This window comes from Abramis brama, assembly GCF_963993115.1.
Source record: "Abramis brama genome assembly, chromosome: 24".
Lineage (NCBI taxonomy): Eukaryota > Metazoa > Chordata > Actinopteri > Cypriniformes > Leuciscidae > Abramis > Abramis brama.
Genome location: NC_139986.1, coordinates 4,796,502 through 4,868,590, shown reverse-complemented (window position 1 = coordinate 4,868,590; position 72,089 = coordinate 4,796,502). Strand labels below are relative to the sequence as shown.

The 72,089-nt window shown below is 37.5% G+C and overlaps 1 protein-coding gene across 5 annotated transcripts; it reads right to left on the bottom strand.

Moving 5' to 3' along the window:
• Window positions 1–28,211: 28,211 nt before the first annotated feature.
• On the bottom strand, window positions 28,212–63,398 carry pfkpa (phosphofructokinase, platelet a). 5 transcript variants are annotated; one of them, XM_084102585.1, is made up of 23 exons: window positions 63,113–63,371; window positions 59,879–59,952; window positions 59,046–59,123; window positions 56,697–56,886; window positions 55,292–55,457; window positions 55,134–55,178; window positions 54,876–54,984; window positions 52,109–52,204; window positions 50,545–50,637; window positions 49,886–50,011; window positions 49,362–49,426; window positions 47,144–47,213; window positions 45,509–45,655; window positions 41,734–41,804; window positions 41,529–41,616; window positions 40,527–40,679; window positions 36,895–37,047; window positions 35,666–35,830; window positions 35,413–35,474; window positions 33,663–33,774; window positions 30,419–30,518; window positions 28,933–29,038; window positions 28,226–28,846 (listed from the first exon to the last, which is right to left on the bottom strand). In XM_084102585.1, exons 1-23 carry the CDS (start codon window positions 63,201–63,203, stop codon window positions 28,690–28,692), a joined length of 2,517 nt encoding a protein of 838 aa, XP_083958711.1. In that variant the 5' UTR covers window positions 63,204–63,371; the 3' UTR covers window positions 28,226–28,689. The 5 variants fall into 5 exon arrangements, with proteins under 5 accessions (XP_083958709.1, XP_083958710.1, XP_083958708.1 ...); XM_084102583.1 differs by lacking the exon at window positions 36,895–37,047 and having other exon boundaries at window positions 28,212–28,846; window positions 63,113–63,398; XM_084102584.1 differs by lacking the exons at window positions 36,895–37,047; window positions 52,109–52,204 and adding an exon at window positions 54,474–54,569 and having other exon boundaries at window positions 28,212–28,846.
• Window positions 63,399–72,089: the final 8,691 nt, after the last annotated feature.

Sequence of the window (72,089 nt, the reverse complement as noted above, 5' to 3'; positions counted from 1 at the left end):
TTTTAACGCCAAAAGAGGGTTTGTGCTGGCGCAAGCTGTTAGTAAATCTGACCCATTGACTGCCAGCTTACTAACTTGCTAACATCAAAATCCACTGCAATTGTTAGTTATGTGTATCATGTACTTCAAGTGAGCAGTGCTATTTTTGTCTCCTGTTTGCAGCTGCCTACAGTATGTACGTTTGGAAGGAAGCTACCTATAGGTTTTCGGGACAGAGCCATAGTGTCCGTCTAGACTAAAGCATGAAGTTTCAAAGGAACAAGATTATTTTACACATTCATTCAGTGTTGATAATTAAGGCTTAATGTCTTGTACCTCCTAACAAGGCCCAGCTGGAGCCCCGTGTGGTTCTGTTTAATTTGAAAGTCCGGCGGTTTGTAATGTTTAATGTGTCATTTATGCTGACCTTCAGTTAATGGTTCTGCCACGCCACTGAAAAGGTCATATCTCTATTTCCTCTTTATTGCCAAAATGAGATGCAGAGTGACCCTCATGCCCTCTCCGGTGCGACCAGCTCACAATTACAGCGGTGACTGATTAAATGACCACCTCTGCACACCGTTCATTCCAACACAACCTCATTCCTTTCAAATGATCACAGACCCTCCACGAAATCTGACCTGGTTTGTTCCACCGAGTTGAAAGAGACCACCTACACTTCCTAATGCGTACAGCGTGAGATGGAAGAGGCGGGCGTTTCGTGACTCACATGGAATTAATTAATGTTAATTAGTTTTTTGTTATATTTAAACAATGCATGTTAATCTGGCCCGGTAAATTATGAATTGTCAAGCCTGTCTTCATTTACATTATATTAATAGTCATATTAGCATTAAGTGCATAATTAAATTTGATTACGAATAATTATTCACATAAATTAGATTTAGGCTCAAATTATTGCTGGTAAAGTCTGTGAAAAGCTATTTAGCAATAAGAAAATGCATTCGGCAAATGCTTTTAGTATTCGCGTCGTCTGCACATACACAAGATCCATTCCCAAAAAATCATTACGGCCGCATTGATATTGAAATTTGCATAATTTAATGCCTTAGTCCTCCAAACTTCTCCTCCTCAGTTGTATTGAGGATTTGTCCTTCTCAGTTTACACAGTAAGCTGAGTTCTTGAATGAGTTACTCGTGATATTATATCTAAAGTTGTTTACATAAGCACAATTTATTTTTATGATGATAAACACACTGGTTGAGAACTAGTTGCTCGGTAATGTGAAGTTTTTGACAGGCTTTTTTCCCCCCGCAAAACTGACATTTTGTGTCTATTTTAAATGTTTTGCTTGGATGATGACTGGTTTTAAACTAACTGACTGACAACAGAGATGCTCGTTCTCCACAGCCCAGGGCTGCTTACAGCAAATAGTGCATATTTAAAAATGACTTTTCTGCCATAAGGAATGCAGTCTAGGATAAATGAAGAGAAATAACTGGCAACTTCACACAGGTCGCTGAAATTTTTAAAAGTCTCTAGGCCTGTTTTGGGGCAAAGCAGGTTATCACGGCAACGTTACCAATATGGCTGCATCCAAAATCGCATATTTCCCTACTATAAAGTAGGCAGAACTTAACATTAACTTTTTTGCTCACCCAGCCACTGTGGCTAGTGGTTTTCCAAAGTTACTAGCCACTCAGCATTTTCACTGGCCACAATTTTAACATCGATACCATGGGGAAAAACTGCCACATAAATATTTGTAATAGTATCTCATAATTTGGCAGGAATATTAGGCTGCTGTCACTTTAAGACCTGACAAACGGATCCGTTATACTGTTACACGTATTTTCTATTTCTCAACTGTTTACGTCATCTGTAAAAAAAAGATGGACGACGCACCTTCACTCTCTTCCATTGTAGAAAAGTAAAGGCTGATTTATACTTCTGCGTCGGACCTACTGTACGCCGGAGCCTCTACGCTGTAGGCAACGCGTTAGTTTTCAATTATACTTGTGTCGTTGTCCGCGTTGACGCGCAATTACACTTGCAGAGGGAGCATGTGAAACCCGAGGGAGGGGTCCTAGCAGACCAATCACAGCACTTGCGTCCGCGTAGAGTTGACGCGTTGTTAAATTTTTGGAGAGGTGCACGTCAGGGTACGCCGAAGGGTACGCGCGCTAAACACAGCCTACGACGTAGCTACGGCGTAAGTTCGACGCAGAAGTATAAATTGGGCTTAAAGAGTCTGTTGGTGCCTCAGTGACTACTTCGTTTTGAGAAGCTGTCAATCACAGCTGTCAATCATGACGTCACACTTCCATTTTTATAGCATCAAAAAACGTACAAAGACCAAACTTATTTCAAAAAACGAACACTTAAACTTAAATCAGCTTGGTCCAAAATGACAGAAAACATCTTTGGAAAAAATGTATTTAAAGTTTAATTTGATTGTTTAGTTTGCCTCACGTCCCATTAGACTACATGGAGAGGGCGGCGTTTATGACCTATACTGGGACCAGCCACCAATCAAGACGCTTTGGCTTCACTTTTCAGGACTTGTGCGGCACGCTTAGTTTACGTTCACTTAAAACATAGCTGACTGTGTATACGATAGTACTCACCAAGACTAGCATTTTGACATCGTTTTGTGTAAAAGAGGAGTCAAAAAGTACCCGAATGACCTACTTCTTGTGGAGAGATTCTGTAGTGTGCATACGATGGACACTTTACTATCCCATGAGGCCACGGGAGACGATTTGTGAATGAGAGTGTAGTGACGTAACTGATGCTGGTACATCACGTCCCGATTACATTCATACTACACACATTCATACTATATACAACATACTTTTTTAGCGGTTGTGAAGTATTAGCCGATTCAAAATTAGCCGATTTTGGACGCAGCCTTTGTTGCTCGATAGATGAATGGATTGATAGAAGGACAGATTAACCATTTGAAAAAATGGTTTTGTGTGAGAAGGCTGACTGTAAGATGGATCTGTCTGTAGTTTGCTCTACAGATGGTGTGTATGAGACATATAAAAGCACACGCAGAGTTGCCCAAATATGGATTAATAGATAAAGAGCATTTTATAAAAGATAAGCATTGCGTTGGAATAAACTCACGCCGTCTGACTGTTGACGACATTGATTCTGGCTATATCCGAGCTAAAGATAAGGTTCTGAGATTTACAACACCATGGTGATGCTTCAAACAATTTATGGGAAAACATACTACATTATAAGGTTATTTATTTATTTTTTTGGTCTTCTCATTTATCACTAGATTTGATTGGACCACACATGTAAATATGATGAATATAGACAGATCTTTGGCTCGACAACATATTGTCTTCCAAATGTTTTCTCAGCCTCCATGAAACCATATGGGCTCTGTAAATCAGAAATCTGCCGTTTTCTCGTTGTGTAGACTGTTTATTTTTCCGTCTAAATGCTGCTTTCACGGTTTCACAAAAGGGATTTGTCAAAAATTAAATAAATATAAGGGAAAGTATTCCCAGAACAGGGCAAATCGACAGAAACAACATAATAGACCCTCCAGAGTGTTTGTTATGTCCTCTATTACTGAACCTCAAACGACATTATAAAACAACTTTCTTCCTCTTTGTGCTTTATAGAACGTAATCATTCATAATAATGAACACACTCGAACTTAGAGTGTGTTGGGGAGATTTGACTCAGAAAGGTATAATGGTAAGAAGCCAGAGGCATAAACAGATATCAGTCTGAAAACTCAGCCGAAACAGTCACATTAGAGCTCTTATCGCTTGAGAAACTCTGTTGTATTAATTAAATCAGAGTGACTGTATTGATTGTGATATTTTTTTCCTGGCATCCCCGTATTCTAGTGTGGGTCCAGGAGCGCTGTAACCTTGCTGTTTAGTTTTTTTTTTCCCTAGCCTTCTGCAGATTTGCCCTGAGGTTGAAAGTTTACCGCTGACACACAAACACACCAGTGCGCCGCTAAAGGCCCCCGGAGATTAACTGAATGAAGGGGGAGTGGAAGTGTGTGGGGTGAACGAAAGGTTGCGTCAACCGAGGGCGACGCTCACTGCCAAGGTGTAGCCAGACAAAAAGACTAAATTTACATTTTACATTCATGTTATTGCAACAAGGCATCGTATCGCCTGCAGCGATGTTCCATTGTAGCTTTTAGCCGCTGACATATTTTGTTTATAATTTATTTTGCCCTTTTATTGTGGAAAGTGTATAATTATATGTGTCACAGGCCTGTGATTTGAGACTGGCCCAGGTGTTGATACGGATGCACATGCTGATAGTGCCAGTCGACACCCTGACAATTACAGAAGGGTGATTGCTTGATTGGCAGGGTTATTTCTGGGCAATTATTTAGATTTTATGTCAGTCAATCCTCTGTAGTTGCACGGGGAGACCTTGAATAATTTTTTTTAAGATAATTTGTCAATAGGAACAATAGGAACCAACAAACAATAGGAACACCTTTTTTTTTTTCTTTTTTTTTTAAAGTTGTGTTTCTTAAAGGCTTAGTTAACCTGAAATTCTCTCATATTTTAATCACCCTCACATCATTCCAAAAGGAGATATTTTGCAGAATGTCAAAGCTGCTCTTTTACAATGAAAGTGAATGGGAGTGATGCCATTATAGACAAAAAAGCAACAAAAATGTACAGAAAATAACCCTAACCCCAAACAATAAAGTAGTTTGTATGGCCGTATGTCTTCTGAAATAATATGATATCTTTTTGTGAGGAAAAAAATCCATTTAAATTGGTTTAAAATCGCTTAAAAGTTCTATACACTAAAATAACACACTAAATCCTAAAATAACATAATCTGAATAATGTATATTGTATGGCTTGAGGAGACTTTTAACATAGCACATGAGTCACATGGGCTACGTTTTTAGTGAGGATGGATGCATTTGAGCTCCAAAACAGTTTTGCTGTTGTCAACTAAAGCTAAATAATTTTTAACTGAAATAAAATACAAATTAGTTCAAAAATGTAAATGAGAAATGTTGCCTTAAAAGCAAACTAAATGATACAAAATTACCAAATCAAATAACAAAATTACCAAAACTTAAGCTAAAATTAAAACTGAAAAAAAAGCTAATTCAAAACATATTAAAAACTAAATATTACTAAAATAACTAATCCACAACTGACTAAAAAGAACCATAAAAATAACATTAAAGTAGTTCACATGACTAATGAAATATATATTCCAAGTCTTGTGAAGCCATCCATCTTTTAAAAAATTCTAAAAAATTAAAAATGGGAAACTATGAGAAAATTTCTTGAAAATGCCACATGCTGAAATTTTGCAAATAACGTCTTAAATCCCAGTTTGTACTTCTCACAAATCTACATCTTCAGAAGACTTTTATTTTAGCATGTACTGTTTGCAGCTTGACAGTAAGTTGAATTACAAGTTTGGAACAACATGAAGGAAAAAAAATTTGACCGTATTTTCATTTTGAGTGAATGATACTTTTAAGCTTCAATGGTCCTTGATTTATCTGTTTTTGTTAGTCATTCATGGAATCACAGCTGCAGTATCTCCTGTTATTACACTCTATAATGACACAGTTTCTCCATCTCATATTTTTGCACCTGAAGCAATCTCCACCTAGACCACCACAGCAGCCAAGACCATTATCACTAAAGCACTGTTCCTCCGGCTGCAAATGCTGTTGATAAGGAACAGAAACCTACTTTGTGCCTTTAATGAAAATGTCAGAAGACAAAAGGTCATTAGTGAATTCTGTGTGTGTGTGTGTGTGTGGCCCATTTGCACCTCGGTCTTTCTCATGGAACATTTCCCTCGGCTTTCCAAAAGCGAAGCAAAACGACCTTACTTTTCATGTTACTTCAAGGACAACGCTGCACATGCTCTTTCAGACTAAATAGAATATCCATGGCAACTAGGATGTGTTGCTGCAAGGTGCTTTGTGTGTGTATTTAGTGATAATTCATTTAATGAAAATCAATGAAGGTGTTGCACAGAACAGTGCAGGTCGCCCTAACACGGGTCGTGTTCTCAGATTAGGAGCGGCAGCCTCTAAACAAACTATTAGTTCTAATGAAATCTCATCAGTACATCAAAAGCAAAGGTTTTGCTCCACGTCGTCTCAAATGAGCTCAATTAAATCATGTTTTTTAGGTCTATTACAAACACTGTCAGCAGACGCTACCTAAATAGCTTTCGGCTGCAGGAAAGAATTACGCTCAGCATAACAGATTTTATAGAAACGCTAAGGAGACTTACCGCTGTCTACAAATTGCCAGTAATCTGTCTTTTGGAACTGTGGGAACCCTAAAATAGAGTCTAAGATCAGAGTATCGCAGCGAAAATGAATTGACGTTGACACATCAACCACAGCTATGAAGAAAGTGCATGAAAAAGCAGTTATTTAGCTCGGACGCCTGAGTAATGCGTTTCCTTCTGATGATCAACGATTTTTTCCCCCTCGGTTCTTTCTTTTAATGTCTGGGTGGTAATCGTTCCTACTTGTGAGGGGGGCATCCATGTCAGATATAGGCTTTTGCTTCTTAAAAGCTTGCAGTGCTTTAAGTGCGAGGGCCGAAACGCCTGAGTCAGCATCGGTGCAGCCAGTTCAGCGAGTGCGACGAGAGGCTGGAAAACACATCAGCACCTCCCCCTGTTCGATGAGACACGCTGTACACACACATTTCTCCCCTGAGTTCATGAATTTACATGAGGTCAGTCATCTCACTGACAATTTTCAGGGGCAGCAAGGAAATCCTGTTGTGGGGCAGAAATTTGATGCGATGTAAATTGCTCTAAACGCACGCTTGAGATTGTTACCAGAGCTGAAATTTTTCACTCTTCCGTAATGACGTTTGGCTCCGTGAGATCTACGGCGGAGGACGCTGTAAATAACATACTTAACATAATTCTATGTAGCTCTGAGGGTTTTCGGGGCGAATTCACTCGCTGTGGCGTGCGGTGGGATAATTTCATGCAAACAAGCCAAAGAAGCCACTTACATGCCTCGGCGGCAGTTCATTGGCCATCTCCAAAGCAAACCAATTAGCCAGCGACTCAGCATCTGTCAGGCTGGAAGAAAAGTCTGTAAAGGATGCCTGTGGATTGCTGGGTGGTATTGTACGAGACTTCTGTATGGACTGAAACGACGAAGGCGTATGTTTTGAAACCTTATCGCTGACATAAAGGGCTTCCAAAAGCTGCTACGCATCAAGAATCCAATGCGCTATAAGCTGCTTGAGTTTTCAAAGCCAATTCAGTGTCAAATCTTCCAAAAATAAGCTTCAAATTCACAAATGAGTTCCAGTGTGAATTTCTACTGTGCAGGGGTTCACTAGAAAGACTTGGATTGGGTGATCTGGCAACGGCAGAGATATTTGGCCTAAAAGTGTTTAGGTGTCAAACTCACGGCCCGCACCCTCCCCAGGGAGTCAACATTGTGCGGAATTACATTTGCCACACAAAAGGAATTCTTAATTGGATGCTAATTAGGGGCACGGAGCTGATAAATACCTTAGTGAGGCAGCTTTTATCCACAGATGAGAGTCAGACACCCCTCTTCCAATTCCATTAACAACCAGGCAGTTTTTGGTGGGAAACATGGCTCGGCACTGAACGCACTGGTCTCTTGAACATGGAACTGCTAATGTCAGTTGCCAAGGAGGGGGATAATGTCCTCTTCAAAGAATGCACTATGTACATAAAAATTAGCTCTCAAAACTATGAGTAAAGGCTTAAAGGCCAAATCATTCTAATTCAATGAGAATAGTGAAGTCCACACAACAACCATCAGAATTTACTTAACTTTAAAGAGTTTTTGAGCATTTAAAGGCCTGCTGAAGTGCCTTAAAACGCACAGTATTATTCAATGTGTTGATGTAACTTCCACTGAAACAGGAAGACAGGGCGGGACATATAGAACAGCTCCTCCCCTTTTTTTAAATAGCCAATAGTGTTTAGTTTATCACAGCTCGCACAGAGTCGTTAAGTTCGCAGTTTCCTCCTAAACTCTAACTGTAATCTCCTCCATATCGCTTTAAAATATAGCATTCTGTGCAGATTTCAAATGGGTCCGACATGTTTTCTGGTCTGCGCCGACTCGCGCATATGGGTCACATGGGTCAATTTTTTTAAATTGAGATTTATACATCATCTGAAAGCTGAATAACTAAGCTTTCCATTGATGAATGGTTTGTTAGGATAGGGACAATATTTGGGCAAGATACAACTATTGAAAATCTGGAATCTGAGAGTGCAAAAAAAAAAAATACATTGAGAAATTCGCCTTTAAAGTTGTCAATTTATGTTCGCGATTGTGCTGCATTCACTCACAAAAATAAATGTTTTATATATTGACGGTAGGAAATTTACAAAACATCTTCATGGAACATGATCTTTACTTAAAATCCTAATGATTTTTGGCATAAAAGAAAAATCAGTAATTTTGACCCTTACAATGTATTTTTGGCCATTGCCACAAATATACCCATGCTACTTGTGACTGGTTTTGTGATCCAGGGTCACATATGATCCGTTCTGTGCTATAATGTCTAACGTGAAACCAGACTTCATTCGCCCAAATGGAAAACATATTTACACTGTCTGAATCGTTCCCTGTCCCCTGTATAGTGCACTATGTGCCATTCACATTGTAGAAAATGGTAAATGTGTGAACAAGTGACCGACTTTAGCAGCAGCTTCAGCGTCTATTTGAGGGTGGGGCTTAAGATTATAGAGAGCATTTGATTGGACAGAAAATATCATGAGAAGCTGAAATGCAACGTGATGTCATCAAAATCATTGATCCATATTGGCGGAAGTGAGAGACTGTAAGTTTTAAAGGTTTATATCTTCTAAATGCGAATTTTGTCATTGTTTTGGAGCACACTAGCTTATAGATAACAGTAAGGCTAACATATTCATACTAAAATCCCCCCAAAAAGTTTGATTTCATGGAGACTTTAAAGTGGCAGACGTCATAACTGCACCACACTCATGATAAACAGAATGTTATCGTCTATTGGTGTGGGGGCTAATATAGTTTTTTTGTAGGAGGACAGATCATAGGAGAGGGGAATTGAACCGGGAAAAGACCTCAAGCCAGGACTTGAACTCGGGTCACCTGAAGTGCAACTGCACCCTATATCAGAGCACTTTCCCACACAGCTATGGCTCCGACTAATATTGTTAAAGTTATCTTTAAAGTTATTGTTCTTGGTGTGAACTTGACTTAAGACTAAACAGAGGCTGTGCTACGTCTAGTGGGCTTGCAGGCAGGTTATGTACATAGTCACTTATGTCGTTGTTTGACTTAAAGTCAGTAGAAACTAGTAGGTAATCAGCAGTTTGATCATATCTTAACTGCACATTTTTCACGGGACTCATAGCAAGCGCTCCTTAGTGCAATGCTGTGCCAGAGTTGGAGTTTTACTGCCACTAGTGTTCATTTCAAACTGCAATGAAATGTATGTATAGGTATGTTTTTGGAGTTTTACAAAAAGGTAGGTACAGCCATGTTTTTCCAATGAGCATGTTGTTTCCATGTTATTGGAAAACATCTAAAAAAAGTGGGATGAAGTGATTGTAATGTACCTCATCCTGCCCTGTCTTACCACAAAAAAAAAACCTGCAACTCCCTAGTACACCTCCCCCCAAAAAAACCCAGTGCGTGCATGCATCTCCGCTCCCTCATCGTCGCTTTGTTGCCATGGAAACCTGAGGATGAAAAGAGTTACTTGTAGATTAAATTAGATATTTGAAGTACAGCCACCCTTCAAAAACACATGGCAAAACAAAAAACAAAGAAAAAAAGTATAAGCTCTTTGGATAATATTCCTACTAGGCACCACAATCCTGGTCCAAATTTTATGTGGCACTCTTGACCGTAAATCCTTTCTGGATACATTTTAAGGGCATCAATCTGTATCCAATCATTTGGCCGGGTCCCGTAAATTTCCTCAGATATAAAGCTGGATAACTCCATCCAGTATGAAAAGTCTCTTCCGGCGAAGAATATATTTTGTAACGTCCTAAAACAAATGATAATGCCATGTTGGTGGATTAGCACCTGTAGGATTTCCTTTTGTTGAAAGCCCAGATAAAAGTAAAAAGCTACTATTCTGTCTAGATCCATGTCTGAGGCAGTTCGACTTCACAAGCGCATTTCTTTACACACACACACTCGCAATTTTTTTTTTTTTTTTTTTTTTACGTTGCGGTTCAGGGCTTCAATATATTCCTCAAATTCATGTAGATAGAAACATTTTCACCCAGTCAGCCTTTGATGGGCTTTAGGCGCATTGATCAAACGCTTCAATGTGTATCAATGTACTAACAAAGTCGCTGAATGCAGCATTTTTCACCTCTGTTTATGATAAAGCTTTCAGTAACATATTTATGAAACTGTGAAATAAGAACATGAAATATGATTTTCCTCAGCGACGACTCTGAGTAATGGAAGAGATCCAGTTGAGTCATCTGTCACATCTGCGTGTGCGTGTCTTCGCCAGACTACTTTGAAACATTTCTAAAGACTGCTGCATTTCCACAGGCTTCAACAGATGAGGACACGGATGATGGGATGACATCCCAAAACGGTCGAGCCGATCGCATGCTTGAAGCCGGTCAGTGTGTTCGTGAGTGTGTGTGTGTGTGTGGGTGCATGTTTGTGAGAATGTCTCCTTTACAGATGGCTGCTCTCTGAAGGAGATTAGACTGGCCAGTCTTCCCTATGACGGACACGGACAGAACATCCCAATTCCCTGAAGGAACAAGCAACTAAGATAACAGGCATCCAAACCGAGGAGGCAGCAGCAGACACATAAACTGTTTCCCAGTCTGTCTCAATCAGAGTCCACTGAGCAGCCAATATAGAGTGTAATTTATTGTGCACCTTGTCTGCTGAATGAGGCCTAATGAATCAAGGAATTAGAGTGTTTATGGGTGGCAACAATCTCTGTCCCACTGCTTCATTATAGCACACTGAATTGCATGTTGTGGTAATGGACAGGCTTGGGGAACGGCAGTGCGGGGAAAAAAATAGCCTTCTAAACTACAGGCAACTTAGAAATGTAATGCAGTTAAGCTAAAAATAAATGTTTAGTCAATCAAAAAAAGCTTTACATGAACTGTTCAATTGCTGTTAGGTGTTGAATGTTAGGTGAGTTGACAGAGTGAATATATATATATATATATACAGTGAGGAAAATAAGTATTTGAACACCCTGCTATTTTGCAAGTTCTCCCACTTAGAAATCATGGAGGGGTCTGAAATTGTCGTCGTAGGTGCATGTCCACTGTGAGAGACATAATCTAAAAAAAAAAATCCAGAAATCACAATGTATGATTTTTTACCTATTTATTTGTATGATACAGCTGCAAATAAGTATTTGAACACCTGATAAAATCAATGTTAATATTTGGTACAGTAGCCTTTGTTTGCAATTACAGAGGTCAAACGTTTCCTGTAGTTTTTCACCAGGTTTGCACACACTGCAGGAGGGATTTTGGCCCACTCCTCCACACAGATCTTCTCTAGATCAGTCAGGTTTCTGGGCTGTCGCTGAGAAACACGGGAGTTTGAGCTCCCTCCAAAGATTCTCTATTGGGTTTAGGTCTGGAGACTGGCTAGGCCACGCCAGAACCTTGATATGCTTCTTACAGAGCCACTCCTTGGTTATCCTGGCTGTGTGCTTCGGGTCATTGTCATGTTGGAAGACCCAGCCTCGACCCATCTTCAATGCTCTAACTGAGGGAAGGAGGTTGTCCCCCAAAATCTCGCAATACATGGCCCCGGTCATCCTCTCCTTAATACAGTGCAGTCGCCCTGTCCCATGTGCAGAAAAACACCCCCAAAGCATGATGCTACCACCCCCATGCTTCACAGTAGGGATGGTGTTCTTGGGATGGTACTCATCATTCTTCTTCCTCCAAACACGTTTAGTGGAATTATGACCAAAAAGTTCTATTTTGGTCTCATCTGACCACATGACTTTCTCCCATGACTCCTCTGGATCATCCAAATGGTCATTGGCAAACTTAAGACAGGCCTTGACATGTGCTGGTTTAAGCAGGGGAACCTTCCGTGCCATGCATGATTTCAAACCATGACGTCTTAGTGTATTACCAACAGTAACCTTGGAAACGGTGGTCCCAGCTCTTTTCAGGTCATTGACCAGCTCCTCCCGTGTAGTTCTGGGCTGATTTCTCACCTTTCTTAGGATCATTGAGACCCCACGAGGTGAGATCTTGCATGGAGCCCCAGTCCAAGGGAGATTGACAGTCATGTTTAGCTTCTTCCATTTTCTAATGATTGCTCCAACAGTGGACCTTTTTTCACCAAGCTGCTTGGCAATTTCCCCGTAGCCCTTTCCAGCCTTGTGGAGGTGTACAATTTTGTCTCTAGTGTCTTTGGACAGCTCTTTGGTCTTGGCCATGTTAGTAGTTGGATTCTTACTGATTGTATGGGGTGGACAGGTGTCTTTATGCAGCTAACGACCTCAAACAGGCGCATCTAATTTAGGATAATAAATGGAGTGGAGGTGGACATTTTAAAGGCAGACTAACAGGTCTTTGAGGGTCAGAATTCTAGCTGATAGACAGGTGGTCAAATACTTATTTGCAGCTGTATCATACAAATAAATAGTTCAAAAATCGTGATTTCTGGATTTTTTTTTTTAGATTATGTCTCTCACAGTGGACATGCACCTACGATGACAATTTCAGACCCCTCCATGATTTCCAAGTGGGAGAACTTGCAAAATAGCAGGGTGTTCAAATACTTATTTTCCTCACCGTATATATATATATATATATATGCTTCATCTCATGCTGATAGGGTAGACATGGGAATTGTTTGATGACAAGTTGATTGGATTGATTATTGAACGTGCTTCTCCCGAACTTTGTTTATGAAACATCATTAATTGAAACGCTACGAGTGCAATGAGACACAAAACCCAGTAAAATGTTGCTTGTAACCGGAAAAGCTACACTATTATGAAAACAGCTGCTACCAAGAAATTTCCAGTCATTATATTTCTGCAATAGTCCACTTACAGCTACTTTCAGTTATTCTCTATAGAATACTTGGAACAATCCATAACCAGAACATAAAATGTTTCCTGGTACAGCAGTAAAAACGGACTTTGATCACGTCTTGTAAAAAATGGGAATTACTACAGGATTACAATTTTTTTAATGTAAAACAAAATAAATATTGCTAGTAGTAGCTAAATTGAAAGGAGCCATTCACACAGAACACATTTTTGCACTTAAAAAAAAGCGAAACACAAGGTCTTTAAAAGTTATTTTAACATGAGCACCATGTCTAATGCCATGTCGAGATGGTGTAAAAGAATCAAGACACAAGCTCAACAGTCAAAGATATCCATCGAATGCATGTTTACATAGAAAAAACATGATCCTTCAAGGAGAATGCAATCCCATAATGCATCACGACAAGCTTGGTGAAAAATCTTACTTTCAAGTTACACTTGAAACACGTTGGCATGTTGCTAAGATAACTGTATTTTTATGCTCATGTTAGCTTAGAAACATGTTAACAAGAAACTTGCACATCACGTCTCCTGTGTGCTTATTGTGATTAAATCATTCATTGTGAAGGAACATTTTTTATTTTTTTTTTAGGTAAACCTCCCATTCTGTTATTGGATAACTCAAAGGGGGGAAAAGTGAATAAAATATTTCAAGATTTATCAGCGGATCTCCCACCGGACTAAAGATTAATCAGAGCTCCATTGTGTTGGTCTGTAAACCTATTCACCGTCCTTTCTGAAAATCCCGTGGGTGAACATACAGCCACACATGCACTGAGCGCAACACGCTTCACGGTCTCAACCCTCGTGGTGATTACACATAATTCAACAGGGCCAAACTACGGAGCTGTCGGGATGGAGGTCAACGTGTGTAAATATCTCCACACTTATTAATGTGTCAACGTTCTAATGTGGCCTCAAACAGCCCACCGGGGACCTGTGGGGAAATAAAAATGGGTGGCTGAAACAAGGTTCGCCGCGCCATTATTTTTACACGTCTTTATGACTCAATTTAGACCGTGAGGAAATAAAAGAAGCCCACGTCAAAGACAAGGGTGCAGATGATTTACCGGGCCTGGATGTGTGTGTGTGTGTGTGTGTGTGTGTGTGTGACTGCGATAGATCTCTCGGCTGGTGTCGGTGTCAGCGAGGGAAGTCTGCTAATGAATAGGGCTTATTTTGATGAGTCTCTTTAACCTTGGTTAAGAGGCCTGGATGCACAGGTTCCTCCGGGGATCAGGTACGCTGTCATGGAGCACGCGGTTGTCTGGCAGAAGCTTCTGTGTCTCACATGAGCGCAAAAAAATGCCATTTTCCCCTTCCTAATTACCCAAACAATCTCAATTAAAACTCACATTTTAAATGCAAATGAATGAGCTTTTATCAAAATAAGTCTCTCTTTTTTTTTTTCCCACTACCCAGACTCCATATTCCAGATGGATGCCATGGTTAGGAATTGATTAGTTTTTTTTTTTTTTTTATATACCTCAGAATTATTATTTATTTATTTATTTTTAATACCAAGGTGGTATAATGGTAGCTTGGCTGCCGGGTTTTTAATTGTGTTGCAGCTTTTAGAAGAGAGCCGGTGGCGTCTGTAATGACGGTGACTTGCTCGCATCGGTTTATTTTGCAGTTGTTTGGGAGCTGCTGGGGCGTACTAACACTGGAGGAGAGCGACAGTCAGTAATTAAAATTCTGTTCAGCATGACAACGCTGTTTCATGCCTCATTTTTCACACACAGGAGGAATACACAATCCACACCATGAACACAATAAGTAAATAACAGACGAACACTTACTGTCATAAGAGACATGCAAATGAGCAGAAGGCAATGAAATCACAACGTGCCATGTTTACGGTTTACATAAACGTACAGTTTTACATATGTAACTGTGCAGTTTACACATGTATGCAGTTTGGTGTACCTGACATAACAAGCTGACATGGTGATATATGGAATATTCATGATAAGTTTGTGATGATTTGCTGGTGATAAAAAAAAAAATATAAACATTGTCATTATCGTAATGACTTTAATGCAATTTTTACTCAATCATTAAGATTCCTGAAGAGTCTGTCATTAGATTAGTTTAATTGTCCTTCCTTGCAAATTGTGATTTTGAGAGTTAAAGTTAATATTATATGCAACACTGTTGATTTCCATAATCTGAGGTTTTTCTAATTGAACATTATATTTTGACAAACTTATTTTTCTTTGGAATAATGTGCATCGATGAATCATGTGTCACGGTTATGGACTATTATTTAGATATTCTGTTTAGCTTCCTTTAGTTCCTGTTTCCCTGCTTTGTTTAGTTTTGGTTTCCTGGGTTACTGATTATTTCCTTGTTTGTTTCTATGGTTACTAAGGATTTACACCTGTCTTTCATTATGTTTGCTTCGTATTTAGGGGCTGTTTACACGACACAGTTTTCAACTAAAAACGTAAAACTTTCTAAGCGTTTTGGCCGTTCATTTACACGACAACAGCGTTTTGTTGGCCTGAAAACACAAACTTTTGAACACGGTCTCTGTGTAAACTGCAAAATCGTGAATCTCTGAAGACAATGACGTCATGGACATGCGTATTACGTGTTTAGTCTATAGCGTTTCATCACCATCTAATGGCCTGGCAGCAGAATACAAAATTTTTAGTCATTTTTGCAAATCCGTGTGAATTGGGATCGTTTTGACAATGTTGTCGTCTGTACGTAGAAAACTCAAAGGAAAAACTTCTCAGTTTTAAGCATATTGTTGTCATGTAAACGTACTCTAATACTCCCTGTTGTTTTCAGTCCCTTGTCGGTTCTCATTTATTATTTACATAGTTAGCGTTTCTCCTATGTTGTTCCTGTAATCCCCTGAGTATTTTGCATCATTAATAAAGACTGTCTATTTGTATCTTTGTGCGTGCTGACTGCCGACCACGCTTTACATCATGCACAATCAGACCAGAACCATGTGTTAATAAAGAAAACAGAAAATAAGGGGTTCATTTTGATTTCATGATTCATATTTGTCTTCACTTGAAAATTTTCATGAAAATCCCAGTCATATTTTTTTTTACATATTACACGTTTATGTTAAAATATGTAGCCATATATTTGTTATATTTAAATAAAAAATAAATATTTCTCCTTGTGTTCATTTAATTAAAACTAGACTGTAACTATTTAATTTAATTTTATATAAATAAATAAATATTGAGATTAAAATTATACTGAATATCGTAGAAAGGCTTAAACATATTTTTGCTAGATCACCTAGCACAGTGGTGTATTTCTACAAACTCAAATTTACCCCTAATCTGATGATCTTTTCTAGGTGTGATTTGTAATAATGGACACATGTGGGCATTTATCACAACACACGACTGTGAATACAGTGACTAGTTAGTAAGACTGAAGGCAGGCTTGTGTGGGTCTCCAGGGATGGTGTCCATGGGGCTCGTCCATTATTGTCAGTCAGTTATCAGTGTTTCTCCCGGTATGTGAAGGTCTCAGTGGAGTAGGAGCCCACAGTCTCCTCAGCATTTAACCTGGGCCTCCACACTCTCGGCTCTTTCATCAAAAGCATCCTGCCTATTTTGTTTCCCAGCACCGCTGAGAGTTATTGCTCGTGACTACTGCAGTTCTCTCTTTTCTCTTGCTCTTGCTCTCTCTCTCTCTCTCGCTCTCTCTCTCTCTCTCTCTCTCTCTCTCTCTCTCTTAACTTGCTGGGATTGTATTACCCTGTGATATTCTAGCACTCTCTATTAAATATGCATGAACCCTAGAGATGAAATTAATTTTGGGAATGCTCACTTCTGAATGTTCAAATATGCCTTCATCTGCTTTTGTATCAAACCTTGAATGTGTAATTTCATTTAGGATGGAGGCGGTAGATTAAAGCAGCACCATTTTGGCCAATGATCAATGCAACGCTGAAAAAAGAAACTCACCCAAAAAATATTGATATCTGGTGGTAATTTGGATGAAAACTGGGATTCAGTTTAAAGTCCTTAAGATATTTCAGTAAAGACATGTCTGGAATGATTAAAAGTAAATGTTCACCAATTTTTTTTTAATTATGTTAACATTTAATCACCCTCATGCCATTCCAAAACGAATTTAAATCTGCATACATTCAAATGTTGGCACATTAAGATTCAATTGCTCTGTCTTGTGACCAACATGGTGTGATCTGTCCAGTATTATTTTAGTACCATTAAGATACTGTTATCTTTTTCATTTTATTTTAGTTATAGTAATTTAGTTGTGTGTTTTTAAAAATGTTATAAGTTTTTTATATGACTATATTTTTATTAATTTTTATTTGTAAATTCCAAGAGCTTAGGCTTCTGACTTGTTGCCCCGCTGCCCTATCTGGCAATGACTTCTCAGGCAGCGTTTTTTGCCAAGTAAGACATGTTCCTGGATCAACATATTTTGTTGATCCTGGAATAACATTCCTGTCCCAAAATTTTGTCCTTACCCTATCCCTACCCCTAAACATAACCCTACCCATAACTTTTCCCTAAAATCAGAGAGAAATGATAGGTGAATAACACTGATGTTGAAGCACCTCAGCCTGGTTCCAAGCCTAAACTTGACAAACTGTAAACTTGTCCCTCAAATCTGATTGGTTGATTGGAAAGTTGTTCCAGGATCAACAAAGATGTTGATCCAGGAACATGTGGTACTTGGTGAAATCACGTTCACCGCTTACCCACAAAGATACTTCACGAAACGACTTCTGAGGCAGCATAACGGTTTATGATACATCTATGCTGCCTTCAAAAATCAGTTAGATGAAGGGTCTCGGGAGACCGGAAGTGAAGCTAAACTTTGGATTTGCACGTGCCTTCCTACCTTGAAATGCATCCTCTGAAGGCAGCATTTTTAAGCTTTTGGACGCAACAAACATTTCAAATGGGATGAATACGAGCACAGTGTTTTAGGCCAAACGGAGGGGAAAACTGAAAAAAACTCCCATCAGTTCGCCTTTTGCTGACAAATAAATGGGAATGTCTCAGTCCGGGTAACATGGAGAAAGAGTAAACATTGTTTATTTAAATACTAACGACATTGTGGGTTATTGTGCGACAATACAAAGCGGGTTGAAAATCAGCGAAGATGCACTTTCAACTAAAAATGAAATATATATATATTATTATATAAAATATTATATATATATATATATATATATATATATACATACATACCACAATAGTATTAATTGAATTAGCTTTATATATATATATATATATATACTGTATATATATATATATATATATATATATATTATTTTTAGTTGAAAGTGCGTCTTCACTGATATATATATAGCTAATTCAATAAATACTATTATGGTATATAAATAATACTTAAATAACACTGCCATATTTGAAAGAATTTGAAAGTAAAATATGAGCAGATTTTTTGCATCAACAAAAATTTCCATCTTTTCCACACACAAAACGAGTGTATGTCTTCAGAAAACTGGGATATAAGGTTCATATGATACTTCAGCACTTTTGTATTTTTAGAGCTCTTATTGCCACAATCATGGCTTTTCACTTCCACTGTATGGAAAAGAGCAGCTTGAACATTCGTCAAAATATCTCCTATTGTGTTCCACGGAGAAAAAGTCATACAGGCTCGGAAAAAAACATGAGGGTGAGTCAGTGATGACAGAACTTTAAATTCTGGGCAAACTAAGCCTTAGATCATCCCCACAATCGGACATAACCCTGTCATTGTTGCCGTAGGCTCTAGCTGTGAAGCTTCCCGTAAGTCCCACACTCACTAGAGTTGAGTTCCAGCATAAAAGCAAAGTGTGTGATTGGTTCCACACAGACATTCACTCTAACTACATCTGCATAATTACATTCTGCAGCAGGGAAGTCTCTCTGGAGCCATATTGTTTGGAGACCAGTCAAATCCCCTCTCAGACAGATAACCCAAAGGCTAACCACAGCTGATTCCAGAAAGGCGTTTTTTACTCTTTCCCCCTCAGAGTAATAATTGGAAATCCAGTTTATCATTTTTTTTATCGATGGCGAGAGTGTGAGCCTAACTGGTACCTTGATTGGGGTGCGTCAGTAACAGTTGGGGTTAGATGTGGCGGGTCTCTAGTAGGCGACCCCTCGGTTCTTATCAAGTAAAGTGGTTAGTGATTAGCGTTAATGGGGATTGGTAATGGCCTTTGGCTGTTACATGGACGGTCATGCTTCAAGTCAGGGTGCACTGTGGGAGTTGTTTGTTGTTGCGAATGTGCACGCATAATTGCTTTTCTCAAGGGCACATAAGCCATGCGTCGCTCTCCTACATTGTGTGTGCGCAGAGAACGTCATAAATCCATTCACAGTGTTTCGCAGCCAAGTTTTTCAAGTAATGCTTTAATGTCTTGCACTCGCATGCACCTGGGTGGCACAAACAAGACAGGTTAAACTGCATTGGTGCATGCGCGTTCTTTTCACCCGCTACACTGAATGCCAGGCGTTCCTGTTGAGCTTCGCCCATGCATGCTAATGCATGCTTAATATTATTCTTATGAACTGCCAGTGACTTCACATGTTAGCCAGCACTCTGTCAAATTAATGTCAATTCCATTAATGGCGCTGTCCATTTTCTCGCCCTCTCCCTTTCACCGGTGTGGTCGCAGTGTGCCACCGAAACTCTGCAGAGATGGAAGACAGAGAGGAGAGAATTAACGTCCAGTGTCATTTATCAAGAACGGGACCCAAAAGAGCAGATGAAACTCTGCCGATGAAAATATGTCCTGAGAAATGTCACTGAGATATTAGGTTTAATATATCAAATCATGAGTCTTCCCAACAGTGCTGAGCCAACACCAGTTCGCCGCCTCATGCTGTGCGTAAACACCGTGGCGTACGATCGGCTTTATAATCTACGGGGAACGGTCAGCATGCGGGAAACGGCGAAGCAGCAAAAGGTGTCGTGATTGATGTCTGGTTTCGCGAGCTATCATTTGTCCTACAATCAAATTTGAGAATCTAAGCAAACCATCAGTTCGCTATCTGCCACATGAGGGATGAGCTCTTTCCTAACTCTGCATCTCCGTGGTCGTGATCGATGTTTCGTTTGAGAAAAGCAATGTGGCGAACAGCAGCTGTGATTGTTCAGAAGACAACGCTAGTTTTGATGAATGCTGCCCACCTGCATTCTGCGCTAACTCGCAGTTCTTGCTGAATTTGAAAGCAAAACTGATAAACAATGTGTGAGAGAGTTATAGCCACCACTTACCCAACTGGACACAAGAGATCAACGTTTGTCTGGTTTGCTCCGTCCAGTTAATCCTTACTGGTAGATTTTTAGTTTTAATAAAAATCAACCTTTGAAAGTGCCTGTAATTAAAGACATATCTATAAAGGATAAGGGCCTGGAGTTAATGTCCCGTGATTTATGACTGTTAAAGGATTAGTTCACTTTCAAAAACATTTTTGCTGATAATTTACTCACCCTGATGTCATCCAAGATATCCATGTCTTTCTTTCTTCAGTCGAAAAGAAATTAAGGTTTTTGAGGAAAACATTCCAGGATTTTTCTTCATATAATGGACTTCAATGGCAACCAACGGTCTGAAGGCTCAAATGTCCGTCTCAATGCAGCTTCACACGATCCCATTCGAGAAATAAGGGTCTTATATAGCGAAACGATCATCATTTTCAAAAAAAAAAAAATATATATATATACTTTTTAACCACAAATGCTCGTCATGTACCATCTCTGAGATGTGCAACGCATTGCACATTGCACTTTAAGTGTCCTGTTTGGAGTTTAAAAATAATTAAAAGTTATTATTGAAAATAATCATAGTTCACCCAAAAATGAAATTTCTGTCATCATTTACTCACCCTAAAGTTGTTCCAAACCTGTATAAACCTGAACACAAAAGAAGATATTTTGAAGAATAAGAGTAACCAAACAGTTGATGGACGCCATTGACTTCCATAGTATTTTTTCTTCCTCCATACAATGGAAGTCAATGGCGTCCATCAACTGTTTGGTTACTCTTATTCTTCAAAATATCTTCTTTTGTGTTCAGCAGATGGTTCATACAGGTTTGGTACAACTTGAGGGTGAGTAAATGATGACAGAATTTAAATTTTCGGGTAAACTATCTCTTTAAGATTTTATATTTGTTGCCTTTTAAAGAAATTTTGCTACTATCTAATCCTACTTACTCTTGCTTAATGAAATAGCAAAATATTTAAAACCTGAGCTCCTGGCTCGCCTGGGCCAGCAGAAAAAAAGAAAAAGAAAAAAACTTTTACATTTGATCCCAGTTGATGAATATGAAAAGCATTGTTCCTTTTCTTCTCTGTTTAAGCAAGGGAAAGCAGATCAGTAATAAGGCTCTTGATACCATCTCCAATAACACACGAGAAAGCAGTGAAGCGCACAGCCCTTAATCAATGAAACATCCAGCGTCAGATACTGTACAGTACAGTACAGCAGAAATTTGTTCAATCTGCCTGCAAAAAAAGCTTCAAAAACTCCCACATTCATCATTCACGTTTTATCGAGCTGCAAAAGCTGGAACATTACACCAGTTTATTTCTTCAAGGATTTATTCATTCATAAATATTCATCCTCCACATATGTCACACACACACATGATTTATCTGAAAGAGAAATATTGCTTTTCTAATATTACACACCGAGATTTATTGTCTCTCATTACCATTGTTATCGCAGTAGCTTTCAAGTAATCTATTTTTACCACTATGGGCGTTCACTATTTACTGCACAGGAATATCATTCGGGATCATACATCTTTCTCCAGAAATCCATATAAGTGTGGAATCAAAGGCAGAAATCTGCAGCACAAAGCATTCTGGGACCCCACATCGACTGAATTAAGCGTCTCTGTAATGGAAATGGTCTATTTTCCAGGGCATTAGAATGATCCAGGCCTGAGTTTAATTGGAGCGCTGTGTTTAAGAGGAGTGATGTATGAAATGAAGTTAAAGTCAGGCAACTCCACACTTCTGAGCTTGATACGGACCCTGAAACAGGCCGAGGCTTAATCAGTCAGATGAGATCAGATTCTGATTTAAGACGGAAGGAAATAACAAGGGAGAAATGAAATGGTAATTACTATTGATTACCTATGTGCGTATGACCCCACAGGCCTGGCTTTGCATACTTAAATCAACTTAAATAATTGGATTTGCTAATTTTTGTACGTGTAAGCGAGTGTATGGCTAGGACTATGAAATGCGTCCATGCTCACTAAAAAAAAAAAAACCTTAAGACGCTTGTGATGAATTATCTAACCTTTAGTTTGTGTTTTGAACGTGCACTAGATTTATTGGCGAAGTTTGGTACTTCGGTCATTGCATTGCACTTGATCTTAGCAAACAGTATTATGATTCTGAGTTGGGAATCATTTATTATGTGATCTGTCTCTACAAATAAATCCTGCACACATGTCATGAGTGCACATGCTCCATGATGAAGATCAGGATCAGAAGCAGTTGTGGTGTGTGTGTGTGTGTGTGTGTCTGACAGAAGCATGAGTGACCATGCTGCAGAACACGTGCTCACGGCTCAGTTAGTGTGATGATGCACTGCTGCCCCCTGTCGGATGGACAGAGAATCGCATCACTATAGCATAGCAAACGCTAATTTTATAAGACAGTTTTATAGTTTTTATAGACGTTTACGTCTCGCATAATCTGAATTTTGTATGTAAATTGTTTTGTTTCTAAATGTTCTGATTCATGTGATGCAGTCAGTAATTTAACTATATAAAAGACACTGGCCCAAATTCAAATGTCTTTTTTATTTCACAATGGATTTGAGAACAGAATGGAGGACTCATTAATAAACATACTGTAAACATTTCTAAGAGTACATGTTACAACAGCATTTAGAATATATCAGTAAAAATAAAGTGTATATTAGAAGTTGCCACAGTCATCTGGGAACAGATAGTGTCGAGGATTCAACAATAAATAGTACTATTGCCATGATTGATAAAATAAATAATTCCAGCAGGCTGTATTTGCCGGTAATTGTTCAGATCATCCCAATATAAAATAGTCTTGATAATTATTGACGTATAATGTCTCCATTTACAATATAACTTAACTGCATCACCATGCACACATTAAACATTACAGATATTTATAGATGAATGAATCCTATTTTCATCTAACAAGCTTACTGACCCGTCCTTTAAGACCAATGTCCTCTAAGACCAATGTCTTTTAAGACCAGTGTATGGCCTTTAGTATTAGTCTACATGTTTTCAGACTTGAATCATTTGGATTGAATCAACATTTTAGCTAAAATTGAGTTTCTCTTCACCTTTTGTCCACAAGTAAGTTTGACGACACTTTTAAGTTGCTGAATGTGGATTGGTTTGAATGGTTACTTCTAACAATGATTGTTTATGGAGGCAATATTTAAAAAGGCGAGCTCTGGCACAACACAGGTACGTTTGGTGTCCAAAGTCTAAAGTTTTTTTTAAATGGTTATATTTTTAATTAATTTAATAATTTGTTAATCATCGTCATGGATCACAAGATGTTACAGGCCATAACAATATAATATTGTTTTGTAAAAAGTGTCTTATATAGCTGAAAATCATGATTTCTTGTTGTCCGAATTAGTCAGTGTATTTTTTCCATCATGTATCGTGTAATCAGAATATATATTGTTTTGATAATATTTCATTTATTTGATTTATAAAAGCCCCTAATAGTCATTTTGCTAATTCTACATTCAATTATTTAAAAATGTTTATCTTACAAAAATGTGTGTCCATAAATCTTGCTTCAATTCTGTTACCGTATCATTCTGTGCCTTTAAATTGGTGGACTTATCTCCAGGGGGCCAATGTTTCGGAAAACACTGAAGCTTCCCCGGGCGCCGCCATTGATTAGCAGACCATCACCTGCTGTTAGCACTCCATTGACTCCCATTCATTTTGGCGTCACTTTGACAGTGAATAACTTTACATCTGAGGCGTTTAAAGACTCCATTTGTCCATTATTTATTTCTAAAGAAACAAGAAAATGTATAAAAGGCTCCATTACCTTGTATCTTACGTTATGGCCCCTTTTAGAAGCAGTTTTTGTAAAAATAGGCTAACGATTGCGTCATAACCACGCGACTCTCTGTCGCACAGTAGAGAGATTACCGTATGGACAGGAGGAGAAGCTCGCGGGCAATCGGGGGGACGTGGAGGCAAAATGACAAAATAATTAATCAGAATACTTAGCAAAAGTTTCTCCTGCTCATGGACACCTCCTACAGTACTCACTGTCTCTGCAAGTTTCGGAAGGGAATGATTCAGATTTCTCTCGGCACAGCTACTAGAAGACAGACGGGTTGCTCATCTTCGTCGTCAAGCTCAGTTTGAGTCTGCGCAGTCGCTCAGCCATCAGGAAGAAGAGCTTCTAATTGACTTCACTTTTCTCCGTTGAATCCAATGGGGTCGCTGTGTCCATTTCTTTTACTGTCTATGATTATCTCCCGCAACTATGTAAGATACAGGAAATGATGTCACTTTCCCTCACTGATAAGATCTGAACCACTGAGGCATGTGTGCTCTCTCAGAGAAAATATTTTAATCTAAAATTAAAACTTGTTAATAAATTGTAAATCTAAATTGTTAACTGTTTTCAAAAGGAATCACACAGTGAGTTGTTTTTTTAATCATGACTTCATTAGTGCCATGTGCTTTCGTCGTTTTAATCCAAACATGCCAAATGTGAACACACCCAATTTTGATTCGCCATGTTTGGTAAGAATAGAGGAAACATTTTTGTCTTTCTTTTTTTGCTTTCAGCCAGTGAGAAATTCCTTTTTCTATTAAACGTACAGTATGGAATTTTTCGCCACTAGGGGTCGCTATCTCTTTACAATAACAAAGGCATAGTTTGATGACGCAACATTTGCTAAGAATTATGGATCTTGTCATCAACGTCAAGCCGACCGATCTAATAATGTTTATGGATGACTGAATACATCGATGCTTTTATCATGACTGTGATATGAAGCAGTTCGGGATTGCTAAGAGACAGCTATCAGCTCCACACGCGACGCGAGTCCCGCAGATATAAAAGGAATATGGACATTTCATTCTACCGAACTACACGCAGAATTACAACTCACAGGTCAGTTTATTAGACAAATTAAACTTGTGAGGTGACGCAGCGCTGTTTCACTTGGTCTAACATTACACTATCACACTAAACTGCATTTGAATGTGTTGAAATGTATGTGTTAGTCTGTCTGTATGAGACTAGCAGTAAGCTAGATCAACATTAGAATAACATACAGATCATATTCTAACATTTTATCATTGTTGAACTATATAACATTGATTAGTTTTATGTAAATGTGCTCACCTGTTTAATAAAGTACATGTAGGAGCGGTCGAAGTCTCGGACGTGGAGCTCTCGTTTATATACTGTCTATGGGAGCTCTCGGCATCTCGAAAACACCGCGCTGATATTGACTCTCGTTTTAGTTCTCCTTTTTTATCCAAAGTCTGCTTGCCATGGTCCATAATGTTTGAACGAAACAACAACAGCGTGCAGATAGACATTGCGAACTACACAATTGTCTGCATCTGTCGCTTTGGTTACTATCAGACGGCTCTGGTTCATAACTCTGGTTGCCATGGCAGCACGAGCGGAAACCAGGGATAACGCGGATATGACGCCATTGACGGCGACAAAACGGAAATAAAGAAACCGGACGTGTCTTCGAATTAAATTACACATTTCTCCTGGTTTGAAAGTTGTTGGAAACAGTCGGGATAATGTAAGTACACAACTAAAAAAAATATATAACATAGATATAGTGATTTTTGCTATTTTTAAAGCAAAAAAGTTACATATTGTGCCTTTAAGAGGCGATATTTGCCCCTTAATTTAGATTTACTAAGGCAATTATTACTATTATAAGAAAGAAAACAATCTATCCTAATTAAATGTATGCATCCTATTTTATGAAAAAGAAAAAAAAAAATCTTAAATTGAATAAATAGTCTTAATTTCAGTCAAAATAATAAGACAGAGCAGAAAGCTTTATTCTATTTTATAGATTTACTGAAGAAATTGAAATGCTGTTACTAATGAAATGAACTCAGTCAACAGAAGCACAGACGCTCAATCTGAAGTGGCATTTTGATGTTTTCACACACAATGTTTAATGCAGCTGAGAGGTGACATGAATGTATTAACACTGCATATATAATTGCATAAATAATATAATGAGATTAGAAAAACACGGATTCATTTAGTAATGAGACGCCAGTCTGTGTTGCTCAGAGACACTAAGGTTCTGCTGTGGTTTTGTTTGGAACTATTTTCATTGATGAAATACAGCAAAAACAGACAATATTTGATCTAATGTAAATCGCTTAATATTAGCTTTTCGTTATTGTGGAAAACGCCCTCAGAGCTCGTGTGTAAGCCGATGCGCACCATTTGGGCCCAACATGATTCCACTGTGAGAAAAAGTGGAATTGGTAACATAATTATTAAGGGCTTAGCAAGAGACATTGACGACTTGGCTTTTTACGACACTTTCTCATGCTGTGGGGAAGTTCTGTTGAGCAGAATGGTCTGTGACATTAATGGAGAAGCTAAAGGCTATGGTTTGGTCCATTATTCCACACTCAAGGCTGCTGAGTTGGCAATTAAGAAGCTATAGGAAGCCATTAGAGGAACGAGTAAAGAAATACTACAGACTTTATGTGTAAAACCTGCCATGCTTGTGCAGTGAAGAGCTGTGTTGGGATGTGTCTCCAGCACAAATGTTGAAGAACAGACTCGTAGGGTTGTCTCGTATTCCTCGTTTGATGATGCCATTATAGCTATATCAGTAATGATAGGCTATATTGTCGGAAACTGGCCATTGAAGGTCACTTTCTTTCAGAGTGTGTAGAAAAAAGGAAAGAGCCCCGGTGAGAGCAGCCTCGACATTTTAATGTTAAGTCAATTTTGCTCCAAGCCCCTGTGAATTTTCTGTCAGCATCGCACCACTGTACAGAAATATTGCCATTTTCAAATGCCATGGTGGTGGTGATGGGAGAAACAAAGCTTTTCAAAACTTTGAATCAATTAAATCAATTGCGTCGCAAAATGATCCGCTGTTTCGAAGCACTTGAACCGCCACATGCTGGTCAAAACGGTTCAAAACTCAGAACTTAAAACCCAAACAGGCATAAAACACCTTTAACAAACCAAGTGCAAATGTTATATTGAATGTGTTATCAATGTGCAATTAACAAATCATCTTAAAGCATTAAATATCAAAGTGTCTGTATAATGTGTTACTTTATTAAATTGGTTAATCAGGCTAATAAGAGACTAACAACTCTTACTTTTTATTTGACAAATATGTCATTATAATGTTAACAAATGTATAAACCTGAGCCGTGATCAAGTAAAAACCATTATAGACGCTGGTTCACGGGTTCTCAGAGATCATCGCCCCCTAGTGGAGAACCACTGACATTTTGAAATGTTTTGAATCAGTTATGACGTAAGGAATCCTCGTTTACTGAAATCCCATGACTTTGACAGTTTGATATGCAAGTTTTGCAATGTTTGAAACCCCCCATTACTATATCATGGTGTTTTTATACCACAATATTAGAGCTGCACAATTCTGGTTAAATTGAGAATTACGATTTTCTAGTTTGAAACAGAGATCATGATTCTCCCACGAAAAATAAAACAAAATAAATACATTTACTAGAGGTAAAAGATGTTATTTGCTGCAGTTTATCTGAAATGTTTAATTAATCTTAATATATATATATATACACATATATATATATATATATATATATATATATATATATATATATATTTTAATGAATGAATGAATGATTCAATGACTCACTCATAAATACTTGTTTCATTACGGGATGAATCAACGTTTTTGAACAAATCTCTTGAACGAATGATTCAATGTCAAATACATTTTTTTAACAGTCACTTGTCGCCCCTCTGGTGGCATAACGATGTAATTGATGCAATTGTTATTTAAAGCATAGACAGGCGAATCGTTGTCATTTAGCAATGAGATCGAGTGGGTGTTTGAATCGAGATCGCAATATTGTAACAATGAATCGTGCACAGTATTCATTACATGGCACTCAATGGCACATGACGCATGTGTGTATGTCAAGTGTGTTTATGTGTAAAATCAAACAGCAGACATTGATTTTCACACATTGTGATTGTGGTCTTTATTGGTCAGGCAAATGTTAACACTTGATGATGTAATACATTCAAACATCAAACGGTGCTCTAGCAATGTGGCCTTCACCGCATACAGCGCCTGACACCGGGAAGTGGGATTTTTCCTTCTTTCTGGGAACTTCAGAGAGAGAAATGTGCTTTGAAGCGTAACACTATTGCAGACATGGCGGGGTGACAGCGAGGCCGTCGCTCGAAGCACAGCGACAGGAGTGAGAGGGAATAAAACAGTCAAACCAAACTGCACAGCGTCTTACACTCTCCTACGATTAACAGTGATTTCTGTAAAATAACAAAGAGTGACATTTTTCCAACACAGCGATGACACACACAAAAAAAGAAAGCGGGCCGGAGAACAAAAGTGTCGACGACAGCGCTCGCAGGACAGACGGGCCCGTCTAAAGCGTGACCTTTGAACGCCGCCGTGATTTGGATGAGTTTAAATGGCAGCCGAGACCTCTGACTCTCTGGGTCGGTTCAGGGCCACGTGTTCCAGCTGGCCCGAGTCTGACACGTCGTAGCTGGTCTTGTACTTGGCTAGGATCTTCATGAGTGGACGTAACTTCAGCCACCACTGTTCCTTAGGGATTCTGTGACTGAACACACAGAACAGAAGGTCAGATCTTATTCATTTTGAAACATAAATTAGCTGGTTTATGGAAGAACTGTGGTGTGAACATACACAAAGTCAGTCTCATCTTTCAGCTGAACCACAGGCTGGAAAACCATAGCGCGACGCCGCATGCCCAGCAAACAGGCCGAGTCCTCTGTGTTAGCAAACACTCTCCCTATGGAACACACACAGGTTTAACACGCGCTTACAACATCACTGTCTCGTCATTAGGCTGTGAAGCATTTCTGCAGGAAGTGTTAACTCGTTCCCTGCCAAATCCGTGTTTTCACTGTTATACGGTAGGGGGCGCTATTACACGCCTTCTGAAATAGTACAGAATCTTCAGATTTTCTAAATATTCTGGGGGCCACGAAAGTTTTGTTTAAATTATCAAAAATGTCTTAAAAATGTTAAAACGCTGACTGGCAACTAAAAAAAAAATTAAAAATACAAAAATGCTGGCAGGGAAAGAGTTAAAAAGATTCTGATATGGTGTGTCAGTTTGCATATGACAATAACTGCATTTTATCAATAAATACAAATGCATGCATGATTTATATTCAAACATTCACAATAACTTGGCCTGGTCTATTTGCAATAAATCAAAATAAAATAAAATAAATCTATAAATGGAAATATATTACAAATCCACAAAAATAAAAAAAACGTATACACTTATGGAAGCTTGTTTCTGCCACGGAATAAAAAATAAAAAAGGTAATTGTGAGTTTTTATCTCAGAATTCTGACTTTTTTTTCTCACATTTCTGACTTTTTTTCTTGCAAATGCAAGTTTATATTTCACAATTCTGACATTTTCTCAGAATTGTGAAATATAAACTCGTAATTGCGAGAGAGAAAAGTCAATTCTGTCACATATTTGACTTTCTTGCAATTGCGAGTTTATATGTAAAAATTCTGGGGGGGAAAAAACGTTAGAATTGTGAGATATTAACTTGCAGTTAAAATCTGAAATGTGAGATAAAATGTCCGATTTTTTTTTCTTCTCAAATTCAAATTTGAATTGTGAAATAAAAAGTCGCAATTATCTTTTTATTTTGTGTATTCCGTGGCGGAAACAAGCTTCCATATAGACTTGAATATAACTTTAGAGTTAATATTTCACAATTACACTAAAGCTTCACCACGATAATGCACTAATACCCTGAAGGACAGTCTTTCACTGAGGTCACCAAATCAGACTGAACAAAATTCAAATGTTTACCTTCATCTTTATTCATCCACAGGCACAGCAAAAGAAGTAAACACACACACACAAACACACAAACACACACACACATAACTAGCTGAAAAAATGCAGCGACTCTACAGTATCATTTCAAAATCAAGTAAATGAAGGTCAAGGACTCTGTTGAGTACTATGCCACATCTGTGGTGTTTGTGTGCAGTCATGATTACACTAACAATATGATGGTTACTGAGTGCCTTGTGTACAACAGCACAGGTCAACAAGAAGGACAAGTGGTGATTGAATTCTACAGATTTTTGAAGTTTGCTTCATTATCCACATGACTCATGACTGTTGTCATTTCTACCTTGTCTGTAGCTTTCATTCAGTTTCTTGGTGATCCACTGCATGGCCTTGGCAGCGATTTTGGTCCCAAAGTTACGGTCAAATGGAGAAGGAGCACCACCCTAGTGAAAAATAAATATACACATTTTAATTAACTGATATTGTTTATAGTATTGTATATTAAATATAAACTTATTTATCCTATAGGCCAGGTATTCCATGCACACAGAAGCATACTTTCTGTATAAATACAGTTATCCAGCACTAGTCGAGTCACGAACACCGTGCTACGTTATATTTCACAAACGTAATTCCTATCGACCAGCTCACTTAGCACGGCTTTCGTGACTCGATTAGTCGAGGCTGTTTTCCAAGATGACGAATGCCTGAAACGCGTAATGTACTGTCTTTATAAAGTATCTTCTTATTAAACTGTCTGTACACTTACAAAGTTCTCAATGCTTCGGTTTGCATGTAGGGACCCTCATTATGCTACCGTGTTAGTGTGAGGCTATTTTGAGCCTTGTTAGTGGTATTAACTAGCGATTTACTTTTACTTACTCTGTGCCCCATATACTAGCGTTATAAGCTAATCTGTTTTTAGAGATAAAACTCTTTACTTTCGATTTTCATGAAAACGCATCGCAGGGAACGATCGACTCGGTAACCATGTGTTAATTACCCCTACAGTAACGCACACTTGGATTTCACACACGTGTAAAAGAAAAGCTAACTTTTATGTGCAGGCTAGCTGCTATGTTTGATACTTTTTCTCTATGTCTAAATGTTCACTCCTCGGGTGCCTAACTTACGTTTTACAATGCAGGGACTGGAACTACAGATATGCTAGTTATAAATACAGTAATCATTACTTTATTTAGGCAGAATAAGTTCGTTGTGATTTCCAAGCTCATTGATGTTAGCAGTCTTCCTTGTAGAGTGCGCTCTGGTGGACAAACTATGCAGCGCCAACACTCATAACATGGTTGCAGGGTGTTTCGTCCGCTTTTATTTTATTTTTTAAATATTCATTTATCGGCCGTTATAAATGCCGATACTGATAGTTTGGAAAATGCCTAATATCGGCATATAATATCGGCCCGCCGATATATCGGTCGGGCTCTAGTGTGATGCGTATGACGTACAACCAAGCGGCAACCTCCCCGTCTCTCTCTTGAAACCAACACGGAAGTGAGTTAAACTGCAATTCATTAACTGGCCGCTTGGCCTGGCTGCAGAAGTGAGTCAAATCTGTATCTCCCTCATGTTAAAATTACCAACTTTACAGCAGAAAAAAACATGTTTACAGCCTGGTTCTCTCTGTGGCTTTGGTCTATACAGCTAATTTTGCCCTTCATAACAACTGTGAGGGGGGTGAATTTTTTTATAACTCATCCGTTTAGTTGATTAATATTTAAATTTAAGGGTGTGGCCACTTGAGTGACAGGTGGATTCCCGCTGATGTCAATGCTAGCCGTTTGTCTGCTGTTACTAGCCGTCACTTCACCTCAGCAAATGTTAGCTGCTGAACTTGCCTTCTCTGCAGTGTTTGTGCTTTTTTTCGGGATTATTTCATACAATTTAATACTTGGGTACAAAGCCCACGTCTTTGGATTCAGTCGTTGTCGTCGAGTATCGTTTGAGAGAACAACCAGCGCTGTATTTCAGTTGTTTTCCTCTGTGAACAGGCACTAATGGATGTCTGACAATTTCGTTGCTTTTTGGGGTTTTCAAATTTAAAACGTCAATAAAGGCTCGTTCGTTCTGCTCTCACGGAACAGATGGATTATAATATGCTTATGTACTGTCAGATGAAATCATGCAGGCGTCGGCGCTTTCTCCGTTCATGCAATAAATGCACATCCATGAATGAGCGCGGATTTTCTAGCGCATTTAACGTTACTTGCACTTCAAAGGCAATATATCTATGGTTTAACGGTTTAACCCATTTGAGAGGCGGCCGAAATCAGAATTTAAAATGGACTGAATAAGCTCTCTACGAACTTGAGCGATGCCGCGCTGACGGACCATGAAAGAGTGACTGACATGTATGCACATAAATCACTGTCACACACAAACACTCTCGAAGTAATACACAGTCTCACTTGTAGCCATGTATTTTAACTATTATAATATTTCGAAGGGCAAAAACAGGAACTTTTAATTGGCTTTACATCATCAGCTAACTCGATCATGTCGAGCTAGGTGATTTCAGATAGCCAGGCTCATATCTATGGCCAGGCTCCTCAGCTCCACTCACGCACTGTTTGCCTATTTTCTGTTATCCGGGAGTGACGCAAGGCCAAGATGGCGACGGAAGGCTCCGCCCACTTTAGGCTTCAAAAATGCTCTCCAGAAACCTACGGGTGACGTCACGGACACTACGTCCATATTTTTTTACAGTCTATGCGTACAACCCAGAAGCGTTGCGCTGTTACACTACGTGAACTCACTCAGAGAAACACAATAGTTGAATAAAGTCGTTATTTTTGTTGTTTTTTTGCGCACAAAAAGTATTCTCGTCGCTTGATAAACTTAAAGAGGCTACATGCGATTTTCTGAAATTTAAACTCACGACTGACACCTGTGGCCAAAAAACGGAACTGCTCTTCCTTTCTGCTCGCTCTCGTACGTGCACACTTCACAAGTCATCCGCTGCAAAGAAGTCAACGTTATGTTTACAGAGGTAAGAACAGTCAATACATATATTGTTTGAGAAACTAAGTTTGTTTGCTGACTAGCGGTGGTGGCAGAGTGATCTGAAACGTTTAACATGAACGCGCTTGACGTCACATCCGCAGACAGCGCGCGAAAAATCCGACCCGACAGAAAATAGGAAAAATAGGATACAGGCTTATAGGTGCACCCACTGTGAGCTGACAAGGTGTCAGTATGCTCATCAGGAGATGTTTGAGTCATAAATGGTCAAATAAAAAGGCTATTGTTACGTTTATTTTGGGGAAAAAGTTGCATATAGCCTCTTTAAGGTTGAGCCACTGTAGTCACATGGACTATTTTAAACATTGTCTTTAATAAAAGGGCCGGCAAGTTTTGATCCCTTAGAAGCCTATGGAGGAGTGAGCCAGCTCTCAGATTTAATCAAAAATATCTTAATTTGTGTTCCGTAGACGAACGAAAGTCTTACGGGGTTGGAACAACATGAGGGAGAGTAATTACTGACAGAATTTTCATTTTTGGGTGAACTAACCCTGTAACTGGTTCCTGTTGGCCACTGTGTTCTTTAATTTCTGATTTGTGTGCAGTACCTGCTGCATGTGACCCAGAACATTCTTCCTGCAGTCAAACACTCCCCGGCCTTCCTCAGAGTAGAGCTGATAGATGAAGTCTGTGGTGTAGTTCTCATTACTGTTCTCATTCCTGCACGAACACAAGCACACACACAAACCGGCTGAGTGAGGAGTGTGTGTTGAGACGCCTGAGGCTCTGCTCACACATCTCAATCACACTGACCCAAAAATACTCTCATCTGAGCTGAGAGGAGATCAAACACGAGGGAATGAAGACACACAGATTCTGTGCTGCATGATATCCAGAAAGACACAGACATCCAGACAGATACATCGACAGACAGACTGGTGGATAGACAGACAGACAGACAGACATCCAGACAGATACATCGACAGACAGACTGGTGGATAGACAGACAGACAGACAGACATCCAGACAGATACATCGACAGACAGACTGGTGGATAGACAGACAGACAGACAGACATCCAGACAGATACATCGACAGACAGACTGGTGGATAGACAGACAGACAGACAAGTGGATAGATAGATAGATAGATAGATAGATAGATAGATAGATAGATAGATAGATAGATAGATAGATAGATAGATAGATAGATAGATAACCTAGTGAAAAATAAATATGCTAAAATATATATTTGAAATACATTTATTTTATGCAAAGTATACTAAATACCCTGCAATTGTACTTTCAGTAAACTAAATTTGTATACTTAAAAGTCTGCTATTTTAGAGCAACTAATTTTGTTCTTAATGTACTTGAGTTATCCAGAAATAGTGCTGAGGTCCAACTTAAGATATACTTAAGAATATTTGATTATGCTAAAGTGGAATTATTACAAGTATACTTTAGGTACACTTTAAATATCTTGCATTTAAAGAATGATATTATACAAAGATCATACTATCTTTTCTAATAGTGAAATTAAAACACATTTCAGGCTTAAAGGGGTGGTATAATTCCCTTTTCACAAGATGTAAAATAAGTCTCTGATGTCCCCAGAGTGTGTATGTGAAGTTTTAGCTCAAAATACCCCACAGATATTTTTATATAGCAAATATATTTGTATTTTTATATTTAATATATTTGTGTCTGTCCCTTTAAATGCAAATGAGCTGCTGCTCCCGGCACAGAGGGCGGAGCTTCAACAGCTTGTGTCCTTTTACCTCACACAGACATGCTCTGAAAATGTCTAAAACTTTCAGCCTTTTATGTTCAAACCAGAGTCAGAAAGATGGAGAGACTCAAGAAGAAGTGACAACATGTAGAAGCAAAAGGACATTTCTGAATGGTTAGTTGATGAATTTATGTAGCTGATGTGTAGTTATCTTCTAGTCATTGATTAGCATATTCTGACATGATAATCTATAAATCGTGTTACAGGGGGCGGGGTTTATGTAAATTCTAGGGTTGGTGATGTCACTAACCCGGGAGGAATGTCGTGTTTGAGTGTTGTAACTTTGCAGATGTTGTTTATGCTTAAACAGCAACATTACACACTAACTAAAGTTGGAAAAGTGAAATCATAATCAACCACCCCTTTAATATTATGAAAAGTGCATTGTGCAGTAAAGAAGAGCTCCAAATCAAGTTTAATTAAATTTTGTATATCAGTAAGTATCAAGAGATATGTCAGTAAATATGTTAATGAATTGTAGTATACTTAGTATGAAATAAATGTATTTAAATATATTTTGGTATAGGTTGTTTCACTAGATAGATAGATAGATAGATAGATAGATACCTCAGGATTAGTCCTCTCTGAATGCTGGTCTTCATTTTCTCTGTCAAGTGCTCTACATTCGACTGAAAGAAAGAGAAAAGCAGTTCCTTCATTTAACCAACAGATGGCACTCATGTTAATTGTTTAAGAAGTGCACTAAACTTGGCACTGAGTCAAAGTTTATACCATGTATGTAATTATCTATGAATCCTATTACGTAATTTATTTTATTTCTAGGACACTAGCGGTTTAACAGCATGTGTGTGCTGGTAACCTGTAGGTCTCTGATGTCAAACGGTTCCTCATAGATGTATGCAGCATCGGCTCCAGCCGCTAGACCACCAACACTGGCCAGATAACCACAGTACCCCCCCATCGTCTCGATGATGAACACACGGTGCTTCGTACCGCTGGCAGACTGCTTGATGCGGTCACATGTCTGACACACACACACACACACACACACACACACACACACACACACACACATTTAGTCATGTTGTATCTTGTAGAGCAATGCATCAGATATTGCTCCAGCCAGCTGAATCTCTGACATTCCAGACACATGGCATGCCATGCAACAACTTGTTTAAAACATACCTTAAAATGTCTTTCCTTAGTAACTATCACAATCAAAAATCAGCTTGGAGACATAATATTTACTTTTCATGTAAATCTAAGCAAAGAATTAATTCTTTTGCATTTACAGAGAGCTTTTGGGAAGACAAACTACACTAAATGGACCTTATGATGCACATTCCTGATAAAAAACTATTTATGATACACAATAACACTCCTCACACTTAACTGTATATAACATACAATTTGTTATTCCAAAAAATGAATTATTTTATTACTGAATATCCTTGAGTCATTCTTAGGAAACATTTGTGTGCATTGTGTGTGTTCACATTTACTAGTGCTATAATTAAATCAGTCACAATACACTTTAGCCTTGTTTATTGTGTAATGTAAAATAACTTTTATTCTTACTGTAAATGTTTGTTTTTCATTGGAAAATCAGTCAATTTGCATGCAAATTTAACTTATAATAATAATAATAATTCTATAAAACAGTAGAATTTATTTGCTGACATTATAATTACCTGAGTAACATCATTTTTTTTATTTTTTTTATATATATATATATATTTTTTTTTTTGTACCACATGACTCAAATAAAGCATGAGTCACATCTTTATCAGTATTTCAATCCTCTTTTGGCCTTTTCAGGCCAACTCTAGTTCAACTCTGTTATGGGAATATATAATAATATTAAACACTAGAGTACTGATGTAAGTATTGTGATATTTGCAAGCTAACACCATTATTAGACGTTTAACAATTTCAACCCCATAACATTCAACCCCAAAATGTGAATGCGAACAGGCTTGGTCCAGTTTTCTTTTGAATTATAATTATATAACTTCCAAAAGTAATGTGACAGTAATGTTTCCTAAGAACGACCCCTTTGCAGACAGGAAGGAGTTTTTTTTTTCTTACCTCCACAATGGCATTGAGGGCCGTATCTGCCCCGATACTAAGGTCAGTGCCGGGAACATTGTTACTAATGGTTGCAGGCAGCATACAGAGCGGGATGCAAAACTCCTCATAGTGGGACCGAGCCTCATTCAGCTGCAGCAGACACTCTAATGCCTTTGGCAGGTCAGCACAACACAGCAGGGGACCACAGGGGACAGGACAATGCACACGTTAGACCAGCAGAGGGAGTACTGGTGCAGGAGCGGACCCTGTTGATCGGACACCCACCGTGTGATGGCCGCCATTGCTTCCGATTGGGAGTTGAAGGGAAGAGGAAGGGGGTACAGATGGGATGGGATCGACTTTTGCACTCACATGCACACGGGGTAGTCATGTAGCAAGACACTGAAGCGGGACGGCAGGTATTCTGAACATACTGTAGAAGCAGCAATATGATCCAGTCCACACATCAACATTCAAAATGTACAGTAATGATGCTTTTGCTACATCTGCATATTGAATTGCGACTGGTCTTCTTTCTTACATCTACTTGCATACTTAAGTATCAGTATATTTAAGGGATAGTTCACTCAAAACTGAAAATTCTGTCATTATTTACTCACCCTCATGCCATTATTGCTATTTTTTCCATAAAACAAAAACCACAATGTTTTCCAGGATGATATATGAATTGTGCACTATATTTAAAATCTTCTGAAGTCATGCAATAACTTTGTGTGAGGAGGAACTAACAAATTTAAGCCAAAATATTGTTAATTATAGCACATTTCACAGTGGATTCTTTGGTAAATCAGTCGCAATTTCGGCGCAGGCTTGGAAACAGAACTTGACAGTATTGCCACAACATGCAAGTACCCCGTTTACATGTACATGGTTATTTTGAAAAACGGAGACATTTCCCTTCGTTTGTGCCCTTCGTTTACACGCAAATGGAGAATTCGCCTCTGAAAACGATTCTTTCTAAAAACTCCGGCCAGAGTGGAAATTTTGGAAAACTTTGTTTGCACGTTTGCATGTAAACTGAGAAAAACTGAGTTTTAGGCAGCCGACGTCACAGTATGCGACAGAACTTGCACCTGCGTCAATAGTGTGACCTTGTTCAAAAGAGAAAGTGATTCGTTGCTGTTGTTGCTTTTTTCGGGATTCTGATTGGCTAACATGGGCTTGAGCTTCTCGCTACACTGCCACCTACAGGTTTGGCATGCTCTTGACGGCATATATACACGGGTTCGGGTAAACAAACACTTTTCTGAAATCTGACAGGTGTGCACAATGTTAATTTTGAAAACGGAGAGGGTGAAATGTCCGTTTATAAAAATAGCCAGCCACGTGTAAACGTAGCCTTAATTATAATGCCTGATCTGTGACCAGTGATTTCTGATATGTAACGATTCATGTACAGTCAGATGTTCTTTGTCTATGTGTCAGTAAATCAAACCAATGACTAAATGGTCAACTTCAAATTGTTTCTCTTAGTAGGATGAAAATAATCTGTTATTTAAACTGTGATTAAATTATATATAGAGAGCGATCAAAGAACGCTCCCTTTTACAATCGCTGGAGCTGTCAATCAAACAGCGCGAGTTTATCAGTGACTGAGTTCTGGACTCTCGCCAAAACTCCCGTTATTACAAAGTCCCTTTTATCTATACTCTTTGGTTAAAAATCAACAAATCTCTTATTTACATTGTCTTTGTACTGTTGGTTATGATGAAAGCATTCGTCAGTGTGCAGAAGTCGAGTTGCAAAGATGAGATCACTGCATTCATGCGCTCAACAATTGGCTACATGCTCATCACTGCAACGTTTCATGCCACGATCTAAATATAATGCTATAGATCTAAATATAATGCTATAACCAACAATCTCCTTGATTAGTTAATCTTGAGAGCTGTAATAGTAAAAACGTGCAAAATGTTTTCGAGGGAGTTCCACATGTGTTTAGACTGAAGTCCCACAGTAGACTTCAAACAGAGCGTTCAAATCGGGCTAAAATCAGGGCAGCAAAAATACCTTTTATTTCTAAATTATGACAATTTTTTATGAAAATCATACTATGTATGCACTAACATACTAACTATAACTTATAAGTACATCCTAGGAAACATTCTAAAACAATAAAAAAGCATTTAAAGCTTTAAAGCATAGTAATGCATTACTTTTAAAAGTAAATTTCCCCAACACTGGTCAAGGGAACAAATTCTTAATTCATGGCCATGATATTTTTTACTTGTCATGTGCGGGGATTCTTAGTTCAAAAGTATTATACGCACTATACAATTATTGTGCAGAGCCGTAAGTCACAAGGATTACTTGTATGGTGCTTTTTTGGTGTCATTTTGCAAATTTGATTTCCCTAGGCCCATGCAATTATTTAAAAAAATAATAATTGTATGAAAAAGAACAAGGTAAAATCCAATATATCTTTAAAATACCTTTGCATTTGAGTTACACAGACAAGAGAAAGATGAGTTTGTAAGGACAAGAGGGTGAATAAATGACAAATCATTTTTAGCTGAACTATTTCTTAAATGAAAAAAGTTAGTTTGCAGCGGCCTGTGCTTTTCTAAGGCTTGTGTTCATTTAAACCTTTAACTATGAAACTATGCAGACAGACTCCAGTTCAGTCTGCGTTAGCTAGGGTCAGCGATCTGTTATGACGGCTTAATGCAGTGTGATCATAGCACAGCACAGGCTCAGTCACATGACAACCACAAAAAAGCAGAGCTCAAAACATGCCGCCATCATGTCATCGCCACTTACCTGTTAGCTAACGACTCGCCTTTGCGTTTATCAGCCAAAACATTGAGGGTTAGTGTAGAAATGTTTCAGGATAAATCTCACAAAAATGTCCAGATCATCTTATTTGGTATATATATATATATTTTAATATTTGGTGTAATGAAATTTAAGCTAAAATATGACATTTCTTTGTGAGATTCATCCTTCTGTTCTTAATTGCCTGTCATTAGCTAGCTGATCAGTAACTAGCATGGTTTAATTTTGGCTTGCATGCTTGTTAAAGTAATGGATGAAATCATTAATTTTGTAACACCCTGTCTACTAAGATGCCTTCATGTGGTTGCTTTGAAGGCAGCATAGATGTTTTCCTTAGTTTATAAATGTAAAATTTTCTAAATGTATGACTCATTTATACTCACAAATGAGCACCGCAGTCGCTAAACTGTCTAAAGCTCACATTTATTATTTTAGATCATAAGACATGGCATTACGGCCTGTATGAAACCAGTTCCCTTAGGAGGTGCCTTCATACACAATCCTGTCTTGAAATGGGAGCTGCCTAAAGTTGCGGTCACAATAGCAAAATACTGGCAAAAGTGGTGTAGTGATGTATGAAGCTAAGCTCACACAGAAGTCACTTTCAAACCATGAAGCTTTCTGTTGTTCAACCTCACACAACATTAGAGTTTGCGTAGAATTCCTATTGAACTGACTAGATTTTGTCAGTGAAAATTCGATGACCGCACCTTTAGGTTACGGAAAGCACTGCTGCTGCTAACCTAGACTGATGTAATTGGCTGATAAACATAAGGCGAAGCCTCTGTGATTGGCTTGTAAAGAGAAGACAGAGCCTCTGATGTGATTGGCTGGCGGGTGACAGCCTCACTTACATCAGTGATAGCGTTCAGAGCCGTGTCTGCGCCAATGCTGAGGTCTGAGCCGGGCACATTGTTGGAGACGGTGGCCGGCACCATGACCATTGGCACACACAACTCCTCATAAATCCCGCGGGCTGCTAACAACTCCATGATCCCCAGGTAGGCCTGCAGGGCAGAGCCGGGGATTTAGTGAACCGCTACCGGTGCTGGGAATGGGGATGGAATGAGGAGACAGACAAAGAATGAGAGAGAAAGACGAGGCAAGATTGGGGAGGAACCGAGTGGAAAGCCATGGCCATCACAACGGAGAGCATGAGACAGAGGATCCACTCCATACACACACTTCAGATAGAAACACTTGTTTAAAATACATACACACATCCTGATGATTTCTGTATAGAAAGAGAGAAGATGAGCCTGAACTCAGCAGCATGAAATGACTTTGGAAGAGCAGGTGAGCTATTCTGCAATTGAAGGTTATTGTTCAGTCTTTAATGGCGTCGTTTGTCATCTCAGCTGTGTGAATGTTACATTTCTAACAGCTGAAAGATAACCAGTGCCTGCTAAGAATATGATTATCACCTCATTCTTGAATGATTTTGGATGTTCATTATGAAAAGAAGAGGAGCACAGGAAGTTGAGTAAGCTTTAGGTGATGCTACATAGGAAAACATGATGGAGAGGGCAGGCAACTTAACAAAACTTAGTCATGGACTTAAGAATTATATTGTTTAAAAAAATTAAATGTACAGTCATCAAGGTGTAAAATGTATATATAATAAATAATTATTACATTTAAAATAAATATTAATTAAAAATAGTTTAAAAAAATAGTTGTATTGCTAAAAATATTTATGAGTATAATTTAAATAATTAATATAAATACAAAAAAAATAAAAACAGCAAATATTAACAGCAAAGCACATCACTTTTTTAATCATTCATTAAAATTACCACCCTGTCAACACACTAAATGTAAGATAAAACATAAAAAGTCCAGGCTGGAAAATATACCTCAAATCCTCCGATCACTAACAACGCATTGATGTTATACTTCCGCATCTGTTCTGCAATTTTTTCAATGTACTTTGCAGGAAGCGTTCTGCAAATTTAAAAACATTGTAGAGAAGCACTAAGCACAACACAGCACATTACATTTAAAATCGACTGTATTACTGAAATCTGCAGGCAATATAAACGTTGTAAATGGGATAAATACCGTTTAGTTCCCAGGAGGGATCCACCCTGGCCCGTCCATCCACCTACATCTGCCCATTTGACCTCTTTTATCTGAGAAAAGAGAGCAGAGTGGATCAAATATGAGTTGGACCAACATTTACATATAAGGGTACATTAAAACTTCAAAATGTGAATGCGCAGCTTAGTTATGTACATGGTAGCTATCCTCTGAGGGGTCGTTAACACAACACCATTTTCAACTAAAAATGGAAAACTTTTTGTGTTTTGGCTGTTTATTTCCTCGACAATGGTGTTTTGTGAGCCTGAAAATGCAAACGTTTGAAAACGATTTATGTGCTCACACTATAAGGTCCGTTTCATCGAGCTGCGACTTAACTGCTCACACTATACGTGAAATATGCGCAATAGACCATGATGTCGGGTATCCAGACCAGATATATCATCAAAAGCATCAGCTAGCCTATCGATATCAATAGGATTTAGCATTTCCAATTTATGCATTAAATTATTATTATTAGGGTAGGCTTACTTTTATTATTAAATTGATATTACAATTAATTTGCCCCGCAATAATTTCATAGCGCATCACTGCAAAACCGATGCACTGCGAGGATAATAAAAGATTAGATAGATTATAGGGCTGGGTAAAAAATATCGATTTCTCAATTTTAATCGATTCTCATTTTTACGAACCGATATCGATTCTTAAATCCCAAGAATCGATTAGTCATCCTGTTTTCAGTTGATGAATGAATGGAACATTGTAGCGCGCATCCCATCCAATAAATCGCAATAATCTTTGTGCTTTGTTACTATTGATATGAAACAAAGTCTCAGATTTCAAATTACGTCCATTTTTTTACGAAATTCAAAAACATAAATACCGTTTTGGCGCTGTGGCGTGAGATCGCTCTGGCTCAGCTCAAGAGAAGCACATGATCTTCTCTTCCACCTTAATAACACCATTTACAGCGCGAAATAAACATGAATGAGCATCTGAAAGTGTGTTAAAAGGTAGAGTACAACTTATCGAAATCCGTATCATGTGACATGGAATCGCTCAATCAGTGTTTCAACCGTGGAAAGTAAATCAGCTTGGAAACAATGTCATGTAATGTCACATTTACCTCAGAAAAAACATATCCAGTGACCATAAACTCGTTAGTCAGCTAGAAAAATCAACTCTAGAGAGCAGTATTTTGCTAAATATATGCACCATATTACATAATCATTATATTTTTTAATGTTCTTAAATTTTTAATAATGTTTGAATAAATCTGGCAGGTTTTTATGACAGCCACCATTCAAATGTTTATATTTCATATAACTTTATTATATAAAAATAATTAAAAGTGTAATTTAAGTGTTTGTATACAAATCAGTTCATTTTTACCTTCAATATTACAGTTGAAGTGACTGACTCCCATAGTTTACTGCATTAGTTAAGAGATTTGTTTTCCTTGAGAAAATGTGCCATGTATTGTACTTGATATCCAAAATAATCAATATTGAATCGGAATCGAAATCTAATCGAATTGCAAGCTTGTGAATCGAAATTGAATCGAATTATGAAATTTGTGTCAATACCCAGCCCTAATAGATTAGCTTACTCCTCGCTGAAAATTATTTTAAACATCTAGGTCAATTATGCAATGAGTTATAGGCCTATAATTCAAATTATTAACAGTCTATAATATGTCTGAACACCGCAATAATCAGTCATTAATGAAAATTAAGAGCAGCTTTATTTCAAAAACAACTAGTTTAACAAAATATTTCTCTTCTCATTTTTTCACTACGTATATGGGCTAATAAATTAAGGGAAAAAATTAGCCAAAAAACAAGGCTTGTGTGATATTCATCGACTTGTCTTCATGGTTTAAAACGGAAAAACTTCCAAAATTGTTGTAACATTTTTCTAACAAACACCAAGTGCCAAATGATGGACAAAGGTTCACTTTTTAGTTATTAATATTATTAATATTATCAAAAATAATATTACGTTAATATTAAATAAATGAGTAAACAAAGTGGAAGTTAAAAGTGAATTATAAAGAGGCGCCGGTGTAAACTCTCCAAGACAGCGGCAATCCATGATCCATTGCCCATTCCTGCCTTAGGGTAATTTCTTTATTTTTTATGTAGTTTTTCAAATGGAAATGCAAATGGGATAAATGTGATCACCACTCATGTGCTTTCTACATTCACTGGTTTATTGGATTAGACTGGCTGAAGAGATCATAATGGAGATCAACCATGGATGAGACTTCTCTTAGCAAAAAAAAATAACTCGATGTTGCAGGGCAGTGCAGAAAATAAGAACTCGGAAATGTTAGTAGATGTTAAAAAAATATTAATTTTGAAGCCATTGATAATAACACACATTGATTTGACGAGGCACTGCTTACTCTACCCAAGTTTGTAATCCTCCTCGCGTTTGTTCAATAAGACGATTAGTGGATCATGTCTTTATCTACACCAGGGCCCAGCCCATGTAATGAAATTAGTTGCTCTGTGTTTATCTCCATTCCTCCAACAGCTCTCGGCATAAGGCTAATGGGATTACGCATCGCCCCCTATCAGTACACAGTGGTACTACAGTGGTAAATTGGTTTATGTTAATCCAGTCGTGTTCTTCGTCAGAGCAAAGAGCAGCAGTGCAGGGCTGGAGGTGTCGACACTGCAGTCTGTGCTGTTTTCAGCGCCTACTTGTGTTAATGTACCGTCTGCTCTTAATGCTATTACTGAAGCAATACAATGACCAGAAACTGGATGTGAGTGTAAATACAGTGTTTGTGTTCATGTTTGTATATTTGGCCTATATAAAAGGAAGCTTTTCATTTAAACTTGATGTTAATATGTGGAAAATGTGCACACAACAAAACTTGAATGCCGTATGAAAACATGAATACTACCATTAAAAAGTTTGTGGTCGGTAACATTTGTTTAATGTTTTGAAAGAAGTCTCGTACGCTCATCAAGGCTGCATTTATTTGGCTGCAAAAATACAGTAAAAACATTGATTTTAAATATTTGTATATTTTAAAATGTAATTTAATCCAGTGATATTAAAGCTGTATTTCCAGCATCATTACTTCTTCAGCATCACATGATCCTGATTTCCTGCTCAAATTTTTTTTTTCAATGTTAAAAAGTCATTCTGCTTAATATTGTTTAGAAATATTTTGTGACATTATAAATGTATTTACTGTCATTTTTGATAAATTGAATGCATCCTTGATAATAATAATAATAATAATAAAATACAAAAAAAAAAACACATTGACCACAAACTTTAAAATGGTAGTGTATCTAAAGCAACAAATGTTTAAAGACATGTAGCCTATTAAACTAGCATACCCTATACAACTTAGTAATTATATCAAATATTTTATTTTATATTTTATAATACACACTATATAATACCATATTCTTCTTTAAAAAATGCTAAAGGATCTAGGTTTTTATCCTCCATCCTACTATTTAACCTCTACTACATTTTATTATATACAATTTTTATGTATATTTTGTATCTCCTTTTTGTACTGTATGATGTGTTATATGGACCTGTGTCTGCAATAAAGCTTTATTATTATTATATATACATTTAAAAAACACATTTGGCCTTTGGCATTATAAACAGCCTTGGGGTCCAAGTGGGACAAGATTTTGTTCATATGTAAAGATTGTTTGTGTTTCTTGTGTTTCTACAGAATGGCTCCCATAAACCATTGCGTTTAAATCCTACTGGATGATTCTTAAACACTGGAATGTAAAAGTAAATATATATTTACCTGTCCCTTATAGAATCCCTCAAAACCGTCACTGACAGCAAACATTTTGTGTCCCTCGGAGATGCCCACTCTGACAGCCGAGCGCACGGCTGCGTTCATGCCCGCCGCGGGGGCGCCCACGTTCAGCACAGCCACGTTATAATTGCTCTGAATGGGGGAAGAACACATAACATCGCTTATTACGCTGACAAATATGTCAATAAATTACATTTAGGTCATTTCTCGAGCATTTGCTAGTACGAGGCTTCAGCTAAATTATTGACTTATGTTCAGTTGTCTATAATAAATACAGCAAGCGTCCTGTTGGATATATGTGGGCTGATGTTAATAGCAAACTAAAATGGCCATATTCATTTATATAACTAGCAGGAATGTCTATATATTTGTGGCTTTGTGCTTCTTGATCATCCTCACGTTTTTGTTTTTACCACTCAATGCCTATTAGGAATTTAACAATGTTTCCAACCAGCCGTTGGCATTCATCAATCTGTTTTCCATTCCAGTAGGCGCAGGGTAATTTGGTCTTTGGTTTACTCAACACACAGCCCGGAGCATCAGAGAATGATTATTGACTAAACACTTCTGGACAAGCGGCCCTTCTGACTTTTCTGACTGTGTTGTAGCAGCTTTTCCATTCAAGACTCCTGTTCTCTACGCAAGGCTTTTAGAAAAGCAACAGAAAATATACTAAGCATCAGCGCTTATAAACGCTTCCCCAAAGTAGCTTACAATTATTTAAAATAAGAAAAGACAATCTTTAAAAAAGTTAAAACGGCTTCTTAAGATTCTTATTTAAAGGCAAGACACCACAGGTATCATGATTAAATATGCAAATTAGGCATTATCTATTTAAATATGCACTAGTTTGCATGCATTTCTAAAACAGAAATCTGAAAATTGGATGAAGCCATGTTCAGAATCCAATGGCTTTGCTTGTACACTCTTTCCAAATGGGAAAGAGTTTTTCATGGAACCATTGATTTCATGGTCTTGGAAAACCTGCAGGAAATTTTAAAAGTGTGATATCCAGACCTGGAAAAGTCATGTAAATGTCTTCATGGAACAAATTAAAAAATATTTTTTTTCTAGTTATGTCAAGTTCAAACATATTTTCCTTGAAATAAATTGTTGAGAAATTGTTATTTGTAAAAAATTGGTAATAAGAAGTGTAAACCTTGAAGAATAATCAGTTATTGAAACGTCTGGAATTATGGGATTTAATTATTTCAATTATTTATAATTATTTAATTTTATTGTTGCCACCATGATGCTAGTGTATCATGGATGGTTGTCAGGGCATTGCTATGTAGTTCCTCGGGTGTTCTGGGAGACAAAAAATGTGCCCTTTAAGGATATTGTGTCATTGAGATAATATTAGCCAGAGAATAGAGCTAAAAATAACTATCCACAAGCAGAAATATTCACACAGGATGTGTGACAGGACTAATTAATCTTGGTTTCCACTGGAAACATCTGCTAGGGTTGGAATTCTGTCATGTACTGAGGGTTGAGAATAGCTAAGTCTGACCCAACAGCATGCTAGTGTCAGTCAACAGAGGTGATGTTGTGTTGAGATGGAGTCAAAGATCACCAGGGCAAAACAAACACGGCGTCCTCTCAGGATGCGACACTCACGTGTGGAAGTTCAGACTCTGGTTTGCGGTGAGCCAGCAGTTTGTAAGTCCTCAGGTTGTTCTCAAAGCTCCTGCATTTACGCACAAACATATAAGTGTTATTCTTATATTTAATAAGATTTAAGAGTTATATTTGTAGTTATGCTTAAAATGAATAGAACATACACACTACCGTTCAAAAGTTTGGGGTCAAAAGTTTTGAGGAAACATTAAATTGATCAAAAATGACTTTTACATTGTTACAAACAAAAATCTATTTTGAATAAATGTCGTCTATTCATCAAATTATCCTGAAAGAATTATCACAGTTTCCGTAAAAACTTTAACGGTTTTCAACATTGATAATAAATGTTTCTTGAGCAGCAAATCATCATATTAGAATGATTTCTGAAGATCATGTGACACTGAAGACTGGAGGAATGATGCTGAACATCCAGCTTTGATCACAGGAATAAATTATACTTTACTGTATATTCAAATAGAAAACAGTTATTTTACACTGTGATAATATTTCACGATATTACTGTTTCACTGTATTTTTGATCAAATAAATGCAGTCTTGGTGAGCACAAGACTATTCTTTCATAAAATCTTTAAAAAATCGTACCAACCCGAAACTTTTTAAAAGTAGTGTACATGCTACTCGCTGTCAGAGTTAAACTACAGGTTAGGGCTGGTCCGAATACCATTTTTTGAGCTTCAAAGCTTCGGTAGTAATGAACATCGAATATTCGAAGCTTCGGAGAGAGGGTGCTGAACATATTATTCTCTCTAATAAAGGCAGGAATCTCTATGTGTCTGTCTGTCCGTTTGCATTTTGATTATTTCGAGAACCGTTCATCCAATCGACTTCACAAGGGAGTGTAGTGTCGCATTTGGTGCAATATAGATGGACACGCGAGACACCACACGTTCAGAATTAATAAACTTTAGTAAACTACAGAACAGCGCGAGCGGGAAGCGGCGCACCTCACGCGGGCAGGGCTTATATGCTCCGAGAACGGACACTGCACTAGTGATATAAAATGCACACACACAGGTCTGTTAAATTAAGCAATACTTTTAAGGTAACCTAGTCTAATATTTTTCTGACTAACAAATTACTGACACAGTAAAGGGTAGATTTAAATAAAGAGAAACAAAATTTAAATAAAGGAAAACGAAATTTAAATAAAGAAAAAACGAAATTTAAATAAAGAAAAATGAAATTTAAATAAAGAAAAAACGAAATTTAAATAAAGAAAAACGAAATTTAAATAAAGAAAAACGAAATTAAGTTAAATTAAAAACGAGATTAATTTAGATTGATAATAAGGGGTAAAAAGGCTAATATATTTTGTTTCTATTATTCTATTTTCCACAATGTCAAAGCAACAGCTTAACCCAAAACACAAGCTCAGGCATGCACTTCGGTCCATACAAACTCCGCTGTTCTGCGCTCTAGCCAGAGAACACTCCGGTTCCTGGAACACGGCGTCGGTTCTATTTCTAGCATGCACGCGTTTTCCGCGTGGCTCGAGCCGCATCTGAGACGCGTGTCTCACACAGGCAGTGTGCAAACTCCAACCTGTTAACATGGGAGCCGAAATAAAAACGGACACGCCACGCAGCTGAGACGCTCACGCCACGCAGCCAGTGTGTCGCCGGCCTTATTCAAGCGCAAATGAGAAACGTTTCGCGGGGGATCCCAGGTGTGCAAAAAAAAACAAAACAAAAACGAATATTCGAATGTCAAATTTTCAAATCGAATACCAACCCACCGAACGAATATTCGAATATTCGGGTCCAGCCCTACTACAGGTGAAACTCGAAAAATTAGAATATCGTGCAAAAGTTCATTTATTTCAGTAATTCAACTTAAAAAGTGAAACTAATAGATTATATAGACTCATTACATGCAAAGTGAGATATTTCAAGCCTTTATTTGTTATAATGTTGATGATTATGGCTTACAGCTTATGAACATTTTCAAAATTTGTGAGATTTTGAATTTGGGGTTTTCATAAGCTGTAAGCCATAATCGTCAAAATTATAACAAATAAAGGCTTGAAATATCTCACTTTGCATGTAATGAGTCTATATAATCTATTAGTTTCACTTTTTAAGTTGAATCACTGAAATAAATGAACTTTTGCACGATATTCACATTTTTCGAGTTTCACCTGTAGAGTCAAGATACTAAAAGTAGCAAAGTTTCAAACTAAATGTAGCAAACGCACCTGCCACGTAGCCGCACCGCCTCCTCAAATCTTTTCTCATCCATGGCCTTCTGCACCTGCTGAGTCTACAAGACAGAAAAAGCACTTCCATTATAATGATATTATGACATGTATTATGTTGGGTTGAATTGATTTGTTGGAAACACTCTCTGGGTCATATTTCATATCAACATCGAAAGAAATTTTTTTTAGAATTTCCCACAAAGAATGTGAAAATAATGTCAATTTCCATTAAGCACATTTTTCATTAATATAAATCAAGCTGTCCAGACACATTTTATTTAATTATATTTTTTAAAATGAAAAAAGATATAATTTAAATTTTATTTAATTATACAATGACATGTTATTAAATATTTAAAGGCAAATAAATATAATTAAATTCAGCTCATAGGGATGCAAATGCCAGAATGATTCATGAGAGCGGCAGTAATGCAATGCTCTCATTCCTCTGCTGAACTGCATGAGCGTGGATCTTTATTATCACAGCACTAAACCCGACGTGGCATCTGTCCAAGCCTTACCATCTGCACACACTCCATGAGGGGCAGCCGCACAGACTGGTTCCCACACAGAGACACCACACAGGCTGGCGTGTTTGCAGTGGTCTCAAGCAGCGCCAGAACCGCCTCCACACCCATGCGACTGGCCTGACAACAAACACAAAACAGCAATGCAATCTGTAGTGCTTTAGCGTGCTCTAATGCAATCTTCACTTTATGCATAGAAATAGTTTCATATGACCAATCAATCACCCTAAGGATTTACATGTTTTCCACCCAGCACTGAGAATGCTTATTTAATATGTTCAATAAAGATAGTCAATAGAAAAGAAAAAAAAATTGTGTGTATGTGTTATTTGTTTAAGCAGACTGTGTTTGTCTATTGCTGTTGCTTATTCAAGAACCAATTTATGCATGTTGAATCCAAGGGTTATTATACTTTTCCCACTGCAAGTGTTGTTTGTGTTAATCGACAGCATGCAACATAATATGTACATAAACATAATGTTGAAAATAAATGGACCACTTAGGAAAGAAGCTGTCTTTCTTTTCCGGCATAATGTTTTTCTCAGTTCCCCAGAGTGCACTTTAGAAAAGCAGAGCAATTGCAGTGTGTGGACATGAAATCTGTTTATGTAATGAATGTAAGCCTCCTGATTTTATCCCCGAGAGTTTCTCACCAGAATCCTGTCAAATGCTGAGGGGGTCCCTCCTCTCTGGACGTGGCCCAGGATGGTCACACGCGTGTCGAAACCCAGACACTGAACCACCAGCTGGAAAAGGAAATAAAGAAGATTTAAACTTGAATTATAGGAATCAAGGGAATTTAGAGGTTTTAGGTCATATTTTGTCAACAAAACTTCTTGTCCATCACGCAAGATAACATTTAATTCCAAATAAAGCAAATGTCTATGAGCATTTAGAATTTTCAGTACAACATGTCTTCAAAATGTTTATAAATCTTACAGTAAAATATATAGCCTATATATTAACCCAAAACTGAGTTATTCATAGCATCAAGCTGCTCTTTTCCAGCTTAAGATTTGAACTTAGCTTTGTGTTAAGAACAGATCACAGTTTAATATAGTCCACAAGTCGTATGGACCACTTTTATAATGCTTCTGTCTTTTTAAAAGTTAGACGGCCCCTGGTCACCGTCCACTTTCATTGTATTTAAAAGAGCTGCATTAACCTATAACATCTCCTCTGGCAATCTACTGAAATATGAATGTCATATGAGACATTAATGAGTGAGTAAATGATGCCAGAATTTTAATTTGTGGGTGAACTGTTCCTTTATATGTTTTGCTGAATATACATTTTATACAGTATAAAGTCATTTAATGATAAACCTAAGTACAAGCACAGAATACACAAACCAGTCATAGTAGTACATGCGTTTAGCAGAAAGATTCACAAGAAAGCTGCAACACACATGCAGATTAAGAGATTTAGCATTAATTGGTGAAATCAGAACAGCGTCCCATGCTAGTCAGTACATTAGAACCCATATTTTAGCGGTTAGCATTAGAGATGGTGCAAAACATTGTAAATAATTCAACTCCCGCAGGACCTTTTTCAGGGTGAGGAAACGTACTTCCTTTCCTTTTATGAATAACCTGAACAAAGAAAACATAAATGTTTCCACAAGCATGACTAAAACTAGATTCTTACATTGTCTGACTGAAGAAAATTCCCATATTTTTATGATATTTTGTCCCATGATAAAAGGCTTAGGCTACCATACATGTACAGTAGTTTATGGTATTCTGGAAATTTTAAGTTATTTATTTTTTGTTGCAAGTGTATCATTCATGTCAGTTGCACAAATTAAGTGGGACAATATATGCAATGAAGTTTCAAATTTAGGGTTAGAGGTTTTTAAAAAATAAAGTATGAGCAATGCTAATAGTGCTAATAGTGCATTAATACCTAATGTTTCTTGTAACACAATTATTCTAAAGAAAAGAACAGATAAGACTGAACTGTAAAGCACTAGAAAATGTGCATGCTCCTGCTTTGGGTGGCATTCAAGACACTTATGCACTGATGCCGTGCAGTAGTTAAGTAGAGGATAGTCATAGCTGGTTATGTTCGAGGTGACCACATGTGCCTTACCAGAAAAGAGTGTGTGTGTGTGTTTAAGCAAACCACACAGGACAAAGCCAGAGAGGGAGCACACACAGAGCTCAGAGAGGTCAGGGATCAATGCAGGAGCTGGATCTCTATACACCATGTACTTACATTCTTTACATGTTCTGAGGTAATGGGCTGGTTGTTACGATCAATCGCACCTTCAGCTACTATTATGATATTCAGCCTTTTCATTCCTGCTCGTTTCTATGAGGGTAAGAGACAGGTCACAAACTGATGACAAAAACAACGGGAGAGATTCAAAAAGCTGGAATTGAGGCTGCAGAAGTGGCCCATGAAGTAAATAGCCACTTACTGAAACACCATTTCTAATGAAGCAACTTTTGCTCAAGTTGCTCAAAGTAATGAGAGTGGCTTGCTCCTTGCAAGATTACCTGCCCAGATCTTTAACCACTACACCACACGACCCAGTTAAGGTGCATTCTTTCTAACAGCAATTCAATTCAACTGTTCGCCAAGTCGCTGTACTTTTGGTCCAGGACTCCAAATGGCTGTACTGCTGTTCAAGGACTTTAAGTGCATGGTTGGGCGGCAAGTGACTGTACTGTTGGTCAATGTCCACAAGTTGCTATATTGTTGTTCAATGTCCCAAAGTCGATGTGCTGTTGGTCAAGACTCAAGCAGTTGCTGTACTGTTGAACATGGTCACCAAGTCGCTATACTGTTGTTCGAGGTCCTCAAATGGCTGTGCAGTTGGTCAAGGTCTTAAAGTCAATATACTATTGGTCAGCAAGTTGCTGTACTGTACATTGAGGTAACCAAGTCATTGTTCATATTCTGTTGGTTGAGGTTTCCAAGTTGCTATACTTTTGGCCGAGGTCACCACATGGCTGTGTTGTTGGTCAAGGTCTGGAATTGTTCACCAAGTTGCTGTATTTTTGGTTGAGGTCGCCAATGCTCTGTACTGCTGGTCAAGGACTACAAATCACCATATTGTTGTTCGATGTCCTAAAGTAGCTGTGTTGTTGGACAAGGTTTTAAAGTAGCTATACTGTTGATTGAGAAGTTGCTGTACTGTTGATCATGGTCACCAAGTCGCTACACTTTTGGTTATGGTCACCAAGTTGCAGTACATTTGGTCAATGTCTACAAGTCATTCTTTTGTTGTCCGATGTCTCCAAGGGCCCTATTTTAACGATCTAAGCGCATGGTCTAAAGCGCACGGCGCAAGTGCACTTAGTGCGTGTCTAAATCCACTTTTGCTAGTTTAACGATGGGAAAAATGGTCGGCGCTCCCGGCACATGGTCTAAAAGGGTTGTCCCTATTCTCATAATGAGTAATGGGTGTGTTTTGGGATTTACGTGCATTAAACTAATTTGAGTCTCATCTCCCATTCCCTTTAAATGCCAGTTGTGCACGCGCCATGGCAGATTCGCTATTTACATGGCAGAATTTGATAGTGGAAAGACCGAAGCTGTCTCCAGAGCGCAACGGATCTGCTCGTGCGCGAGGTTAAAGCCCACAAGCAGACAAGCCGGATTCCACCATATCTTTATGTACACAATAATAATCTTTTACATTGTAATCTTTTTATTTTAAATATTTGGCATGTTTGTGTGCTGCTGTGCGTCCCTGTGTGTTTAAAAAGCAGAGTGTGTGCGTTGTGGACCCACCACATAAAACAAAATATTGCGCCATTGACTTCAGACCAGGTTTCAGTTGGTCAATGGCGCAATCTATTTCTGTTGTCTCAAAATAGCAACATGCCAACAATGCGCCAGAACACACCTCGTTTTCAGACCAGCACGCCCATGGGAGCACAAATGGGCGCAAATGCATTTGCTATTTAAACAACGTGGCGCAGGACGTGAAAATGATAACTGCGTCGGACTGAAACTAGCAAAAAACACTTGCATCGCGCATTGCGCCGGGTGTTAGATAGGGCCCCAAGTGTCTGTGTTGTTAGTCAATGACTTAAAGTCACTATTTTGTTGGATCTTTATTTTTTTGTTAGTCAAGGTTTTAGTTGTTCGCAGACTTCACTTGGTTATGCTGTTGGGCGAAGTCTTAAAGTTAATATACTGTTGATCACTGTCAGTTGAGGACACCAAGTCACTGTTCGTATAATGTTGGTGTACTTTTGACTGAAGTCGCTGTGCCTTTGGTCAAAGTCTCCAAGTCACTGTACTTTTGGTCAAGGCCAGCAAGACTAGTGGACTACGGTTTTCAAATGCTTTAGGCAGTTGTGCTAAACACTTTGCCAAGGATCTTTGTCGATTATGATGCCTCAAATTGCCAGATCTTAATGAAAAAGAATGATTTGTGCACCATTTATCACTGCAAATTGCTGTCAGAGTGAAAGCCCTTGTACATCGTGTGGCATGTGGTAGAATTTGTAGCATGTTTTTGCAACAAGTCTTACGGTCGTTTTGGAGTTTTATTGGAGATGGGCAACTGCAGATCTAGAGGATTCCAGATTTTTGCTCTTTCCCTTTGAAAACATCCAGTACTCACATCCTTGACTATACTAGAAGTAATAGCTTTTCCATGTCTGTCAATGGCTCCTTCAGCGACTATGATTATGTTCAACCTTGAACCTCTGGATCGAGTCTGGGGCAGTGAACACATTTGTTCCACAAAAACATATGCATGTTACAAACAGAAGAATAAATTTAGGAAGTGGAAAATGAATTCATTGTACACAGATGAAGCTTCACTGTAGTTCAACTAATTTATATTTATTCACTTCCCCAAAACTGTGTACAACCACAAGCATACTTTAATGGTTTTGATGATTTTTCAGCTGAAAAACTAGTAAGAATAAATCTGAAAGAAAGTGTGAGCACTAATAACATAAGAAGTGTATCACGTGTGCTGCAAGTAGATTTAGTGAGAAATTATGTATTTTTGTTTTACCGCAGAGAGTTTTTGACACATTTTCTCTTCCCAGCCATCCTCAGGGGGCATTTCAGGAATCAACACCCAGTCAGCTCCACATGCTAGGGCACTCACCAATGCCAGATAGCTTCATACACAAGTGCATACAGATATAGAAAACAGTGTCTGATTTGACAGTAGATGACATCATTTCACCATTAAACGCAAAAACCATGCCAATAATGTTTTGAACAAATCCAAGGCAAAATGGATTGTGCTAATATGTAATAATCTTACCCACAATGCCTGCCCATCACCTCCAGCACAAATGTCCTCTGATGACTGTAAACCACAAAAAATGATTAGCCAATAAATGTGAATTGGCATATTTGTTCACAAGAAACAACTTGCACAACTGGAAACTTTTTCTGCTTTGTTATGGACTGTTGAAATACCTCTGAGCTGTAGTCATGATTGCATCCACCACCTCAATGATTCTGTGGAGGGCCGAGTCTGTTCCTATTGTCATGTCGGTGCCACAGAAGTCATTGTCAATAGAGCCCACCATGCCCACAATGTGAAGAGCAGAGTATTTCTGAGCCGCCTCCTCATCAATCAGATCTATAATAAAAAATAACAACAACAAAAATGCAACATGAAAGCTCATAAGATCAAATTCTAGACAATATTTTTATTATTATTTGCATATCAATCTGTTTGATCTTATTTTTTATTTTATTTTTTGGCTAATTTAAGCCTAATTAAATAGTTCTTAACCAATATTTTCAAAATTCAGATAAATTCAAGCTAAAGACAGCTAAAATGCTTAATATGTGAAATAAACAACACTAGGGCTGGGTATTGACGCAAATTTCACAATTCGATTTGATTTCGATTCACAACCTTGCAATTCGATTCGATTCAATCTTGATTATTTTGGATATCAGGTACAATACATGGCAAATTTTCTCAAGGACAACAAATCTCTTAACTAATGCTGTAAACTATGGGAGTCAGTGGTAGCCTATAGGCTTCATTAGCCTACTATAATATTGAAGTTAAAAATTAACTGATTTGTATACCAACACTTAAATTACACTTTTATTTACTTTTATAATAATAAAGTTATGTGAAATATAAACATTTAAATGGTGGCTGTCATAAAAACCTGCCAGATTTATTCAAACATGCATTAAAAATTGAAGAACATTAAATGTAATATGGTGCATATATTTAACAAAGTGCTCTCCTCTCTAGAGTAAATTTTTTTAGCTGACTAATGAGTTTATGGTCACTGGATATGGTTTTTCTGAGGTAAATGTTACGTTACATTGTTTCCAAGCTTATTTACTGACGTCTTTCCACGGTTGAAACACTGATTGAGCGATTTCATGTCACATGATACGGATTTCGATAAGTTGTACTCTATCTTTTAACAAACTTTCAGATGCTCATTCATGTTTATTTCGCGTGGTAACTGGTATTATTAAGGCGGAAGATCATGTGCTTCTCTTGAGCTGCGCCAGAGCGATCTCACGCCACAGTGCCAACACGGTATTTATGTTTTTGAATTTCGTAAGAAAATGGACGTAATTTGAAATCTGAGACTTTGTTTCATATCAATAGTAACAAAGCACAAAGATTATTGCGATTTATTGGATGGGATGCGCGCTACAATGTTCCATTCATTCATCAGCTGAAAACAGGATGACTAATCGATTCTTGGGATTTAAGAATCGATATCGGTTCGTAAAAATGAGAATCGATTAAAATCGAGAAATTGACATTTTTTTTACCCAGCCCTAAACAACACCCTCAATAAACTTATTGTATTTCTATTGTGTCGTCTGCAGCTCATACTTTGCTGGACCAGCTCTGCCAGCAGACCGCTCCACTCCTCTCTGAAGAGATTGGCCCCGGTCAAACTGCCGTCTCCTCCAATCACGCACAGGTTGGTGATGCCCCTTTTCACCAGGTTATGAGCCGCCTTCAGACGACCCTCGTGCGTGCGGAAATCTTTGCATCGTGCGCTGCCGATAACAGTGCCGCCCTGAAACACAATCACACAAAATCTTAACCATTGTAAACATGAGATTGAAAAGGTATTGGCCCATTACTTGGTGTTTGCTGAATGGTCAGAGCACCCTGTGACGTTTAAAGATATCAGTTTCTCCTTAAAAATGGTAACCACAGCAGGGTATCTGCAGGGTTTTAGAATCAGATGCAAGGCTTTTTAAGACTTGCGCAAATAAAATGAATACCATTATGGGTAAGGTATAGGGCATTGTCCAAGGTAACATCCTAAACTGTAAAATTACTGTAAATATGATGATTGTAACAATACAAATTCAACTAATACAGGTTTTGACAAAGCCAAAAACTTGTATAAAATGATAAACCTCAAATTTGAGTCGTTAAACTTTTTTTTTAAGAAAAGGGATGAGTCAAAATTATAAATATCTAGTTCAGTAATGAAACCCCAGTAATAAAGGTCATTTACATGCAATCTGCAAGCAATCACATCATTACAGCGTGACACAAGATGACTAGCCTTTGCTGATCCTGCAGCCAACGAGATTGCTTGCTCAACATTTAAAGTCTGGTTCATTGTTAGCTGTAAGCTAGCCCTGCAGAGCGCTATTAGAGTTCCTCTGAAACCCCCCACCTCCCCCAGCTCCACCTGCCTAGATCTGCTTCGTCTGTTTATGCAGCAGCAGCATATCTTACATGCTTAGCATGTCAGTGTATCTATAAGCAGTTGCAAGGCCATTCATACAGCAGCAATAATCAAAATCAGCAGCAGCAGCAGCGTAACAGATCTAGTCCACCAAGACCAAATAGCCTACATTAACATTGCCATATTAAAAAAACATGCTAAAACTATTCAGAGTTATCATGATAAAATATGGGTTGATTTTCACATTGGTCTGAACTAACACTCTCTGACAGAAGGTTGCGCTGGTAACCCTATACAAAGCAGCAGTGCTTGTTAGAACGAGGCAACACGTTTGCATCTATGATATAAACACCATAAGGTAAACATTTTCATAAATGATCAAGAGTTGATCATACTGTAAGCAATCGCTTGGCATAAATGCATGGTATTAATTTATTGCGAACTGCTCTGAAATCGCAAGCCTGCACTGTAAACCCTAACGCTCAAAATAATTAATTGGTTTGAGTAGGACAAACTTAAATTAAACGAATTAGTTCAGTCAAATTAACTTTTATGAGTATTTAGCACTTTCTTTTTCTTTCAAGTTCACAGAACTGATATATTTTAAGTAAACTGAACTGTTTCATTGTTTTGAGTTTTATGAAATGATTTATTTTAATTTATACAAACTTAAGTTTAACTGAAACGGCTGGGATGTCTATTTCCCAGCATGCTTTGCCGATGGCACTTGAATGGGAGAGTAAATGCTAAAATTAAGTGTAATATAATGTTGTTTTTTTTGTGCAAGATTAATGTTAAGTGGGAGATTGAGTATTGATTAATGTTTTGTTATGCTAATTTAGAAGAATTTCTGTTAATGTTGGTTTTAGGATGGTTACCATCATGGTGACAAGTGGTGCATGCGGCTTGATTTGAGAGCAAATAAAATCTTTATATTGTTGCACTCATGCAGCAAGTGCTGTATAACATACTATTGTTAGCATGATAACATAATAGTATGTTAGCAAACTATCTTGTTAAAACTATAAGTTAATACTAATGAAAGTGTTCACATTGAGATTACATGAAGGTTTTAAGTTAAATGTATGAAATAGTGTACTCTGATTTTAATTGTTCTTAACTTGAAATGTTTAAGTACAAACTTAAAATCTGCCAGTTCTGCTTACTTAAACTTTGAATTTCAAAACTTAAAAAAATTGAAGCAATCGATTGCCTTAAATTTTTTGAGTTCTGCTAACTTATTCGGGTTTACAGTGTGTAGAATGCGCAACAGCGCAGCATTTTTACGTTGAATCATGCGTAGCTCACATTTAATCAAATCATAGCCTTTTAAAGTTTAATAATCAATCGCATTCGGCTGTATTGTGATTCCTGTTTTCTATCCCCAAATACCTCTTGAAATCAGATATTTGAGACTTTTATATGGCCTTAAATTCGTGTGGACTATGAATAGTAACCGATAACCTTGAGACAATTCGAGCAGAGGTATGTGTGAGTGCTTTGAGGGGTCGTATGATTCTCATCACACTCACCACTTGCAACATGCTGGACACACTCTCCCAGTTCGCCTCCTTGATGTTGTCGCCTCCATCCACCATACCCTGATAACCCTGTAAGTCACACACACAAACACATAAATACAATCCCTCCTCCTATCCTTCAATGACCTCTTAGTCACCAGAAATGAATTCAATTCTCTAGGTAATCGTATGAAGCAGCTTACTGAGATTGGCACGCAATGTCCTGGCTTGGCAAAGACATGGCTTTGTGTTTACAACCACAATCTTGATATTAAAGATGAAGTGTGTCATTTCTGCATCATTAGCAACACTTGCAAACACTTTGCCTTAGCAAACGGTTTAACAAATGACACGTTTCACCTTAAAGAATGAGGGTGGAATCAGGAGTAAATGGATGTGTGGGTTTCTTCACTGAAGCCATTGCATAAGAGCACAGTGGGCGACGGTATTTGGCCTATCACAGCCAGACATCTCAGGGCTTACATGCCATGTGATGCTAATGGAAATCATGTTTATACAATTCCAGGCCTTTAACTCAAAACAGTTCTGCTATTCCAACAACTCTGTAGTAGATTAATTTAATGTATAATGCATGACTTATTTAACTAAAAAGGCTGTGTGTACTCATAATACGTCTTGAGTATTAACATTTTTATATTGGAAATAAATGATTGGCCATTTGGAAAGGGTGAGCAGCAACATCGAGAGCCATTAGACCCATATGTTACACAGCACTGACATAGACACTAGTTTGTTTACACATCAATATAAGTATATACAGCATGTAAAGACATCCCAGTCTTACAGTATCATCTGAATCCAGTATGGATGAAGTAGAGACTGACCTCATGAACGAAGTAGACTTTGGCTCCTACATAGATTCCCATACGGACAACAGCCCGAACAGCAGCATTCATCCCTGGATGTAGAGAAACACCACACAAATCACTTTAGAGAGGGATATCTATAGTAAAATACTAAGAAAACAGGTTATAAATGGCTATTTGTTTAGGTTTACACTGGAAGTCATTTTCTTCCATGTTTGGTCATCTGTTGCTCGCCTCCTCTTATAATAACTCACTCAGACTTCAAACTTAAAGTGCCTCTCTGTGCAAGCAACGGGTAGGAAATATAGCTTTCAATGTCAATGCTTCTGTGTGCTATGATGTCCATAACATAAAAAATGGTTAAATCTGCTTTAATATCATTTGCTAAATTTGCACTGCTGTTATTAGGCAACACATTACAAGTGACTGGGAAGAAATGACTAAGAAAGAACCAGTGTGAAAAGCAGAACAGCTCGATTTCTTAAAGAAAAAAAAGGTTTTTACATTTCAGCAGATTCATATCATAGTCCAGTGTCTACACTATTTCTATCCAGGGTTTATTAGCAATAAGAATGTCTTTATACGCATGTACTGTACACTAGTTTACGTGAGTATAAAGGAATTTTCAAATTAAGGAGTGCTAGGCGGTACGTGGAAGAGCTTAGAGAACTTTAAAGAAAAACTGGAAAAAACTGGAAAATAAATAAATTAAAATAGGATGAAACTAAATAAATATATCCGATAAAAAAAAAAAATTGTATTTACATAAACATAAGTAAACATTATATTAAAATAAATAAATAAAAATTATTAAAATAAATACATATTTTTTTATTTAAAACATTAATACTTTTGATTAAAATTAAGAAATTAAAATAAAGAAAGAAAAAACATTTAAATAAAACTAAATTTAAATAAATAAAAAATAAGTGTAAAAAGATACTATTAACATTAAAAATATTAAAATAAATAAAATGTTATACATTTGATTACAGAATTAATTAATTAATTTAATTAAAATGATTTCATATTTTTTTTTTATAAAATACAGTTAACTTTTAACATTAGTTCTACAGTGAAAAAAAAACAAAAAAACTAAATAACATTCATTTTTCACATTATTTCAGAGTATTAATTGGGTCTTTATACTTTTGAATTCTTGCATGTGGATGATCATATTTGTGGGTCTGTGGCATACAAGACTGAATAGCCCTAGTAAAAAGTAAAAAATGAAGTATACATTGGGTTTTACATGGAAAACTATCTTAATTTCATATTTGTTTTTTTCTTTTCTTTTTTGTGTTCTTTGGGAGAACAGTATTCATATGGGAACAACAATGCTTGGTGGTTTCTAGGTGTCTTTTTGATATGCTGGTCTGTAGATATGACACTGTAAGTGTCATTGTTCACCAAGTCTGATGTCAGATGAGAGATCTAGCAGCCCAACAGGTGCTGAAAGAGTCAAATCAATGACTGAAGGTGTCAATTTCACCATGATATCAATCCTTTGAGTGTCACTGTCTATCAGTTTATCTAAACAGACAACAAATGCAGTCCTGCTATGCATGTCCTGCAGCTGCTCTAAAGTATCAATGAATGAATGCATCTATAACATGTATTCGAGTGACTGAGAAATGTGCATGTATACATTAAGCCACCGAACTGACTAATATTGCATGAGTGTTACATCAGATCAGAGTCACTACTGAAGTGACACTGCATTTGGTGACTCATTAACTACTATGAAATGATATGTAAATGTTTTACCACACAGTAACTTACAAACCAAGAACATTTGCATTTCTCATATGAGCTGCAGAGAAATCTTGTGAAAAAGAGTACACTGCATACTTCTAAAAAAAGAAATAATAATAGGCTTTCAAATAATATACTTTTATAAAGGAGTGCCTGAAATGGTCTCATAAACTAGATTGTCATTTCTAAAGGAACTACTAGTCTTTGCAATGTGCACTTAGCACTGAACTAACCGCTTTTTATTATTATTGTAGCCTAATATGACTAGACTGGGTTACGCAAGTCATTATAAAGGTCATATCAGGTAAAAACAGCGTCTTTGGGTAGTCAATCCAATGCACGTATTCAATTCTTCAGGCAAAGGTATAATGTTTAATTATGACTGCGTGAACGTGACTTTGGTTTATGAAGCGGCGCGCGTTGGTCACATGACTCAGATTCCTTTGACGTAACTCACCGGCTCAAACGCGACTCCTCACGTACGCATCCTGTCTACGCGCTAAACCCTTTTTAAAGTCACATAATTCACCTCTTCTTTACAAAATAAGCCACTTGATGAAGAAAAAAAACATGACTTTTAAAAAAGCACCTGCACGCGATAAACACAGGAAAGTGACTGAAACGCGCAGCCACTTCCTGGTTAAAGGCGGAAAAACTTCATATCGATGATTGACAGACAGAAAAGCGCCGATATGAGGTAAAAGACATGACGGTTATTCATATTAAGCAAACATAAGCAAGCATCAGAATATTTTAGGCTCGATTGTGGCAGGGTAGATGACATGCTACGTGCTCTTCCTGAAGGTCACGTGATTCCGCAATGCAGTGACATGCATTTGGAATAAATGCTATTCAATCACATACACACCTAACGTTTCATAATAGAGACGTTAGGACAAGCTGCCCGTTATCTGAAAACGTTATGACAGAAATGAAAGCTTCACTGTCATCTGTAATGTAGCAGGATGAGCTCAAATGTATTTAGTGTATGATTTGCATCCTCACCATCATCTCAACCTACATTTTAACTGATATTAGCCAGCCTGAACAGCCAGCTGTGGTGGATCTAAATAAGAAATGACAGACATTCCTATGCCCTAAACCCGATTACCTAAACATCAACCACGTGTCAGTCAAACCGTACGCATCACAATGCAAGATGTATGACCTTGTGATTATCTGATGGTTACATGTCAATCTCCTCAGGCCCTCAAGGGCCATTTCATCCATCCTAACGAGAAGCAAATCGAAGTATGAGGTTCTAACAAAGTTGCATGTATACAGTGCAACTGATATAATGGCGGAGCAGTCCATTTAACACTGATAACTGTGAATCGCACTGTATAATAAGTACCAGAATGAACATCAGATGTCATAATGATACGGTGTAGAGAACATTCTGAACATTTTAATAGAAAATAACACTGATAATAATGAGTTAAAGTGATACAATATAGGAAAACGATCATGAGATGTCAGTGAGCTCTTCTACTGTACCTTGAGCATCTCCTCCGCTCGTCAGCACTGCTATGGCTTTCCCAGCGCCCGTCAGGTTCTCGAAGAACTTCTTATTGTCTGGCTGAGCCATTTTCCCTTTTTTATATACTTACAATATGTTAAAACAATAATTAATAAATTAAATTCTGTAAGTGTGCCGGTTGAGGGACTATATCCTCCCCTCTCCTCTTCTCTCGCCAGCGGTCTCCTCTCCTCCTGTACGTCCTCTCCTCAACCTGCATCAACAGTTTCTGTGACTGACAGCTTTCTCAGCCAATGGCTGAATAGATCACGAATTCTTGTCAGGATGTTGACCAATAGTAGACGCTCTCGGCGACGTTTCCGTGTAGGAAGATGATGTAGGCGGGACGATCATTTTACATTGGACAAATATGGTCCAGCAACTATTTCCGGTAACTTGTCAAGCGCCTGTCAAAGAGCAAAATAGTTCAAATTTAATTTACAGTATGTTACACCTATAATTTTTTTTTTTTTTTTTTTTTTTTTTACCGTACAATTAAACTTAGATTAAAATTAACATGGGCGTGATTACAATCTTGCTAGCCATTTGTGTAGCTTTTAAACCGTTTTTTGTAGTGTATGCTGTCGTCTGTTGGTTAGTACAAGAACTGCAAGGGAATTCAGTCACAGTCCTAGGTCAGTATTGATGTTGTTTCTAAGAATGAAGATTATATTCTAATGTAGGCTATTCTTCCAACTGATCATATTAGGTTAGGTTAGATTAGATTAGTTTTGTTTTATTCAAAATATTGTTAATATGCAAAAAAAAAATATTGTTTTATTCATTTTTCCCCCCTTTTGTTTCACTTATTATACTACCATTATACTAACACATTATCCACCGGTTTCACAGACAAGGTTTAAGTTAGTTCCAAACTAAAATGTATGTTTGAGCTGTTTTAACTGAAAATAACTTGCACTGACATATCTTAAAACATGTCACTGCCAATGTTTTGTCTCAAAATGCACACTTATAAAAGCTACTTAAATGTTTAAATTGAACTAAGGCCTAATCCTGGCTCTAAGCCTTGTCTGTGAGACCATTTGTGTTTAAACAGTTTACGTACATTTTGTTTGTGTGTTTAATATATATATATATATATATATATACAGTGAGGAAAATAAGTATTTGAACACCCTGCTATTTTGCAAGTTCTCCCACTTGGAAATCATGGAGGGGTCTGAAATTGTCATCGTAGGTGCATGTCCACTGTGAGAGACATAATCTAAAAAAAAAATCCAGAAATCACAATATATGATTTTTAAACTATTTATTTGTATGATACAGCTGCAAATAAGTATTTGAACACCTGTCTATCAACTAGAATTCTGACCCTCAAAGACCTGTTAGTCTGCCTTTAAAATGTCCACCTCCACTCCATTTATTATCCTAAATTAGATGCACCTGTTTGAGGTCGTTAGCTGCATAAAGACACCTGTCCACCCCATACAATCAGTAAGAATCCAACTACTAACATGGCCAAGACCAAAGAGCTGTCCAAAGACACTAGAGACAAAATTGTACACCTCCACAAGGCTGGAAAGGGCTACGGGGAAATTGCCAAGCAGCTTGGTGAAAAAAGGTCCACTGTTGGAGCAATCATTAGAAAATGGAAGAAGCTAAACATGACTGTCAATCTCCCTCGGACTGGGGCTCCATGCAAGATCTCACCTCGTGGGGTCTCAATGATCCTAAGAAAGGTGAGAAATCAGCCCAGAACTACACGGGAGGAGCTGGTCAATGACCTGAAAAGAGCTGGGACCACCGTTTCCAAGGTTACTGTTGGTAATACACTAAGACGTCATGGTTTGAAATCATGCATGGCACGGAAGGTTCCCCTGCTTAAACCAGTACATGTCAAGGCCCGTCTTAAGTTTGCCAATGACCATTTGGATGATCCAGAGGAGTCATGGGAGAAAGTCATGTGGTCAGATGAGACCAAAATATAACTTTTTGGTCATAATTCCACTAAACGTGTTTGGAGGAAGAAGAATGATGAGTACCATCCCAAGAACACCATCCCTACTGTGAAGCATGGGGGTGGTAGCATCATGCTTTGGGGGTGTTTTTCTGCACATGGGACAGGGCGACTGCACTGTATTAAGGAGAGGATGACCGGGGCCATGTATTGCGAGATTTTGGGGAACAACCTCCTTCCCTCAGTTAGAGCATTGAAGATGGGTCGAGGCTGGGTCTTCCAACATGACAATGACCCAAAGCACACAGCCAGGATAACCAAGGAGTGGCTCTGTAAGAAGCATATCAAGGTTCTGGCGTGGCCTAGCCAGTCTCCAGACCTAAACCCAATAGAGAATCTTTGGAGGGAGCTCAAACTCTGTGTTTCTCAGCGACAGCCCAGAAACCTGACTGATCTAGAGAAGATCTGTGTGGAGGAGTGGGCCAAAATCCCTCCTGCAGTGTGTGCAAACCTGGTGAAAAACTACAGGAAACGTTTGACCTCTGTAATTGCAAACAAAGGCTACTGTACCAAATATTAACATTGATTTTCTCAGGTGTTCAAATACTTATTTGCAGCTGTATCATACAAATAAATAGTTAAAAAATCATACATTGTGATTTCTGGATTTTTTTTTTTAGATTATGTCTCTCACAGTGGACATGCACCTACGATGACAATTTCAGACCCCTCCATGATTTCTAAGTGGGAGAACCCTGCTCAATCCCAACACCATATATGACAGAAGGATGAATTTCAGATTTTATTCATATTCTTTTTTATTTTTGTTCAAGTACAGATCATATCATAGACATACAGTACATTAGCTATGAAGACTCACATTTTAACAGTAAAATATATAAATAATCTAGAATATACAAAGTACACAATGTCACACAGCAACTGTTCATGGCTCAAAATGTCATGAATTTGAAACATTTTGTCTATTACAATATGTGCATTTCATAACATAATTTTATTTTTAAAAATATAGTAAAAAAAAATACATAGGCCTATATCAATCAAGCTTATCACACACAAAAAAAAAACAAAAAAAACATGAATTTGAAACGTTTTGCATATTATGTACATTTTCATAACTTTTAAAAAAAATATGCACACAATCAAAAGACATGCATAAAGTCTCTAACGGCGCCTTCTGACGGAGCGTTTCTCCAGCCTCTGAAGAATCTCTCTCAGTTTTGAATTAATGATTTCCCATGAACAATGTGAGTGGGACTGAAACAAATAGAAATATATAGACATTTAGACAGGGATAGATAGATAGATAGATAGATAGATAGATAGATAGATAGATAGATAGATAGATAGATAGATAGATAGATAGATAGATAGATAGATAGATAGATAGATAGATAGATAGATAGATAGATACTCTTACCTTTTTCTTAAGAAAAGCATCTAATTTGTTGAAGCATGTGGTCACAGGTTCCTTTTCAACATTGCCAGAGTGATGAACCTACCGGAGAAATGCAGACAACATGATTATCATGTTGACAATAAGCTATGCGACTGTATTATAACTTCTAATACCACATTCTGTGTTCCTTACGCAGTTGCTCAGGGTATGACGGGTGTGACGGAGAGTGTCAATAAACGCCCCTGGGTTCGGATTCTCCCTGTACATTGTTTCTGCTTTCTTGACAATGTCGACCAGAAGGACTGCATTATGATCCACCTGTGAATGGCAAATATTACTTTTATTATTATAATTTACTTCTATAAAACACCTTTAATCAGAAATATACAGAAGGATTGCAGATGTACAAACCATATTGACCAGGTGACGTGGATCACACAGACTGTCTTCTTCATAATCAAATGCACAATCGTGAGATATCGCAGTGCCCTTTGAAAACACAAAGCATATGCGTTCAGTTCATGTTGCAAGTTTAATTGAAAATACATCTTTAAATCAGAGTTATGGACACTTACCATTGAATTTAAAGACTGAATGAGATGGTGCCAATGTATGTGTCGTGTGCACTCCTTATGGGCTTGCAGAAGACATATGGACGTGCAAATGATGATGATTCGAATCCAGACCATATTTTCTGAAAGAGCGAGAATCTTCATCATTTAAACACTCATGCAAAATGAATGTAAAATTTGTAGTTGACATGAAAAGTTTGCAGGAAATGCTCACCTTCTGCTGTTGTTCTGCTGATCAGGAGCTGAGATGCTGTGAGATGCTGATGTGACACTGTTCTGCTGTGCCTTTTATACCGTGAGCAGTGTCACCTGCTGTACCACACCTGTCAATCCAGGTCAAAATGAAACAGGCCAGAAACACTGACCACACCTGTCAGGTAGGGTAAAAATGAAACCGGACATCTTTTTTTTTTTTTTTTTGGATGCCCATATTCTGGGATTCCTCAAGGAAGTTCCTGTCAGTGGAAAGTGTGGGGGTGTTTAACTGACACTGTGGGCGGCACTTACAGCATCGCTGCAACTGCTTTTCTTATACCATTTAAATATGATTTCTGCTATTTGTTTATTTTCCAAACAATCTTTTAATTTACTATTTTATTAATTTATTAATTATTTAATGTATTTAAAAAAAATATGAAATATGTATTCATTTTTTATTTTTTTTTGGTAACTCTTTATTTCAATGGTCCCCTATCTGCTAACAATAAGTAACGTTGCAACTACATGTCAAGTAAAATAACTCTTATTGAAGTGTTAGTCTGTCTGCCTAATATCTGCTAACACTTTATTTTCATTGTTCACCAACAGTCGTTCTACTGACTATAAGTAACTTTGCATTTACATTTCGACTTATTCCACTAACCCGAACCTAATAGTCTACTAATACTCAACTAATACTCTAATGAGAGTTAGTTGACATGTAGGTGCAGCGTTATTTATAGTCAGCAGAATGTCTAAAGGGGACCATCAGAATAAAGTGTAACCAACATTTTAACCAAAGCTCAAGAAACATTATCCAAATTTCTTGTGGAAAATCTATGCACATAAATTAATTAGGCTGTTGCATGCACATTTATGTTTTGTATTGTTTTGGTCCATCAAGTGTAGTTGAACTTAGTAATTACATAATTAATAAAAATGATCACAATTCGACCACTGAATAAACAGAATGGAGAGCGAGTACGAGAAGCTGAGTCGTATTACGAGAAAAGTCACCCAGCTGTAACTGTAAAGCATTATTTTAACAAGGATAAGATGCATTGTTCTATTGCGATTGACGTCATTTCATTTCCCCGCGGCACCGAAGGTTCCCCGATCATGTCAACCGTGTGACGTGTTATGGTGAAAGTTGGAAGGCATGCAGCTTGTGCATGGGAAATGAAAGTGAAAGTGCGCTCTCAGTTCATGCTGACACAAGAGAATCACTTTAGTGGAACTGAGCAGCAGTTGGTGGAGATGCAGATACAGCTCTTTTTCCTCTTAGTCTATTGCACTGAATGGCCTCTTATATAACATGCACCATGTGGCGAATCATATGCAAAGCGATGTGAAAAGCATTCATTTTTCACGAAAATTATCAATGAACATTGTTTTGCACAATCAACTCTTGCACAAATTGTTTTAGGTCCAAACAGTCATGGAAAACAGGGAATGTGAAAAGTGTTATTTCCAGGCCTAATCATAGAAATTCATTCAAACAAATCTCCTAAAAGTAATGGAAATTTTTTATATTTTTATGTTAAATAAGTAAAATATATATTTTTAAATCGACTATTGATGAATGACTGGAAAGTCAAGGAAATTTAGCAGTCAAACAGCGTGGAAACCCTGATTGAACCACCATTGTTTACTTGAAACGTATGTAACTATTTGCCTGGAAATGTTTTGTGACGATGCACTGATCTGAAGCTCCATTATTGGAAAAGAAAACTGAAATCCAGTGGAGAAAAACAGGCTCTTCTTCACAGAAGACGAATTTAGAATAAAGCCTGTCCCAACATGCACTGCACAGCACCTTTCCTTGAAATTATATCTATTCATTCATCTACAGGTACACCGGTGATGCAATTTTGGCAGCAGAATGTAAGTTATCGCCTTATTTAGAATGTGGAAAGTACATGTCATTGGGCTTGTTGAGGAGAGGGTGTGATATTACTGCAAGCATACTTACATCAGCAACCACCTTCATAGCAACACCCTAGCAACACCAACAACAACATTGCAACTGCCTTTTTGCACAAACTAATCGGTGAAAGCTCCAACTCTCGACAGATCTGATCTGACATAGTTATCTGACTAACACCTTGACTGTATTGATCCTCAGCTGCCGAGACGAGTGCTTGGTCAGGATGACTTTTATCCCTCATGTTATCAGTGGGCAATTTAATTATTTAGAAGAGGCATCGAAGATAAGAAATAAAGGAATCTTTCCTTCAGATCTGTTTTTCACCATTTAGATAAGTTGACTCCAACCTTATTGACTCCAAAGCTCCCCATGACCACAAACATATTAGAAGGCATTTATAAAAATAAGGAGAGTCCTCATTGTAAAAAAAATAAAATATATATATATATATATATATATATATATATATATGTACAACTTGCAATACGTTCTTCTAACAAATATAAAAAGTAGCTGAACAAAGATTGAACTAAACAAGAATCCTCTACTTTGGTTGACCTTAATTCGATTTTCGAGTATTTGTCCAAAACTTGTCCAAATGTTTCCAAATTGAGTTATCTGAAATAATGTTATGTCCCAGCATGCATTGCAGCTTAAAAAAAAAGAAATGTAACTATTATTAAAACATTATCATTGCTTTGCATTTAATGGCTTAATTGCTGCTGCTGTTGTCAATGTTATTATTAAGATATCATATACAGTAGTTCAGAGTTCATATTTTTACTGAATTTACATTTGTTGATCATCAACATGTTTGAGTTTTGTGTGCTGAGGTATATGTGCATCATTACAACTTTTGTATGGAATATTTGCCTATCAGGGTAAAATTGTTGCCTCTAGTTTTAAAAGGCAAATAATGTTTATCGTTAGATCTGAACCAGAATTCCCCTTGCATTGCTAAATGTGAAACAATATTTAGTTGCCTTGACATATAATTTTTAAGTTCAAAAGACTACATTTTACACATTAGATGAACAAAAGTATTTAAGTTGACTAATGTGATAGGTTGCCTTAAGTCAAATTTTGTATAGTGCATATTAAAATAATAAAATAAATAAATAAGTTTTAGAATTCCAGACATTTTGAGCTGAATTCAAATAAAAAATATATATCTTGATTTTTAGTTGTATTATCTTATTTTAAAGTGCCCTTATATTATGCTCCTACTTTTGTTTTGGAGTCTCCTATAACAGGTTTAGATGCATCCAAAGCCAAGCAACACTGTCATTTTCTCATAATATATTGCAACATCAGCTCTTTTCTCACAGTGTCTGAAATGGTGCGATAAAAGATTCAGTCTTTTTAAACCCCTCTCCGAGAGCCTCCTCCTGATTGGTCAGATGGTCCAGTCTGTTGTGATTGGTTGACCACTTACAGCGCGTCAGAAACTAAACGCCCATTATATTTCAGCTCTGGATCTTCCTCAGCACTTGTTCACACACCGTGATACGAACAGTAATGATGGCGAACCATTGATTCAGGCCCAAGTCCTCATCCTTTACTGTATGCATGCAAAGTGAAAGTTTATTTATTTTTTTTATATATATATATATATATATATATATATATATATATATATATATATAATACACTTTCATATATATACCATTTAAATGGCCTAAATTAGCAATATGGTATCCTGCATGTTTTCTTTGCATGTACCGTCTGTGGTTTCAGTTAAAGGTCCCAGCAGTGGATTGGAATTCTAAACAATCTTCCAAGCACAACAGTGTCGTCAGTGTTTCAGGAAAGAGCAACTATTAATGTAAATCCTGAAACCTGTTGGGGCAGTAAAACACAGTATTTCAGTATTTCTTTGCACTTTCTGTAAAGCTGCTTTGAGACAATATGTATTGTGAAAAGCGCTATACAAATAAATTTGAATTGAATTGAATTGAATTATTTCAAAAATGAAATTGTCACATTAGTCACACATGAAATTGTCACATTATTTTTTTTGTTAGACCTACCTGTTCTTTACATATATGCAGGTACACTGGAGTCAAGTTTTATCATCTATTTAGTCATCTATTAAGCGTAAATAAGGACGTTTGTTCTTGTAGACTAATTTACACACACATGCACTCATTCTTGAGTCAAACGGTAAGTGGATTTGAGTTGTGCAATCACATAAAGAGAGACATTGTTACGTATTGTTCTTTTAGATTGTTTCAATAAACCTGTTTTTGAAGCATATTGCATGTCTGCTTCTTTTGTCTATTTGTTACAACGTACCCCAGCATGTGTTACATCCAGGCCCGGTAGTGCGGTCAACCGTAACAAGTGAGCAAAGATGAGCATAAATAAGACTCACTTAAATAAGATTTTATCTTATTGTTGTTGCATAATTACTTCTCTTGTCTTTGAAATATGGTTAAAGTTTACTTCCAAATGCACTGACAAGCATTTATGCTAATCTAAAATATACTTTAATGTTATTTCTACTGAAACTTTCTACTGAAATGTCATGTATTGAAATATATTTGTAATTACACATTTGTGTATGAAAAAAAATGACATTTTTTGTACGTTTTATTTTTATTCAATTAAAATATATTAACACTTAAACAAAATTATAATCAAGCACTTTACATAAAAGTAAGTGTACTTCTTTAAAGCATGACAATATTATTAAAACATATACAATTATTTAAAATTACTTTAAAGTTAAACCTTTTAAACTTTTTAAAAGTGAACTTAAAGAAAGTGTGAACGTGAAAGTGTACTCTCTTTAAGTACACTTAAGTAGCCTACAGTTTTTGTTTTTTTAATATTGGCTACTTTGAAGATTTTAAGGGCACATTCAACGCAATTAAAGGTGGGGTATGTAATTCTCTTTTTTGACCATTTTTTCAAAATC

Coding starts and splice junctions, on each gene's coding strand:
- pfkpa (XM_084102585.1), bottom strand. CDS start 63,203: ATGGCTCAGCCAGACAATAAGAAGTTCTTCGAGAACCTGACGGGCGCT. Junction 55,179..55,291: donor ATCATGACTACAGCTCAGAG/GTATTTCAACAG, acceptor TGTGGTTTACAG/TCATCAGAGGACATTTGTGC. Junction 35,475..35,665: donor TTGACATCAGAGACCTACAG/GTTACCAGCACA, acceptor TCTTTCTTTCAG/TCGAATGTAGAGCACTTGAC.